The sequence below is a fragment of the Zea mays genome, chromosome 6, assembly GCF_902167145.1.
Source record: "Zea mays cultivar B73 chromosome 6, Zm-B73-REFERENCE-NAM-5.0, whole genome shotgun sequence".
NCBI classification, from domain to species: domain Eukaryota; kingdom Viridiplantae; phylum Streptophyta; class Magnoliopsida; order Poales; family Poaceae; genus Zea; species Zea mays.
The window spans coordinates 151,479,095-151,550,778 of NC_050101.1; the positions used below are offsets into that span (position 1 = coordinate 151,479,095).

Genomic DNA, 71,684 nt, shown 5'->3' on the forward strand with positions numbered 1-71,684 from the left:
AGAGGTGTTTGTCTAGTTTATAAAAACTATTTTAAATATCATGGTTTTGTAGTTACTTATTTTTAAGTATTTAGAACTCCACTTTAAAGTATATAAAACTGTTGGGGCCTTCTTCCTCCGAAGGTCCTAAAAAACGTAACTGATCGTATGTTTTTTAGTATGACATGGATTGTTACAGGAGACTTCGGCTTCCGGATGAAAGTTTCTTTTATATAGTAAGGTGAAGATGAAGCCCGAAGGTAATTGGAATGAACGAGGAAGCTGTAATCAAGGAACTTCGGCTTTGATGTAATGATGAAGGCCGAGCATGATGATGACTGAAAAGGGACAAAGACCACTTAGTCCTTGATGTTTTGCATTATAAAAATAGATGAGTGTCAAGGATATATATGTAATTTCACCCGGGCTGTGCCTCGTGCCTATAAAAATATAAATAAATTAATAAGATGCAGTTATCATCTTTATCCTTTCGTATTCCTGTTTCACATATTAATTGATGAAGTTACGTCTTTCTTAACCCTCATCTAATGAGCATTATAGACACGTAGAGATAATGCTTTGAAAGACAAAAGTCCGTAATAGTTTACAATTGTGTTATCTTGTTCTTGACATACAACATTTGAGAACAAGTGACAACAAAAATTAATCTAAAGTTTTTTATTATGACTAACTTTTAGCTCGTACTAAATACTATTTAATACTATGGTTTAAAATACTCTAAATAATAAAATAAGTATGCTTGGGTGATATAAAAAATAAGTATTGCTTGATGTAAAAAAAATACTATAGTTATATATATTGACATTTTAAATCCAAATAAGTATTGCTTGATGTTTAGGTTTTTTATTATGACTAACTTTTAGCTCGTACTAAATACTATTAAATACTATGGTTTAAAATACTCTACATAATAAAATAAGTATGCTTGGGTGATATAAAAAATAAGTATTTCTTGATGTAAAAAAATACTATAGTTATATATAGTGACATTTTAAATCCAAATAAATATTGCTTGATGTAAAAATACTATAGTTATGTCTTGACATTTTAAATTCAAATCCAAATAATATTGTAGTTATGTCGTGATATTTTAGAATAGTAGTATTTAAAATCATAGTTTTGAAATATTTTGCATGCAAACAAGCCTTTAGTTTGAAGCCTTTTGAAGAGACGAGCACACGTCGTGTCTTTTTTTCCCCTTTCCCTCACCCAGTCCTATTAGAGCTTATTCGATTCTACCTCAATCCATATGGAGTGAGAGAAATTAAGGAGATTTCAATTCCTATTAAGTTACAATATCTCTAGATCTGTATCTCCCCTATAATTTATATGAGTTATTATGGATTAAAAATAACCGAACAAGCCCTTAAGAATAGTATCGTGGATATTAGTTGAAAGAATCTCTGTCCCGCAAAACGGCAAAATTATCCAGAGAACGTTGACAGAATCTCTCTGCTATCACGTGGTTCCTAGCTAGTAGATCTGACGGCTAAGATTCAAGACGAATGGCTTAAATTCAAGGCAGATTGCTACCCGTTCTATGGGATAACACGGGATTTATCTAGCAGGACCTTTATACCAACCGTACCCGCTAGCAGAACGTGCCATGCTAAGACTATAATTGTAGTTTTACCATAAAATATAGTCAAGAAAGGTAAAATTTGACAACCAGAATTTTAAAAATTCCCTTAACGCCCTGTTTGGATTATTAAAATTGAATTTCATTCTAATAATAATAATTTAGACATATATCAATATTAAGCTAATCTTATTTTATACAAAATATTTTTTTGTATATTATTATTAGCAAAATGCCGAAGTGTGTACTAATGTATTTAGGCATATATCAATTAAGCTAATCTCATTTTATGCAAAATATTTTTTATACTATTATTATACATTAGGCATATATCAATTAAGCTAAATGAGATATTTTTGTATACTATTATTAATAGGATGCCGATGATATTTATGTGCTACATTTTTAATATAAAGAAGTGAGGTGAAATGTCACCAATTAAGCTAAATAAGATATTTTTTATACTATTATTAGTAAGATGCTTTACTATAAAAAGAAGTTACAGAATAGAAATAAATTCTACTAATACCATCATTTCTTATCCTACACCCCATCCCCATAAATCCATAAATTTAATATAGGCTTATATGAATTATATGAATTTTTATTGAGTGAAGATCCAAACGGCCCGTAAGAAAAGTTTAGAAGAATTGAGAAGGGTTAAAGGCTAGTTTGAAAGCCACTAGCCCTGCCCTCCAATCTCTCTGGTTCTCCTCCAGAACTAAACTAGTCCTAAAAGTTGAGGATGACGACATGATAATTACTACCACAATATGGGAGAAATTAACTAGTGCAGAGCAGGAGATACAACAAGCAGATAATAACAAGGAACCGCCAAACTTTCATTACACTACTTGATTATTGAGGAGTCGTGAAACAGGCTATCAAACTACAAAGCCCTGACGCGAACCTGCCATATTGACGACTTGACGACGTGACTGATTAAGCTAGGATACCCTTCTGGAAGCATACATGATCACACACACGTACCTGTGTACGTACGTATGTATGATCGCCTACATGCATGCTGCTAGCTACATTATTATCATTCAGCTACTCCAAAGTAGAGAGTAGCACTAGCTACGGCCAAGGTACACTACGCAGACAGCTACGAACGCTGCGTACGCACGCACGCGATAGGACTACTTGGTGAACTTGGACTCGTCGATGCTGACGCCCTCCCTGGCGGCGCGCTCGCCGCCGGACTCGTCCGTGGTGCTCAGACCGCCCTTCTTCCCCATCTCGCTGTACCCCTGCTGCCCCAGCTGCTCCCTGCGAGTCTGGCCTCCGCGGCTGCGCCCTGCAAACGTAGAGGCAATCACTCAGTACGTGCAAGCAACATTTCAGAACATATCAGGTAGCCACACTACTCGTGTAATTAAAGCCAACGACAGTGAATTAACATATGCAGATGGTTAGCCGCAGTCGGCTATATATACCTTCGGCGAGGTGCTCCTGGGCCTCGACGCTCTTGCCGCCGGTCCCGCCGGGGACGACGGTCTCGCCCTCGCGGGCCTTGCGGTCCAGCTCCTTCCTGCTTTCCTGACCTGACGCCATATCGTCGCCTGAACTAGCTAGGTCACCGAGGTGCGCGCTTGGCTAGCTTGGATACTCTGCTCTCGAAACGTCGGCGGCGCTACTTGCTATCGGTGAGTGTTGTCTGGGGCTGTCGTTGATGACGACTACTCAGACCCGGTGTGCCGCCCTTTTATAGCAGCTGATGGGCGGTGCGCCGCAAGGGCAGGCGCCGGCGCGTGTGCGCCGACGCGGACGCTACGCTGGGACACCCCGTGAAGTCGTTACCACCGCAGCGCGCGACGCGTGCGCGGCGAGAGCCTCCGGCGGCGACACGCATGCATCTACGAAGCGGAAGCCAGAGCGTGCGTAGTATAGTGCTTATCCTATTCCTGCGTGGCTGCGTGAGGCGCAACTGGCACTGTGGCAGGAGCAGGACTCTAGAGTGAGTAGCTGGTGAGCTTCGGGATTGTTTGGTTCTACGGCTTATTATGGGCCCCTTTGGCAGGGCTCTGGCTTCTCCAAAAACGGCTTTGGCTCTGGCTCACGAGGTGAAGCCACTTCTTTAGATGAGCCAAAGCCATTCTGAAAATTCATTTGGCAAAACGGCTTATAGGTTATTTTTCAGAAAGACCCTTGTATAGTTTGGACTGGTGGGAGGGCTATTGTGCGTGGCTAGGGATTGAGGGCAGGACCAAAAAAATAATTTGGACTGGTGGGAGGGCTATTGTGCAAAAATGACGTGAGCTGAAGCCGGGTGAGCCACTTTTTTTGGCTCATGCCCTCTAGTTCATTTTGAAAAAGCACTTCATTGATGAAGCCATTTGAAAAAGAGGTGTTTGGCATAACTTTTGCATGAGCCAGAGCCGAAGCTGAAAAATAAGCCCTACCAAAGGGGCCCTATATCTAACGTTAGTTCTTCGATTACAACAACCAACCTTAAATAAAGTATAATATAATTAGCCACGAACTAAACAGTTTTTTAGTCTCATCACTAATAAAATTTGGCTCTTCGTCGAATGCTAAATATTTCGCCGAGTGTTTTTTTCGGAACTCAGCAAACAAGCTCTTTATCGAGTGTCACGCAAAAACCCTCGGTAAAACAAAACACTCGGCAAAGAAGCTCTTTGCCGAGTGTTTTATTTTTGACACTTGTCGAGTATTTTTTTACACTCGATAAAGAAGCATTTTGCCGAGTGTCAAAAATAAAACACTCGGCAAAGAGCTTTTTTGCCGAGTGCTTTTTTCAACACTATGTAAGGACAATTTAAAAATCACATTTTAAGCAGTAAATTAATTTAAATGAAAAAGTTTTCAACTATAAATTTGTATAACTCATCATGATGTACAATTTATATTTTGAATATTTCTTTATATAACAAAATAAAAATAAATTTGTTCATAAAACATATATCTCTCGTAGTTTATGAAACTACGAGAGAGATGTATAAGATTTGTGCATATTGTTAGAACCATAATGTGAGATGAACAAATGACCAAACAACCAAAATAAATTTTATAGATTTTGAGAAGTTACACATTTTTATAGTTGACAACTTTTTTATTTGAAGTCATTTTATCAACGAAAACTACGTCTGAATTTAAAATATTTAAAATTTGAATTTTCAAAACGACCCCGAAAGAAAAAACCACCAACATGAAAGTTGTAGGTATTGAAGAGTTATGAAAACTTTGTAGTTGACAATGTTTTGGTTTGAAATCATATTGTCATGCAAAACTATGTTTGAATTTTGAAATTTGAATTTTCAAACTACCTCGGATGGAAAAAACACCAATATAAAAGTTGTAGGTCTTGAAATGTAATGAAACTTTGTAATTGACAATTTTTTGATTTGAAATCATCTTATCATTGAAAAATTCGCGTGAAGTTTTCAAATTTGAATTCAAATTTTGTAAATGGTCTCGTATGTGGAAACTATCAAAATAGAACTTATATGTCTCGAAAAGTTATGCAACTTTATAGTTGGTCACATTTTCAAATGAATTCATTTAGTGCCTTAAATAATAAAATTACTCTCGATTTGTTATAGTACATGAGGAATGAAAACGTAATATAGACATAATTGATGTAGTAGTGTAGTGGTAGAGGAGGGTATGCGCGAGAGAGATGTTGCGAGTTCGAATATCACCTGGATATGATAATGACTAGTGGTTGGAGAGTTGTTCCTATAATTTAAAAAAAATGATGTTTTTTGGGGGCTTCCGATTCTTAATTTGCCGAGTGCTTTTCGACACTCGGCAAAGTCTTTGCCGAGTGTCCAAAAAAGTACTCGGCAAAGAATCCTTTGCCGATAAAATGTTTGACGAGTATTATTTGCCGAGTGTAAAATGACTTTTGGTGAGTATCTTAGACAGTCGGCAAAGAACGTGATTCCGGTAGTGCATATTGCTCATCTAAGTACGAGGTTACCAACATATACACTACAGGAAACTGGTTAAAGAACGTGGGTGAAAAACCGTCGAACTTAATGTAATAAGCCGTCGAACTTACCGTAAGAACGTGGGTTTACCGACGAATATAGCCGACGGCGATTTTTGGACGAACTTAGAGAAGTAAGAATGTGGGTACCGTCGAACTTAACATTAAGAACGTGGGTACCGTCGAACTTAACATTAAGAGCGTGCGTTTTTAAGTTCGACGGGGCCGTCGAATTTTTTCCCATAAGTTCGACGGCACCCACGTTCTTACGGTTAAGTTCGACGGGGCCACGTGGCCGTCGACCTTATGTGTCCTGCGTGGGTAACATTAAGAACGTAGGTACCGTCGAACTTAACATTAAGAACGTGGGTACCGTCGAACTTAACATTAAGAGCGTGCGTTTTTAAGTTCGACGGGGCCGTCGAATTTTTTCCCATAAGTTCGACGGCACCCACGTTCTTACGGTTAAGTTCGACGGGGCCACGTGGCCGTCGACCTTATGTGTCCTGCGTGGGTCTGCGAGGTCTGCACAATAAGTTCGACGGTACCCACGTTCTTAACGTTAAGAACGTGGGTACTCACGTTCTTAACCCTTTTCTAGAAAAAAATAAAAAATACAGAAATAAAAAATTAGACAAACATAATATCACATGCAACACAAAATATCACATACAGTACAGATTTCAAACACATGGATATATGTTCATATCACAAATTCACACAAGTCCAAATACATAAGTTCACAAGAATTGGAGATTGTATCAGTAGTAATACAACACACAGGAATTGAAGATGCATGTATCCATCAATCCCTCAAGACTTTGTTCCTAACTAGACAGTATCCACCTATCACTAAGAGAAACATGTCAAGAATGGACACCCTAGCTCTAGGTGATGTCTGACTTCCAAAGACGACGTCCTTCATTCACTCCAGAGCTCAGTGGTCTCATGTTCGCTCAAAGTCGCTGCCGTAGCATGAATAAAGTTACCTATTTTTTCATGAAAAGAGAGGTCATTCAATGGCCATGAGATCTCCTTCAGTAGCGATCAGAGTTTCCTCAATACCTCTGAGAGGTCCTTCAATGTCTTTGAGAGCACCTTCTATATCTGTAAAGAAAGCACAAGTAATCATAACTGACAAAATCATCGTAGAAAAAAGTGCATAAGATGGGACATGGGTCTTTTCGGGTCATCGCTTGAGAGGTGGGCTTCCACAGAAAAAAGTGCATGGGATGGTAACGCATCAGCTGCCCTAAGCCTGAGCAAGATAATATAAGGTTGAGTGTTCCAGATACCTTGGTGTGTCGCGTGGTGTAGTGGGCGCCGGACCGCACTCGTCAGCGTACATGTATGTCTGTTTCTGCAGGAGCACTCAACCATTTTGTAATCCTTTTGTCATTTCGAGAGACGAGCAGGCTGCTCAAACTCAGGGCTACTCCAAGAGAAGCGCCAGCCCAAGCTCAAACCCATCTTATTTCAAAGCCTTTTTGATAGTTTTGTTCATGAAAACATGTATGTATCCTATCAGAACACCATGTCGGCGGCCTGACCAATTAATTCTGGGCAAACTAGCTCATTCGGAAAAAAAGAAAGCTGGTTTATCATAGTTTCATTGTGGCACCAAGCTCTATAAATTCAGATAGTGTGCTTCATGAATTCCATAACTGAAACTTATTAGAAAACTTTAGTATTATTCTTGGCAGCAACAGGTGAGTATAAACATATATGCTAACTACAGTTAATAAATACTGTTAGGCAAGTGTAGAATACTGCAACACATGGAAACTCCATGTTTTTGTTGGCCAGTATCTTTGTACTTCGCCCAACACTTGCTACCTGAAAATGCTCAGGTATCAAGGACAAGGGTAGAAAGGTTCATGTATGAAATCAAGGAGCCAGAACAGAAGATCACAAGAACTTGCAAGAAGCAAAATAGCACATGAAGGAGCATGTGACCAAATAAAATCATACGAAGAACAATGGAGTTCAGAAAATGGTAGCAAAACTTACAGAGTGACTTACACGACTGAAATGAGAAGCAATTGATTAGGGATCTTCTAACTGTACTCCAGCATTAAACACCTGGATAAATTAATAACTCAAGCAAACATAATGTGGCAGATTCTTAGCAATATGTCCTACAAACAAGCATTATTCATATCATTGAGCTGAAGTAAATGGTACTGTTTAGGAAGGTTGATCCCAAATCTAGCACCAATGTCTGTTAACCAAAAACACTAACCACTCTACAAAACTTTGACGATGGGCAACTACAGTAGCTAGACGACCTGAAAAAAATACCAGGAACAAAAATCAAGGCCAGAAACCAACCGAGTTGTGGACTAACGCCTCCTCGACGAAATAAGACTGCACTGGATGGTCGTATACCTACCGGTGTCCGTCCGTCTAGACCAAATTGATGGTTGTATACCTACAGGAGAACAAGAACAGGCTCCCTATATGTACACGGATTATCTTGGGGCGGGGGGGACTAGATTCCTTGGTGAACATACAGAGCTGTGCGTCGAACTAGTACTAAAATCTGAAACTGCACTGGGGGGACTCACCCTGAAGTTGCAGACATCTGAATGGACTGATAGCTTCTAGGGATATATGGGATGAGAGCTTTCAAGTCAACGTCACAACGATAGGATAGAAGGTCAGCCTGACAACAAAACATTGGTAGATTAGTAACTTTTTCAAAAAGAAACTTGCTTGAAAATTATAATTACTACACAAAAGGTGTGGAATCTGATGTACATCACATCAAAGAATTTTGTACTCCCTTCCTCAACCTTCTATAGCATATTTTGATGCAAAAAAAGTTTGTAATTTTGACCAACAGTTAATTAAATTAAATGCATGTTTTGAGTATAAAGTCATATCAATACATTCAAAAATTTGAAGCGATTTTAGTAACTCTCTTATTCTATTAATGCAATGAAACATCTCATGCGTGTTCAGAAAAAATTAAGAGCAGAATCATTCATTTTAGTCGACTCCTCATCCATGATTTCGTCTACCTGTGATAGATTAAATATGATAGTACAACAGAGTTAGAACTAAATTTGAAATATGGCCACAGACTTGTTGGTAGAAATGGCAGTTGTTTTAGTGAATGGCAAATGTTCACTGGAAATTTACTTACAAGTTACAAGATCACTTGGTGGTGTCACGTAGCCATAAAATTCTTCACCTAGTCATTTCCAAATATGGTTCTAAGGTTAATGAAAGTAGATCATAGGTAATTATCTTCGTGGTAGCAATGCTCCATATGCCTAAATGTTTTTTTCTAAACCTTTATAGTATAATGGAACTATGTACTCATATCCTTTCTTACAAACCATTCTGCCAGCCATCTTTATCCCATCTATGTATGCAGAGCAGCAGAGGCTATATCGTTTTTCACGAAGTGTGACCAGTGCCCAATGAATTTGCCTGTGCTGAAGTTGTGGGCTTAACAAGTTGTGGAACACCTGTATTAGCCATGGGGTTAGTGATTGTAACTGTGTCATGTTTGAGCTTTCTTGCAATATTGTTGCCATACAACAGCTTAGTTTTCTTGTGGGACATAGGGTTGCTGCCATACAGTACTATTTAACAGTGAAAGTGAAACGTGGAGTGAGAACTGTGTGCAGAAAAATTGAACAATAAATTATTTGCCCTATTAATCTTTTGGGGCATACTTAAAATGATAATACTATGCGAATATATATGATATCTATCTTTGGGTCAATAAATATGCTGCTTAGCATATGTTTTCAAGTGCAGTAGCAGATCTAGAAATCATTAAATTACAGCTTGAATTTCTTTGATATGAAAAAATCCACCTCGAATACATTTCTGTGATGTATCCACTCTAACAGGATTTCCAGAAGGACATAGTTAGAGCAGCTGAAGGTTTGGTGTCTATTGGAAACAAACATATTGAAGTGGGTATGTGCTTATGTGGCTCATGTCAGTTATCCTTGGTTAATTTTGTCAGGTTGAGATTTCCTCAGAGCAAAAGAAAGTTACATTGTTAGTTTTTGTTGTTGTATTTACATTTTCTCACATAGTAGAGCCATTAGTTAGGGTTAGAAATAGGATATGTACCCTCCAAAACTTAGTGTACTATGATACTTTGAGCTAGAATAGTCATTTGTGACTGCAGGGTCTGCAGCTATCTAGGATGGTAAATTCATATCATACACCCTCCATCTTAAGAAGGAACCACTACTATTTTCAATAGTTATCACCACTATATTTTATAGAGGCTATTTTAGCTTAGTTAAAAACTCATGAATTTCAAATAGGATGTAATCAGTTTATTTGTCTTTTCTTTTTGCAGTGTGTGCTGTTACACCTGTATGCAAGTCTCCAAATTCAATATCTATGAAATAGTTTGTTAAACAACTGCATCTATTTTTTTCTTTTGGCCATAGGAACAAAATTTTCTGAGGACTGCTATAGATATGGAAGCGAAAATAATGCAAGCGACGAAGCCCTTAGAAAAGCAGCATCACTATACGGAGGTGCTTTGAGAAATATTGAGAAAGAGTATGAAGATTTCAGCAGAATTTTATCTTCTCAGGTAAGTGCTGACTGATCTATGAGTTACTTTCCCACATAAGGTCTGTTTAGTTGGAGATTACTTGCGCAATTCTTGTGTAAGGGTTTTTTGAAAGCTCTTGATTGGTTGTCTGGTTCGCAGGCAGGAAATATAGGTGTTATGGGGATTGGGCAATGCATATTTAAGGGTACAGTTACCAGTTTACCACTTATGGAGCGAGTTGCTGATTGGGATGGATTTGAATAACTTTTTGAGGCAGATTAATATTATCTTGGGCATTTAAAGCGAATTATTTTTTTGCATAGCTTTACTACTTGGAATTTCTAGATCTGAATTTGTATTGAAAGTTCCCATTGACAACTGAGGCGTGCTGACACCCTAAAATATCCAAGGTGTTGGGAGCCTTTTGTTTGAGTAAAATTTTCACAAGTCTGTCTTAGTCTCATGAAAACCAAAATGTTGACACTCTCGTTAGCGGTAACTTTCTGATACTAATAATCCAAGTTACCAAGCATATCATTCTCTATCTGCTTTACCTTTTGCTTCGCGGTTCACATTGTCGGGGACCATAATTAGAGGTACCCCCAAGACTCCTAATCTCAGCTAGTAACCCCCATCAGCACAAAGCTGCAAAGGCCTGATGGGTGCGATTAAGTCAAGGCTCGGTCCACTCAAGGGACATGATCTCGCCTCGCCCGAGCCCAGCCTCGGGCAAGGGCAGCCGACCCCGGAGGATTCACGTCTCGCCCGAGGGCCCCCTCAAGCAACGGGCACACCTTCGGCTCGCCCGAGGCCCAGTCTTCGCCAAGAAGCAACCTTGGCCATATCGCCACACCGACCGACCGTATCGCAGAAGCATTTAATGCAAGGATGGCCTGACACCTTATCCTGACGCGCGCCCCTCAGTCGACAGAGCCGAAGTGACCGCAGTCACTTCGCCGCTCCACTGATCGGCCTGACAAGAGGACAGTGTCGCCTGCGTCGCTCCGACTGCTGTGCCGCTCGACAGAGTGAGGCTGACAGCAACCAAGTCCGGCTTCGGGCGCCATAGGAAGCTCCGCTTCGCCCGACCCCAGGGCTCGGCCCCCGTCTCGGCCTCGGACGACGAACTCCGCCTCGCCCGACCCAGGGCTCGGACTCAGCCTCGGCTCCGGAAGACGACGAACTCCGCCTCGCCCGACCCAGGGCTCGGACTCAGCCTCAACTCCGGAAGACGACGAACTCCGCCTCGCCCGACCCAGGGCTCGGACTCGGCCTCGGCCCCGGAAGATGACGAACTCCGCCTCGCCCGACCCCAGGGCTCAGACTCGGCCTCGACTCCGGAAGACGACGAACTCCGCCTCGCCCGACCCCAGGGCTCAGACTCAGCCTTGGCCTCAGACGATGGTCTCCGCCTCGCCCGACCCGAGGCTCGGACTCGACCTCGACCTCGGAAGACGGACTCGACCTCGACCTCGGAGGAGCCACCGCCTCGCCCGACCCAGGGCTCGGACCGACCACGTCACAGGGGGGCCATCATTACCCTACCCCTAGCTAGCTCAGGCTACGGGGAACAAGACCGGCGTCCCATCTGGCTCGCCCCGGTAAACAAATGATGATGGCACCCCACGTGCTTCATGATGACGACGGCTCTCAGCCCCTTACGGAAGCAAGGAGACGTCAGCAAGGACTCGACAACCCCGACAGTTGTCCTTCCGCAAGGCTCCAGCGCTCCTCCGACGGCCACGACATCACATGAATAGGGTGCCAAAACCTCTCCGGCTGCCACGACGGCATGTACTTAGGGCACTAGCTCCTCTCTGCTAGACACGTTAGCACACTGCTACATCTCCTATTGTACACCTGGGCCCTCTCCTTACGCCTATAAAAGGAAGGTCCAGGGCACTCGTACGGGAGGGTTGGCTGCGCGGGGAGGACAGGACGGCGCGTGCAGGCCTCTCGCTCCCTCCCACGCGGACGCTTGTAACCCCCTACTGCAAGCGCACCCGACCTGGGCGCAGGACAAACACGAAGGCCGCAGGTTTCCCCTTTACGCCTGTCTCCTTGTTTCCCCCCTCCGTGTTCCGTCTCGCGCCGACCCATCTGGGCTGGGACACGCGGCGACAATTTACTCGTCGGTCCAGGGACCCCCCGGGGTCGAAACGCCGACACATATAATACCAGTAGCTTGTGTATGGAATATTGGAACTGATCACCATATGCATAATTTTCTGTTTGTGTGTTTAGAATAGCTTTTTTCAGTGCAAGTTTAAGTCCAAGTCTTCTGAAATATATTATATATGTTGTTCTGATAGAAATAAGAACACACTTATGTGTGAGGTATTTGGACCCCATTTAGATACGTTTTGAGTTTCTTTCATTTGTTGAGATTTCAGACTATAGACCCATTGAGAGCAATGGCTATGGGTGGACCCCTGGAAGATGCTCACTGGAAATATGGCCACAGACTTGTTGGTAGAAATGGCAGTTGTTTTAGTGAATGGCAAATGTTCATTGGAAATTTACTTACAAGTTACAAGATCACTTGGTGGTGTCACGTAGCCATAAAATTCTTCACCTAGTCATTTCCAAATATGGTTCTAAGGTTAATGAAAGTAGATCATCGGTAATTAACATAACAGATCTCTAGTATACCTGGTGGAGATGTGTTTTCCATTGAGTACCAGCTAAACCTGACAGCACTGGCGAACCATGACTTGCTTTAACATGTTCTTGTACAACTTAATTTAGTTTTTATTCTAGAATAGACCATTAGTTCTATTTGTGTACAGGTTATACATAGAGCAGCATATCTGAAGAGATGCTTCCTTCTTTTTAACTGAATGAGATGTTCGATGTCTAGATTCAGTTCTAACCTTGAACCGATGATGATTCTTTTTAATTTTCAGCTTCTTTATGAGGTTCTGACCTTGAGCCTTGTGATGCCTTGTGTCGTCGTGACTCAGGACCTTGGGGGCACACATGAAGACCTAGGCGGCCGCTCAAAGTGAAACGTGGAGTGAGAACTGTGTGCAGAAAAATTGAACAATGAATTATTTGCCTTATTAATCTTTTGGGGCATACTTAAAATGATAATACTATGCGAATATATATGATATCTATCTTTGGGTCAATAAATATGCTGCTTAGCATATGTTTTCAAGTGCAGTAGCAGATCCAGAAATCATTAAATTACAGCTTGAATTTCTTTGATATGAAAAAATTCACCTCGAATACAAATGTCCACAGGATATAGGAACCACCTTAAAATATTGCTAACCTCATTTTTGTACATGATCCTTGGACCTCAGGTGATAAGAAGATATTGCCTAACAGAATACCAGTTTTAGTAACTATATCAGTACTACCAAACAATTGAACTAAGAAGCAATTTCTTTTGCAAGAGAAGATTAAAAGGCAAGTTCCCAGAGTTCATGTAACGCACCTTTACGCACTTACGCAAAAAAAGAAAGGAAAAAAAGCTTGGCAAGATAATTAACTAATTCAGTGGGGGATGGCTTCTCGCTCTACAGCGGTGGGGGAGGGACCTCACGTGTTGGTTGCTTCCTGCTTGTGGTGGGGTGCGGCGGGCGACAGCGGGGCGAGCACGGGAACGACTGCGGGAAGTGAGGATGGAGGAGATTGCGTCCGCCCGAATGGAGGAGATTGGAGGCGCGTAATCGATTGTTCTCGCGCGGATGGTTGAGATTGTGGGCACGGGGGCAAGGTTGTCGTGCGGGCGTCGATGCATGCGGGCGGGTGGGGCACATGGAAGGGGAGGCTGCTGGAGCGGTGCCGAGGCAGGGGGTGCAGAGTCGGGGGCAGGGGCGTGGGCCTAGGAGTGGCTGCGCTTGGAGGCGATGCTGTGTCAGGGAGGCGCGCGGGGCTGGGCACGGAGCCAGAGAGGCGCTGGAGGCGACGTCCGGTGGCGGCGACCAAGGAGGCGGGGCACGACGGCGAGGTGGAGGCGCGGGGTGGCGGCTGCGGGGCACGCAGGGTGGCAGCGACGGGGCGCGCGAGCTGGCGGCTGGCGGCGGTAGGTAGTGGGAAAGGAGAGGAAGAGAGACACGTTGGGTTAGGGATTTAGGTTTTTGGGTTAAGTTCGACGGTGTCCACGTGGCCCACGAATTTAATTTAAGAACGTGGGTACCCACGTTCTTAATAGGTTACGTTCAACGGTTTTGTCTAGGGCCCACGAACTTAATTTAAGAACGTGGGTACCCACGTTTTTAAAAAAACCCATGAACTTAACTAATGTAAGAACGTCGGTACCCACGTTCTTAATAAAACCCACGAACATTTATCAGTTTCTTGTAGTGATATGTGAGAGCGTGCATTACTCTTCGCATAAGACAACTAAAGGTGAAGGAGACGCTTATGGAATTACTACACCCGCGTTTCTTTTTTCTTTTTTTCTTTGATTATTAAATACCATATCTAGACTATGATGTCATATTACAGGGATGCGTCATATTGGTTCAAGTTTATTGCCAAGTGGATTAGTGAATACTTTAGATCCACCTTCTCCACCCATGACTAAAGTAACTAGATTTATTACATTACTTGCTTTTAGATATATGTATCTATTTTTACCTTACATGCCTAGTTTTACATGTGGTATTTTCTTTTGATTAGAATTGCATGCATGCTAGGTATATCATATGGTAGGAATACTCGATTTCAAATCATATTCTCGAGCCAACCTACATGGTTTAAAATGTTTAATTAAGCACATCATATAGCCTACTAGGTATGTGCTCGTGTGAAAGGGAAATAATCTCAACATTTCCTATAATCGATTTTGGTGTTTGACGACCATCACAAACCTTGTGGACTAACCAGTTTGTCTAGTTGATCATTCCACAGGTGCATAAGTTCATCTACAACTATTCTAAAGTCGACTGTCCGGAATACCATAGATTATTCCGGACAGGAGAAGCTTTTTTGGAAAAACAGACTAAGCGGCGGACCGTCCGGGCCCTTGCGGCGAACCGTCCGCGACACCAGGATGACCCTCGGACAGAACCAATGCAAAAATTCAAGTCTACACTACGGACCGTCCGGAGGAAAGCAAGCACCATCCGAGACCACGCGCGGACCGTCCGGCCTCAGGCGCAGACCGTCCGATCGGTGAATAACCGAAAAACCCGAAGGTGACGGGTTCAGTAAAATGAATTATAGCGTCCTCGCAGACCGTCCGGGGTGCACAACCGGACCGTCCGCGACTGCCTTTATCTGACATCTAATGACGCATTAAATGCAAAATAGCCGTTGATATAGCCGTTACTGCTGACCGTTGCGTTTTCAGTCGTTGATGTGCAGGGGCGGACCGTCCGGACCAGGGGCGTGGACCGTCCGCGGTTGGCAGAATTGGAGCAACGGCTAGGAAGTGGTTGGTGGCTATAAATACAACCCCAACCACCTCCATTCAATTCACCCAAGCATTCCAATCCTCTACATTCAATACAAGAGCTAGCAATCCATTCCAAGACACAATCAAAGCTTCCAATCTCTCCAAATTCCACAATTGAGACAAGTGATCATTAGTGATTAGTGACTTGAGAGAGAGTGATCCGTGTGATATTTGTCGCTCTTGTTGCTTGGCTTTTGCAATCGTGCTTTCTTCTTCCCATTCTTGTTCTCAAGACACTTGTAATCAAAGCAAGAGACACCAATTTGTGGTGGTCCTTGTGAGGGGTCTAAGTGACCCGTTGATTAAGGAGAAAGCTCACTCGGTCTAAGTGATTGTTTGAGAGAGGGAAAGGGTTGAAAGAGATCCGGTCTTTGTGACCACCTCAACGGGGACTAGGTTTGCAAGAACCGAACCTCGGTAAAATAAATCATCGTGTCACTCGCTTTATTTCTTGGTTGATTTGTTTTCGCCCTCTCTTTTGGACTCGACTTTATTTCTAACGCTAACCCCGACTTGTAGTTGTGCTTAAAGTTTATAAATTTCAGATTTGCCTATTCACCCCCCTCTAGGCGACTTTCACTTGGTATCAAAGTCCGGTACTTCATTTAGTCTAACCACTCAATGTGATGTCGGGAGCATCCGCCAAGAGGGAGATTGGGACCGGCGGCGACAAGTCCGCAAGCTCGGGGAGAACCCATTCAAGGGAGTCCGCCCACAAGCACAAGGAGGAATCCTCTTCCTCCATCAAGTCACAACGGAAAGGTGACAAGAAGAAGAAGATGAAGAAAGTGGTCTACTACGAGACCGACTCTTCGTCACCTTCTACCTCCAGCTCCGAATCGGCATTCGCCACTTCTAAGCGCCATGAACGCAAGAAGTATAGTAAGATGCCTCTCCGCTATCCTCACATTTCCAAACGCACTCCATTACTTTCCGTCCCATTAGGCAAACCACCGGTTTTTAACGGTGAAGATTATTCTATGTGGAGTTATAAAATGAGGCATCACCTAACCTCACTCCACAAAAGCATATGGGATATTGTTGAGTATGGAGCGCAGGTACCGAAGGAAGGGGACAAGGACTATGATTCGGAGGAGGTCGACCAAATCCAGCACTTCAACTCCCAAGCCACTACTATAGTCCTCGCCTCTCTAAGTCGAGAGGAGTATAATAAAGTGCAAGGGTTGAAGAGTGCCAAAGAGATTTGGGACGTGCTCAAGACCGCGTACGAAGGAGATGAGGTGACCAAGATCAGCAAGCAGGAAACGATCGAAGGGGAGCTCGGTCCATTCATGCTCAACCAAGGAGAGGAGCCACAAGCCATGTACAACCAGCTCAAGACCTTGGTGAATCAAGTGCGCAACCTCGGGAGCACAAAATGGGATGACCATGAAATGATCAAGGTTATTCTAAGATCACTCGTTTTTCTTAATCCTACACAAGTTCAATTAATTCGTGGTGATCCTAGATACAAGCTAATGTCTCCCAAGGAGGTTATAAGAAAGTTTGTGAGCTTTGAGTTGATGATCAAAGGCTCCAAACAAATCATCGAGCGAGGCACCACCTCCACACCCGAGGTGCAACCCGTCGCATTCAAAGCGACGGAGGAGAAGAAAGAAGAGTCTACGTCAAGTAGGCTCCCCATCGACGCCTCCAAGCTCGACAACGAGGAGATGGCGCTAATCATCAAAAGCTTTCGCCAAATCCTAAAGCAAAGGAAGGGGAGAGACTACAAAACCCGTTCCAAGAAGGTTTGCTACAAGTGTGGTAAGCCCAGTCACTTTATTGCTAAATGTCCATTATCAAGTGATAGTGACAGGGGCGACGACAAGAGGGAAAAAGGAGAAGAAGAGGTACTACAAGAAGAAGGGCGGCGATGCCCACGTTTGTCGGGAGTGGGACTCCGATGAGAGCTCCACCGACTCCTCCTCCGACGAGGACGCCGCAAACATCACCGTCAACAAGGGTCTCCTCTTCCCCAACGTTGGCCACAAGTGCCTCATGGCAAAGGACGACAAAAAGAAAAAGGTAAAATCTAGAGCTTCCACTAAATATGCAACATCTAGTGATGAGGATAGCTCTAGTGATGATGAGGATGATTTGCTCACACTTTTTGCCAACCTAAACATGCAACAAAAGGAAAAAATAAATGAATTATTTAGTGCTATTCATGAGAAGGATGAACTCTTGGATAGTCAAGAGGACTTCCTTATTAAGGAAAACAAGAAGCATGTTAAGGTTAAAAATGCTTATGCTCAGGAGATAGAAAAATATGAAAAATTGACTAGTGAGCTTAGCATTTGCCATGATACTATCTCCAACCTTAGAAATGAGAATGCTAAATTAATTGCTAAGGTTGAGAAATTAAATGTTTGTGATGATTCTCTTGTCAAACTCAAAAATGATAATGCTAGTTTGATTTCTAAAATTGACAAGTTGAATGAATCACTTTCTAGCCTTAAGATTGAAAATGATAATTTAATTGCTAAGGCTAAAGATTTAAATGTTTACAATGTTTCTATTTCCAATCTTAGAAATGAGAATATCATTTTACATGCTAAGATTGATAAATTAAAAGCTTGCAAACCCTCTACATCTAGTGTTGATCATGTTACTATTTATACTAGATGTAGAGACATTAATGTTGATGCTATCCATGATCACCTAGCTTTAATTAAACAACAAAATGGTCACATAGCTCAACTTAGTGCTAAAATTAATGAGCATGACTTAGAAAATGAAAATTTTAAATTTGCTAGAAGTATGCTCTATAGTGGGAGACGCCCTGGCATTAAGGATGGCATTGGCTTCCAATAGGGAGACAATGTCAAGCTTAATGCCCCTAAGAAATTGTCTAACTTTGTTAAGGGCAAAGCTCCCATGGTTCAGGATAACGAGGGGTATATTCTATATCCTGCTGGTTATCCCGAACATAAGATTAGGAGAATTCATTCTAGGAAGTCTCATTCTGTCTCTTATCATGCTTTTATGTATAAGAATGAGGCATCTAGTTCTAGGCAATCTACTCATGTTAAATTGCCTAAAAAGAAATCTCCTATTGCATCAAATGAACCTAATGTTTCATTTAAGACTTTTGATGCTTCTTATGTGCTCAATAACAAATCAGGCAAAGTAGTTGCCAAATACGTTAGGGGCAAACACAAGGGGTCAAAGACTTGTGTTTGGGTACCCAAGGTGCTTGTTTCTAATGTCAAAGGACCCAAGACCGTTTGGGTACCTAAGAACAAGGCCTAAAATTGTTTTGTAGGTTTATGCATCCGGGGGCTCAAGTTGGATAATTTATAGCGGGTGCACAAACCACATGACTGGAGAGTAAATGATGTTCTCCTCCTACGAGAAAAACCAAGATCCCCAAAGAGCTATCACATTCAGGGATGGTAATCAAGGTTTGGTCAAAGGACTTGGTAAAATTGTTATATCACCTGACCATTCTATTTCCAATGTTTTCTTGTAGATTCTTTAGACTACAATTTGCTTTCTGTTTCTCAATTATGCAAAATGGGTTACAACTGTCTTTTTACGGATATAGGTGTTACTGTCTTTAGAAGAAGTGATGATTCAGTAGCATTTAAGGGAGTATTAGAGGGACAGCTATACTTAGTTGATTTTAATAGAGCTGAACTTGATACTTGCTTAATTGCTAAGACTAATATGGGTTGGCTCTAGCATCGCCGACTATCCCATGTTGGGATGAAGAATCTTCGCAAGCTTCTAAAGGGAGAACACATATTGGGACTAACCAATGTTTATTTTGAGAAAGACAGGGTTTGTAGCGCATGTTGAAAGTCGCCTAGAGGAGGGTGGATAGACGAAACCTGAAAATTATAGCTCTAAATACAAACTAGATCCTTGATTAGTGGTTAGAACAAGATTCACAATTATCGGAGTATAAAACTAAGACCTTTGCTTGCAATGAGTATTGTTTTCAAAGAGTGCGGAATTTAATCAATAACAATACTATTAGAAATGTTAGTGGAGAATAATTCAAGAGGGCTTAGTTAAGAAGAAGATAAACACAAGATCTTTCTTGCGAGGAGTTGCTTCTCTAAATGAGAATTTAACTTGAAGCAACACAAAATAATGTTAGCAAAGAGTAGCGCAAGAGAACTTAGAAAGGGAGAGAACAAACAAATCACAAGCAATAAACACACGAGACACAGGTGATTTGTTTTACCGAGGTTCGACCCTCGAAGGCCTAGTCCCCGTTGAGGAGTCCACTAAGGACGGGTCTCTTTCAACCCTTTCCCTCTCTCAACCGATCCCCAAGATAGGCGAGCTCTTCTTCTTCTCAAGGATCACTTAAGACCCCACAAGGATCACCACACACTTAGGTGTCTCTTGCTAGCTTTACTAGCCTCCAAAACTTTGGAGGAAGTTCAATGGGAGTCAAAACTCTACGCACAAATGAACGCAAGATGTAGCACACACTTTCTCTCAATGAATCTTACAAGGCACTAGAGCTAAACTCTCTCAAGAGGCTTTCTTTTGCTTGCTCTCTCTTTTGTGGCACTTGTGTGGTTTGTAGTGGTTTAAATCTTGTGTATAGGATGGATCAATGAATAGAGGTGGTTGGGAGGGCTTGGATATGTCAACTATATGACTTGGAATGTTGCTTGGGCTCCAACCACTTGAAGTGGCCAGTTGGGTGGTATTTATAGCCACCAACCAAATTGTAGACGTTGGAGAAGGCTGCTGGCGATGGACGCACCGGACAGTCTGGTGCGCCACCGGACAGTGTCCGGTGCGCCGCCACGTCGTCCTATCGTTAGGGCTTGGAGCTGGTCGACCGTTCGAGGCTCTGTCCTCATGTGGCACCGGACAGTCCGGTGTCACACCGGACAGTCCGGTGCCCCTCTGACCTGCTGCTCTGACTTCTGCCGCGACACTGTGCTGCACTGTTCATCCGTCAGAGTCGACCGTTGCACGCAGATAGCCGTTGCTCCGCTGGTGCACCAGACAGTCTGGTGAATTATAGCGGAGCTGCGCCTGGGAAACCCGAAGCTAAGGAGTTCGAGTTGATTTACCCTGGTGCACCGGACACTGTCCGGTGGCACACCGGACAGTCCAGTGCGCCAGACCAGAGAGCACTTCGGTTTCCTTTTTGCTCCTTTCTTTTGAACCCTAACTTGTTCTTTTTATTGGTTTGTGTTGAACCTTTGGCACCTGTAGAATGTATAATCTAGAGCAAACTAGTTAGTCCAATTATTTGTGTTGGGCAATTCAACCACCAAAATCATTTAGGAAATGGTTTGACCCTATTTCCCTTTCAATCTCCCCCTTTTTGGTGATTGATGCCAACACAAACCAAAGCAAATATATAAGTGCAGAATTGAACTAGTTTGCATAAGGTAAGTGCAAAGGTTGCTTGGAATTAAACCAATTTACATTTTCATAAGATATGCATGGATTGCTTTCTTTATTTTAAGATTTTGGACCATGCATGCACCACTTGTTTTGTTTTTGCAAATGCTTTGGAAATTCTTTTTCAAAATCTTTTTGCAAATAGTCAAAGATATATAAATAAGATTTTGAGAAGCATTTTCATGATTTGAAATTTTCTCCCCCTGTTTCAAATGCTTTTCCTTTGACTAAACAAAACTCCCCCTTAATGAAATTCTCCTCTTAGTGTTCAAGAGGGTTTTAGATATTAATTTTGAAGAGGTTATACCAATTTGAAATTATATCAAAAATAAGATACCAATTTGAAATCCTTTTGAAAAACTTTTTTTAATACAAATTGAAAGGGCACATTTTTAAATTGAAATTGGTTGGTGGTGCGGTCCTTTTGCTTTGGGCTAATACTTTCTCCCCCTTTGGCATGAATCGCCAAAAACGGATACTTGTGAGTGAAATATAAGCCCTTTTGCAAACTTTCTCCCCCTTTGGTAAATAATGTAGGAGTGAATATTATATCAAATTGGAGAGTTGGTGGAATACCGGCAAGGAAGGATAATACCGAAGATGTAGAGTGGAAGCGATGTCTTTGCCGAATACTCCATTTCCCTTTCAATCTAAGACTTAATACACGAGATGCTCATGGAAACATATAAGTCTTAGCCTTGGCACAATAGAGATAGGAAATATGCAAATGTACCAAAGGAAAGAGACATGGTTGAAAGGATATGTCAAATAAGCTTAAACAGTTCTATATAATGTAGATTGCTTCCCCTAAATATGTGCCTTGAGAGGAGTACAAATTTTGGCCTTAAATGCCAAGTGCACATAATGAGAACATATCGTCACCATAGAAACTGTGAAGTGCAATGTGTAATAAAAAGTGTGATGCTCATGATAGACTTATGCACTTATGAAAGCATGTTGGAATCATTTTAAGCAATTACCCTTAAGGATTTCAAAGAGACTTAAGGACCCTCCACCTTTGAAACAAAGGTAGCTTATCCTCGTTACAAGGTTAAGCTTTAAGCTCTTTGACAATAAAATCACTTCACCTAGTTTTAACAAAAAATCCATTAATGCAGGAATGAAATTTTTGAGAGGTTAAACTAGGTATGAAGCAGGGATAGGCATAGACATGCTTTCTCTTCCTTTTATACAAGATATGCAAGAAATGTATAGACAAGGAAGATTTAGGTACATGTAAAAAATGAGAGGAAGTAATTTTACCCTTTTGTACCTTCACATAGAGACGCTCTCTTTATTGTGCTTTGTCCTTAGTCTTAGTTACTTAAGACCTAAATTCAAGACAGTGTATGGAAATATTTTGCACAAGAGAGAGTTCTACATCTAGTGATCCTTTTCTAAGTCATTGTTATTATATATCAAGTAGATCACAAATTGCATAAATATATCATGAAATCTCCTTTTAACTTAGTGCATATCAAGAGATATCGATTGAAATTATAAGAGGCACTAAGAAGCATAAGTGTTGATTGAGGTTATTCAATGATCAAACACACAACAGATGCGATCAAAAGAAGAACATAGGCATTAGATTATCAAACAAGCTTAAAATAGGAGAATCCAGTAAATATGCTACTTTAACAATGAAAGTTACAATCCTTGATAAAGGTGACATTACTTTACCAAGATGGATTAAAATGTAGAAGCATACTTCATGAGAAACTTATTCTCATACTTGAGACTATATGAGAATACTAAGATGAAGAATTAGTCTCAATATAATCAAGATATAGAAATATGCTCCCCCTAAAGACATGCATCAAGGTTTGAAAGAATTGGACTCACTTTTAAAGACAAATAGGGAGAAGCATTATTCATCTTGATCAAGGCTTATAAGATTTGCAATAAATAACTTATGCCTAGTTATTCTCACAATGAAAAAGATTTAGAATGCTTACAGCCACACCTTGATTGTTTTGAAGATCTCATTATCCAATTTGGTGTTGTTGCTCATGATGTCTTCATTTTTCATTTGAGTGTCCTCCCTTTGTAGTTGTCTCTTTTTCCTTCCAAACTTATTGAAAATACTCAAGAGAGATGTTAATAGCACAAGGGAGTATATGATGAAGGATGATTTCTTTTAGATAAGAAATACAAACAATTTATCATACACAAGACACACAGACATGAAGTAAAATTCTTAACATTAGTGCACATCATTAGAAAAGAGGAATATGCACCTTTTGAACATTTGGATCAATCATAGGAATTTTACTTCTTCATATTGATTTTATTATCACAACTTAAAAGCATATCAATATGAGAACAGATATAGCAAAGGCATGAATTAGATTCTAATGGACAAGTGCATTTTATGAGAATGAGATTGAATGGACAGGTGGCTGACTTAAGTCCAATAAGGAATCTATTCTTCACATAGGTAGAATTTAGAGTAAATAACCATTGATGGGAACTATTTTTGATTAAGAGGATGAGTTCCCATACCTTTGCTTTTACCTTTCTTCCTTTGGGTGAAGAGTAACCCTTTAGGCTTGTGGTTTGCATTTACTTTCTTGTAGATTTTCATAAGTAGGCTCAAGAGATATGTCATTAGTAACACAAGCACTAGTTTCCCTTTGTGTAATCATTTTGATAAGGAATGCAAAATAGATTACTAAAGCATGGAAACTTTATAATATGAACTAGGTTATTTCATGATTTATGCTTAATTTTGCTTACAAAACAAACATAGATAATTCTTTAAGATTATGGGAATAAATCTAATTCATAACATGGAGAGCGATAAATATAGAAGAATCATATCCAACTTAAGCAAGAGGCAAAACAACATAAATCATTGGATTTACTTTTCTTTTCATGTTAGATTGCGCATCTCAATGAGAAACTTATTCTCTACATGTGAGACTACTTAGGTTATTTAGACAAAAACATTAGTCCCACGATCTCCAGATATAAAGAGAGATTCCCTTTATAAGTGTCCTAAGGAATTGAATTCCTTACGTGACACCTTATTCTTTTAAGAACATGGAATATCTCTCTATATCTAGAACATGCCAATAATAGGATGATTAGTGTAAAGCATGCCATGAGATACTTACAATAATTTAAAGCATGTAGATTGCCATGGTATAGAAATGATGAATATACAATCTACCATATGAGAGTAATTTCTTCAAAGAACGGTGACATAATTTAAAAATATTTGAAGTGCTTTCTTTTTCTATGTGACTACACAAGACACATAAGAAATGATAATTTAAGATACTTGCACTTAGAAGCATAATTGTTACCATCCTTTGGCTTTCCTCCATGTTGTAGGCCTTGACTTTTCGGCATAGGATTGATTCTTTATTTCCTACAACATCAATATCTTCTCCGAGATGATATGAGTTTTAGATATAACAATTCAAAATAACTTTGGGTCAATCTTGGATATAGATCGTTGAAGATTGATAGCTTGAGTTAATAAAAATTGAATTGACTCTCTCAAGCACCTCAAAGCTTCATACCATCTCCTTTTCCTGCAAAGCTTGTCAAGCATATTTTGGTACCCATCGCTTGATGGGTCCATTAAGGTTAGTCAACAAAGATCTAGGAACCCAAGAGTCCTTTGTGTTAGCATTTGGTAAACTCATTACCTTTCTAGCACAAGTTGCAGTTTTGGGTTGCCTAGTTACATGAGAAATAATTAACAAGCTAGAGGTGGGATAGTTACCCATGGGACAATCTTTGCATTGATGTCCCTTCTTTCGGCATATGTAGCAAAGGCGATCTTCAAGTCTTGAAGATTTCTTCTTTCCTTGTTTCTTGCCTGCTTGGATGTTACCTTGTATGGAGGCATGGTTGAGGCTTTTGGAAGAGGTATTGATTTTCTTCTTTTGTTCCCTCCTCTTGGCAATCCTCAAGTCTTTGACATTTTCTTCAAGGGATTTAGTGCATGCCATGGTTGTCTCCGTCTCAAGCTTCTTCACCATGTGATCACGGTTATCTTGAGAAGGTTGAGTAATGCACTTCCCTTTAAGTTGTGTCAAGCTCATCTTTAGCCTCTCATTCTCTTCTTTGAGCTTTTGATATGTATCAGCTTTTGTTCTTGCAAATTCTAGCTCAAAGGAAGATTTGCTTGTCAACGAACAACAAGCTTTAGCACATGGTAATATAGTTTCAATTTGAATACATGTGCATGAGTGATGTTGTTGGGATTTTAAGTTTTTTATTACAACCTCATGAGCAATGTTTAATATGATATGATCATCCATAAGATTTTCATTAGAATATAGAAGCATATCATATTTTTCTTGAAAAGCTAGATTTTCATTTTTTAGCTTTTCCATTTGGTCTTTAAGCAAGGCATTCCTATTTACTAATTGAGCGATACACTATAAAGAGTTATCTTGCTCAATTGAAATAGTTTCATACCTTTGGACCAAATCAACATGAGAGCACTTTAGCTCCTCATGTTCTTTAGTCAACTCGTCAAAGCGTAGCATTTTCATGGAGAGAACATCTTCTAGCATTTGACGAGCTTCGCTTTGCTCTCTCGCTCTTTTTAGAAGTTTGATCATGACCGCCTTATCTTCTAGGCTTAGATGAGCGTAGAGTTGCATGAAGCTTCGTTCATCCTCCTCGTCCTCATTTGTGCTTCCGCTATCATTTTCATTAGCCACACAACATATGTGGGAATCGAAATGGGAAGACAAACCTTTTGGAGAGGTGGATTCATCGTTTGGTCTCCATCGTTCATTTTCTTCCCGAATTGTTAGTGGAGAATAATGCAAGATGGCTTAGTTAAGAAGAAGATAAACACAAGATCTTTCTTGCAAGGAGTTGCTTCTCTAAATGAGAATTTAACTTGACGCAACACAAAATAATGTTAGCAAAGAGTAGCGCAAGAGAACTTAGAAAGGGAGAGAACAAACAAATCACAAGCAATAAACACACGAGACACGGGTGATTTGTTTTACCGAGGTTCGGCCCTCGAAGTCCTAGTCCCCATTGAGGAGTCCACTAAGGACGTGTCTCTTTCAACTCTTTCCCTCTCTCAACCAATCCCCAAGATCGGTGAGCTCTTCTTCTTCTTCTCAAGGATCACTTAAGACCCCGCAAGGATCACCACACACTTAGGTGTCTCTTGCTAGCTTTACAAGCCTCTAAAACTTTGGAGGAAGTTCAATGGGAGTCAAAACTCCACGCACAAATGAACGCAAGATATAGCACACACTTTCTCTCAATGAATCTTACAAGGCACTAGAGCTAAACTCTCTCAAGAGGCTTTCTTTTGCTTGCTCTCTCTTTTGTGGCACTTGTGTGGTTTGTAGTGGTCTAAATCTTGTGTATAGGATGGATCAATGAATAAAGGTAGTTGGGAGGGCTTGGATATGTCAACTATATGACTTGGAATGTTGCTTGGGCTCCAACCACTTGAAGTGGCCGGTTGGGGTGGTATTTATAGCCACCAACCAAATTGTAGCTGTTGGAGAAGGCTGCTGGCGATGGGCGCACCGGACAGTCCGGTGTGCCGCCACGTCATCCTGTCGTTAGGGCTTGGAGCTGGTCGACCGTTGGAGGCTCTATCCTCATGTGGCACCAGACAGTCTGGTGTCACACCGGACAGTCTGGTGCCCCTCTGACCTGCTGCTCTGACTTCTGCCGCGACACTGTGCTGCACTGTTCATCCATCAGAGTCGGCCGTTGTGCGCAGATAGCCGTTGCTCTGCTGGTGCACCGGACTGTCTGGTGAATTATAGCGGAGCTGCGCCTGGGAAACCCGAAGCTGAAGAGTTTGAGTTGATTCACCCTGGTGCACCGGACACTGTCCGGTGGCACACCGGACAGTCCGGTGCGCCAGACCAGAGAGCACTTCGGTTTCCTTTTTTCTCCTTTCTTTTGAACCCTAACTTGTTCTTTTTTATTGGTTTGTGTTGAACCTTTGGCACCTGTAGAATGTATAATCTAGAGCAAACTAGTTAGTGCAATTATTTGTGTTGGGCAATCCAACCACCAAAATCATTTAGGAAAAGGTTTGACCCTATTTCCCTTTCACATGTCAAGCAGGGAAGCAAGTTGGTGTTCACCATCCACACAAGAACATCATGACGACCGACAGGCCGCTTGAGCTACTCCACATGGATCTATTCGACCCGATTGCTTACATAAGCATCGGCGGGAGTAAGCATTGTCTTGTAATTGTGGATGATTATTCTCGCTTCACTTGGGTGTTATTTTTGCAGGATAAATATCAAACCCAAGAGACCTTAAAGGGATTCTTGAGATGGGCTCAAAACGAGTTCGGCTTAAGGATCAAAAAGATTAGAAGCGACAATGGGACGGAGTTCAAGAACTCTCAAATAGAACGCTTTCTTGAGGACGAGGGCAACAAGCATGAGTTCTCTTCTCCCTACACACCTCAACAAAATGGTGTAGTGGAGAGGAAGAATAGAACTCTACTTGACATGGCGAGGACCATGCTTGATGAGTACAAGACTTTGGACCGGTTTTGGGCGGAAGCAATGAACACCGCTTGCTACGCCATCAACCATCTCTACCTTCAGCGAATCCTCAAGAAGACATCATATGAACTCCTCATCGGTAAAAAGCCCAATGTTTCATACTTTAGAGTCTTTGGTAGCAAATGTTTTATTCTTGTTAAAAGAGGTAGAAAGTCCAAATTGCTCCTAAGGCTGTAGAAGTTTTTTTACTTGGTTATGACTCAAACACAAGGGCATATAGAGCCTTCAACAAATCCACTGGATTAGTTGAGGTTTCTTGTGACATTGTGTTTGATGAAACTAACGGCTCTCAAGTAGAGCAAGTTGATCTTAATGAGCTAGATGATGAAGAGGCTCCATGTGTCACGCTAAGGAACATATCCATTGGGGATGTGTGTCCTAAGGAATCCGAAGAGCCACACAAGCGCAAGATCAACCGTCATCTTCTATTCAAGCATCTTCACCAACTCAAGATGAGGATCAAGCTCAAGATGATGAAAATGAAGATCAAGAAGAGCCACCTCAAGAGGAGGACAATGATCAAGGGGGAGATGCTAATGATCAAGACAAGAAAGATGATCAGGGTCCAAGACCGCCACACCCAAGAGTCCACCAAGCGATACAACGAGATCACCCCGTGAACTCCATCCTCGGTGATATTCATAAGGGGGTAACCACTCGATCTCGTGTCGCTCATTTTTGTGAACATTACTCTTTTGTGTCTTCTATTGAGCCATACATGGTGGAAGATGCATTAAGAGATTTGGATTGGATGTTGGCAATGCAAGAGGAGCTTAACAACTTCACGAGGAATGAGGTATGACATCTTGTCCCACGTCCTAATCAAAATGTTGAAGGAACCAAGTGGGTCTTCCGCAACAAGCAAGATGAGCATGGTGTGGTGACAAGGAACAAAGCTCGACTTGTGGCCAAGGGATATTCACAAGTCGAAGGTTTGGATTTCGGTGAAACCTATGCACCCGTAGCTAGGCTTGAGTCAATTCGTATATTACTTGCCTAAGCTACTTACCATGGCTTTAAGCTTTACCAAATGGACGTGAAAAGTGTCTTCCTCCATGGACCAATCAAGGAAGAGGTCTATGTTGAGCAACCTCCCGGCTTTGAAGATAGTGAGTACCCTAACCATGTGTATAAACTCTCTAAGGCGCTTTATGGGCTCAAGTAAGCCCCAAGAGTATGGTATGAATGCCTAAGAGATTTCCTTATCACTAATGGCTTCAAAGTCGGTAAAGCCGATCCTACTCTCTTTACTAAAACCATTCAAATGATTTGTTTGTATGCCAAATTTATGTTGATGATATCATATTTGGGTCTACTAACAAATCTACTTGTGAAGAGTTTAGTAGGATTATGATTCAAAAATTCGAGATGTCTATGATGGGGGAGTTGAAGTATTTCTTAGGATTTTAAGTCAAGCAACTCCAAGAGGGCACCTTCATCAGCCAAACTAAGTACACTCAAGACATACTCACCAAGTTTGGAATGAAGGATGCCAAACCCATCAAGACACCCATGGGAACCAATGGGCATCTCGACCTCGACACGGGAGTTAAATCCGTAGATCAAAAGGTATACCGGTCGATGATAGGATCTTTACTCTATTTATGTGCATCTCGACCGGATATTATGCTTTTTGTATGCATGTGTGCAAGATTCCAAGCCGATCCTAAGGAAGTTCATCTTAGGGCCGTGAAAATAATCTTGAGATATTTAGTTCATACACCTAAGTTTGGTCTTTGGTACCCCAAGGGATCCACTTTTGATTTAATAGGTTACTCAGGTGCTGATTGGGCAGGGTGTAAAATTGATAGAAGGAGCACATCAGGGACTTGTCAGTTCTTGGGAAGATCTCTGGTGTCTTGGGCTTCAAAGAAACAAAATTCAGTAGCTCTTTTTACCGCCGAAGCCGAGTACATTGCCGCAGGCCATTGTTGCGCGCAATTGCTTTGGATGAGGCAAACCCTTAGGGACTATGGCTATAAATTAACCAAAGTCCCTCTCCTATGTGATAATGAGAGTGCAATCCGCATGGCGGATAATCCCGTTGAACATAGCCGCACTAAGCACATAGCCATTTGGTATCACTTTTTGAGGGATCACCAACAAAGGGGGGATATCGAGATTGCCTATGTTAGCACCAAAGAACAATTAGCCGATATCTTTACCAAACCACTAGATGAGAAAACCTTTACCAAACTTAGGCATGAGCTAAACATTCTTGATTCTAGGAATTTTGATTGATACTTTGCACACTTAGTTCAATTATATACCTTTGATCATATCTCTTCATTTGCTATGACTAATGTGTTGTTCAAGTGTATTTCATGCTAAGTCATTGATTGAAAGGGAAATGGAGTCTTCAGCGAAGACAAGGCTTCCACTCCATTCTATCGGTATTAGTTACCCATCGTCGTCACTCCGCATCGCTCTCAACTTTGGTATAATCTTCACTCATATTCATTTGTGTCGGGTACCGTAATTATGGGTACCCCAACACTCCTAAACACAGCTGGTAAGCACCCTCAGCACAAACTGCAAAGACTGATGGGCACGATTCAGGTCAAGGCCTCGTCTTCCAAGGGACGCAATCTCGCCTCGCCCGAGCCCGGCCTCGGGCGGGAACAGTAGTCCCGGACGAATTCACGCCTCGCCCGAGGGCCTCCTCAGGCAGTGGGCGCACCCTCGGCTCACCCGAGGCCCAGCTCGAGCAGGCTTCATCGAGAAGCAACCTTGGCCAAATTGCCTCACCAACCGACCGTATCGCAGGCGCATTCAATGCGAGGATCACCTGACACCTTATCCTGACACGTGCGCCGCAGTCGGCAAGGTCGAAGTGACCGTGGTCACTTCGCCCCTTTACTATCCGATCTGACAGGAAAACAACGCCGCTCGCACCGCTCCGACTGCTGTGCCAACCACCCAGGTAAGGCTGACAACAGCCGAGTTCAGCCTCAGGCGCAACAGGAAGCCTCGCCCGACCTTAGGCCTCGGCCTCGGGAGGAGATCTTCGCCTCGCCCGACCCTAGGACTCGGCCTCAGCCTCGGCCTCGGGAAGAATCGTGTCCTTGCCCGACCCCAGCCTCGGCCTCAGGAGAAGTTTCCGCCTCACCCGACCTTGGGCTCGGACCGACCGCACCACAGGGGATACATCATTACCCTACCCCTAGCTAGCTCAGGCTACGTGGGAACAAGACCGGCGTCCCATCTGGCTCGCCCCGGTAACAGGTAATGATGGTTCCCTGCATGCGTCCATGACGTCGGTGGTTCTCAGCCCCCTACAGAAGCAAGGAGACGTCAGCAGGATCCCATTAGTACCGCCAGCTGTGCTTCTACAGGGCTCATGCACTTCTCCGACGGCCATGTTATCGCGTACACAGGGCTCAAGCACTTCTCCGACAGCCACGTTGGCATGTACACAGGGCTCAGGTACCTCTCTGCTAGACACGTTAGCGCATAGCTACACCCCCCATTGTACACCTGGACCCTCTCCTTTCATCTATAAAAGGGAGGTCCAGGGCCTTCCTGCGAGGGGGTCGCGCGGAGGGACGAGCAAACGAACAGGCTCACTCCTTCTCTCTCGCGAATGCTTGTAACCCCTACTACGAGCACCCCCTGGTGCGAGATAACACGAGCCGCATTTTCCCTCTTGTGTTCCATCTTGCGCCAACCCATCTGGGCAGGGGCACAAAGCGATAAAATTCACTGGTCGGACCGATTGAGGGTCCCCTGGGGTCTGAAACGCCGACAGTTGGCGCGCCAGGTAGGGGCCTGCTGCGTGTTAACGAACAACTTCCCGTTGAGTTCCAGATGGGTAGTCTTTAGCAACCTCTTCAGCCCGGGACGGTGCTCCGCTTCGGGAGTCTCGAGTTCATGTCCCTTGACGGCAGCTACGACATGGTACTCCTCCCCCCGCAGCGTGACAGCAACAACAACGGTCGTCAGCTCGCCCGGCGGCGGCGAACTCGACGACGTCTTCCCCCCGTGGCGGAAGAGCAGCATCCGGGTTTGCCCTGCCACACTCCTCGCTGTAGGAGGAGGAGACGGGGCAACCGTGGCCAAGCTGGAGGTGGCACCTCGTCGACTGTCGGTCCAGAGCGAGTCGACAACGCCGGCACCCCAGTGGGGGACATGTCGGGCGTTGTCCTCGCACCTGAGACAACAACGGATGTCGTTTCCCCGCAACGTGCCAACCCCAAGCGGACTGATGACGCCAGCACTCTCGCGAAGGACTTGTTGGGCGTTAACCTCGTACCTGAGATAACGGTGCAGTCCGTCCCCGACGCGATTTCCCCACCGTCCATCGACCAAGAGGCCCCCGGGTTCCGAGGAAGAAGACGACCCCGACTCCGGTTGGGATTTCTCCGGGCTCCGTGATCCCAGTGCCATGCAAGACTTCATGACCGCATGTGACTACTGCCTCTCCGGTTGCTCTGATGATGGCCACAACCTTGACGATGAGGGTTGTGGCCCAAGTCGCGAATGTTTCCACGTCGATCTGGGGGATCGCGACGAAGGCAACCACCTCGGTATGCCGGAGGATGACGATCCCCCTGTGCCTGCTTCTCGCGTTGACATCCCGCAGGAGCTAGCTGTGGTCCCAGTCCTTGCGGGGGGTCAGGACACACAGCTCGAGCAAATCCGCGAGATGCAGGCCAAGCTCGACGAGGAAGCAGGGCAACTTGTGCAGCTCCAGCAAAACATCGAGCAGGAATGAGCAGGCCGAGCACTCGCTGGAGAAACGCGTCATCGGGCCCGGGACGTCCAACGTCGTATCGTTGACGATGCCAGGGCAAGGCTGCCCCCAGCCTCTAGCGGGGTCGGCCAGAATCTAGCTGCAGCGGCAATACTACTCCGAGCAATGCCGGAGCCATCCACCACCGAGGGGCGGCGTATCCAAGGAGAACTCAAGAATCTCCTGGAGGATGCTGCGGTCCAACGGGCCGAAAGCTCTGCCTCCCGAAGGCAAGGGTGCCCCCCGGAGCATCGCTCAACAACTTCCCGACTCATGTGGGAGGCCTCGGTCCACACCGGGCACACGCGGGACGGGACGCCTGCAGCCCCGGGTCGCCTCGGCGACGAGCCACACCATCGCAACCGTCGGGCCCGCCTCGACGAGAGGGTGCACCGAGGCTACCACCCCAGGCGCGGAGGACGCTACGACAGTGAGGAGGATCGGAGTCCCTCGCCCAAACCACCAGGACCGCAAGCCTTCAGTCGGGCCATACGACGGGCGCCGTTCCCGGCTCAGTTCCGGGCCCCGACTACCATCACCAAGTACTCGGGGGAGACAAGGCCAGAGTTGTGGCTTGCGGACTACCGGCTGGCATGCCAGCTGGGAGGGATGGACGACGACAACCTCATCATCTGCAACCTCCCCCTGCTCCTCTCTGACGCTGCCCGGGCCTGGCTGGAGCATCTGCCTCCTGCGCAGATCTCCAACTGGGACGACCTGGTCAAGGCCTTCGCTAGAAATTTCCAGGGCACGTACGTGCGCCCTGGGAACTCCTGGGATCTCTAAAGCTGCCGCCAGCAGCCAGGGGAATCCCTGCGAGAGTACATCCGATGGTTTTCAAAGCAGCGCACCGAGCTGCCCAACATCACCGACTCGGACGTCATCGGCGCGTTCCTCGCCGGCACCACCTGCCGAGACCTGGTGAGCAAACTGGGGCGCAAGACTCCCACCAAGGCGAGCGAGTTGATGGACATCGCCACCAAGTTCGCCTCTGGTCAGGAGGCGGTAGAGGCCATCTTCCGGAAGGACAAGCAGCCTCAGGGAAGGCAACAGGAAGACGTCCCCGAGGCGACCGCCCAGCGTGGCACGAAGAAGAAGGCGCAAGCAAAGCGCGACGCCGCTGATGCAGATCTCGTCGCTGCTGTCGAGCACCGGAACCCACGGAAGCCTCCCGGAGGGGCCAACCTGTTCGACAAGATGCTCAAGGAGTCATGCCCCTATCACCAGGGTCTCGTCAAGCACACCCTTGAGGAATGCATCATGCTTCGGTGCTACTTCCATAAGGCCGGGCCCCCGGCGGGAGATGGCAAAGGCAAAGACAACAAGAAAGAGGGCGACAAGGAAGAGGAGTTTCCCGAGGTCCACGGCTGCTTCATGATCTACGGTGGGCAAGTGGCGAACGCCTCGGCTCGGCACCGCAAGCAGGAGCGCCGGGAGGTCTGCTCGGTGAAGGTGGCGGCGCCAGTCTACCTAGACTGGTCCGACAAGCCCATCACCTTCGACCAAGGCGACCACCCCGACTGCATACCAAGCCCAGGAAGGTACCCGCTCGTTGTCGATCCTGTCATCGGCAATGCCAAGCTCACCAAGGTCCTCATGGACGGAGGCAGCAGCCTCAACATCATCTACGCCGAGACCCTCGGGCTCTTGGGGATCGATCTGTCCACGATCCGAGCCGGTGCGGCACCCTTTCACGGGATCATCCCCGGAAAGCGCGTCCTGCCCCTTGGACAACTCGATTTGCCCGTCTGCTTCGGAACTCCCTCCAACTTCCGCAGGGAAACCCTCACATTCGAGGTGGTCGGGTTCCGAGGGACCTACCACGCGGTGCTGGGGAGACCATGCTACGCCAAGTTCATGGCCATCCCCAACTACACGTACCTCAAGCTCAAGATGTCAGGCCCCAATGGGGTCATCGCCGTCGGATCCACGTACCGACTGAAAGGGAAATAGGCTCACACCTTTTTCTAATTAATTTTGGTGGTTGAATTGCCCAACACAAATAATTGGACTAACTAGTTTGCTCTAGTCAATAAGTTTTACAGGTGCCAAAGGTTTACAACAAGCCAATAAAAAGACCAAAGATGGATCAAACAAAGAGAGCAAAAGACAACCCAAAGGCACCCTGGTCTGGCGCTCCGGACTGTCTGGTGCACCACCAGACAGTGTCCGGTGCACCAGGGAACTCGAAGCTGAACTTGCCACCTTCAGGAAAATGGGAGGCCGCTCCGCTATAATTCACCGGACCGTCCGGTGAAGCACCAGACAGTGTCCGGTGTGCCAGCGGAGCAACGACTACTTCGCACGCAACGGTCGACTGCAACGCATTTAATGCGCGCCTGCGCGTGCAGAGGACAGAGCACGCGTAGAATGCGCACACCGGACAGTCTACAGGACCTGTCCGGTGCACCACCGGACAGCCCAGAGGCCCCACCAGTCAGAGCTCCAACGGTCAGAACCCAACGGCCTGCTGACGTGGCTGGCGTACCGGACAGTGTCTGGTGGCGCACCGGACTGTCCGGTGCGCCATGCAACAGCAGCCTTCCAACGGCCACTTTTGGTGGTTGGGGCTATAAGTACCCCAACCACCCCACATTCAATGGCATCTAAGTTTTCCATCTTCAACACATTATAAGAGCTATATCATTCAATTCTAGACACAACCAAAGAGATCAAATCCTCTCCCAAGTCCGGAATCACTCCAAATCAAATAGTGACTAGAGAGAGCGACATTTGTGTTCATTTGAGCTCTTGTGCTTGGATTGCTTCTTTTCTTTCTCATTCTTCTTGTGATCAAACTCAATTGTAACCGAGGTAAGAGACACCAATTGTGTGGTCATCCTTGTGGGAACTTTGTGTTCCGTTTGATTGAGAAGAGAAGCTCACTCGGTCTAAGTGACCGTTTGAGAGAGGGAAAGGATTGAAAGAGACCCGGTCTTTGTGACCACCTCAACGGGGAGTAGGTTTGCAAGAACCGAACCTCGGTAAAACAAATCCTCGTGTCTCACTCTTTATTTGCTTGCGATTTGTTTTGGCCTTCTCTCTCGGACTCGTTCATATTTCTAACGCTAACCCGGCTTGTAGTTGTGCTTAAGTTTATAAATTTCAGATTCGCCCTATTCACCCCCCCTCTAGGCGACTTTCAATTGGTATCAGAGCCCGGTGCTTCATTAGAGCCTAATCGCTCGAAGTGATGTCGGGAGCATCCGCCAAGAGGGATCTCGGGACCGGCAACAAGTCCGCAAGCTCGGGGAGAACACAATCAAGGGAGTCCGCCCACAAGCACAAGGAGGAATCCTCTTCCTCCATCAAGTCCCATCGGATAGGTCACAAGAAGAATAAGATGAAGAAGGTGGTCTACTACAAGACCGACTCTTCGTCACCCTCCACCTCTGGCTCGGAATTGGCATCCACCACTTCGAAGCGCCATGAGCGCAAGAAGTATAGTAAGATTCCCCTTCGCTATCCTCGCATTTCTAGACGCACTCCATTACTTTCCGTTCCATTAGGCAAACCACCTATGTTTGAAGGTAAAGATTATTCTATGTGGAGTGATAAAATGAGGCATCACCTAACCTCACTCCACAAAAGCATATGGGATATTATTGAGTATGGAGTGCAGGTACCAAAGAAGGGAGATAAGGATTACGACTCCAAGGAGGTCGAACAAATCCATCACTTCAACTCCCAAGCCACAACTATACTCCTCGCCTCTCTAAGTCGAGAGGAGTATAATAAGGTGCAAGGGTTGAAGAGCGCAAAGGAAATTTGGGACGTGATCAAGACTACGCACGAAGGAGACAAGGTGACCAAGATCACCAAGCGGGAGACGATCGAGGGGGAGCTCGGTCGCTTCCGGCTTCACCAAGGGGAGGAGCCACAAGAAATGTACAACCGGCTCAAGACCTTGGTAAACCAAGTGTGCAACCTCAGGAGCAAAAATTGGGATGACCATGAAATGGTCAAGGTTATTCTTAGATCACTCGTTTTTCTTAACCCTACTCAAGTTCAATTAATTCGTGGTAATCCTAGATATACACTAATGTCTCCTGAGGAAGTAATAGGAAACTTTGTGAGCTTTGAGTTGATGATCAAAGGCTCCAAGAAAATCATCGAGCATGGCGCCTCCTCCACACCCGATGTGCAACCCGTTGCATTTAAAGCAACGGAGGAGAAGAAAGAAGACTCTACACCTAATAGGGTCCCCATCGATGCCTCCAAGCTCGACAATGAGGAGATGGCGCTCATCATCAAGAGCTTTCGCCAAATCCTCAAGCAAAGGAGGGGGAAAGACTACAAGTCCCGCTCCAAGAAGGTTTGCTACAAATATGGTAAGAACGGTCATTTTATAGCAAAATGTCCTTTATCAAGTGACAGTGATAGGGATAACGACAAGAGGGGCAAGAGTAGAGAAAAGAAGAAATACCACAAGAAGAAGGGAGGCGATGCCCATGTGTGCCGCGAATGGGACTCCGATGAGAGCTCCTCTGACTCCTCCGACGACGAGGACGCCGTCACCAAAGGGCTCCTCTTCCCCAACGTCGGCCACAAGTGCCTCATGGCAAAGGACGGCAAAAGGAAGAAGGTAAAATCAAAATCCTCCACTAAATATGCACCCTCTAGTGATGAAGATCATTCTAGTGACGAGGAAGATAATTTACGTACCCTTTTTGCCAATCTTAACATGGAACAAAAAGAAAAATTAAATGAACTAATTAGTGCTATTCATGAGAAGGATGAACTCTTGGACTCCCAAGAGGACTTCCTAATTAAGGAAAACAAGAAACATGTTAAGGTTAAAAATGCTTACGCTCTAGAAGTAGAAAAATGTGAAAAACTATCTAGTGAGCTAAGCACCTGCCATAATGACATTACCAACCTTAGAATGAAAATGCTAGATTAATTGCTAAGGTTGATTCAAATGTTTGTAATGATTCAATTCCCAATCTTAGAGATGATAATGCTAGTTTGCTTGCTAAGATTGAAGAATTGAATAATTCACTTGCTAGCCTTAGGATTGAAAATGAAAAATTGATTGCTAAGGCTAAAGACTTAGATGTTTGCAATGTTACCATTTCGGATCTTAGAACTAAAAATGACATATTACATGCTAAGATTGTTGAATTAAATTCTTGCAAACCCTCTACATCTACCATTGAGCATGTTACTATTTGCACTAGATGTAGAGACATTAATGTTGATGCTATTCATGACCACCTAACTTTAATTAAAAAACAAAATGATAACATAGCTCAACTTAATGCCAAAATTAATGAGCATGACTTAGAAAATGAAAAATTTAAATTTGCTAGAAGCATGCTCTATAGTGGGAGACGCCCTGGCATCAAGGATGGCATTGGCTTCCAAAAGGGAGACAATGTCAAACTTAATGCCCCTCCTAAAAGATTGTCTAATTTTGTTAAGGGCAAGGCTCTCATGCCTCAGGATAACGAGGGTTAGATTTTGTACCCTGCCGATTATCCCGAGCATAAAATTAGGAGAATTCACTCTAGAAAGTCTCACTCTGGCCCTAATCATGCTTTTATGTATAAGGGTGAGACATCTAGTTCTAGGCAATCAACCCGTGCAAAATTGCCTAAGAAGAAAACTCCTATTGCATCAAATGATTCTAACATTTCATTTAAAACCTTTGATGCATCCTATGTTTTGACTAACAAATCCGGCAAGATAGTTGCCAAGTATGTTGGGGGCAAGCACAAGGGGTCAAAGACTTGTGTTTGGGTACCCAAAGTTCTTGTATCTAATGTCAAAGGACCCAAAACCGTTTGGGTACCTAAAATCAAGAACTAAATTTGTTTTGTAGGTTTATGCATCCGGGGGCTCAAGTTGGATCATCGATATCGGGTGCACAAACCATATGACAGGGGAGAAGAAGATGTTCTCCTCCTATGAGAAAAACCAAGATCCCCAAAGAGCTATCACATTCGGGGATGGAAATCAAGGTTTGGTCAAAGGATTGGGTAAAATAGCTATATCACCTGACCATTCCATTTCCAATGTTTTTTGTAGATTCTTTATATTACAACTTGCTTTCAATTTCACAATTATGTAAAATGGGTTACAACTGTCTTTTTACGGATATAGGTGTTACTGTCTTTAGAAGAAGTGATGATTCAATAGCATTTAAGGGAGTGTTAGAGGGTCAGCTATACTTGGTAGATTTTGATAGAGCTGAACTTGACACTTGCTTAATTGCTAAGACTAACATGGGCTGGCTCTGGCATCGCCGACTAGCACATGTTGGAATGAAGAATCTTCACAAGCTTCTAAAGGGAGAACACATTTGGGGACTAACAAATGTTCATTTTGAGAAAGACAGGATTTGTAGCGCATGTCAGGCAGGGAAGCAAGTTGGTGTTCATCATCCACACAAGAACATCATGTCGACTGATAGACCACTTGAGCTCCTACACATGGACCTATTAGGCCCGATAGCTTACATAAGCATCAGCGGGAGTAAGTACTGTCTAGTTATTGTGGATGATTATTCTCGCTTCACTTGGGTGTTCTTTTTGCAGGAAAAATCTCATACCCAAGAAACCTTAAAGGAATTCTTGAGACGGGCTCAAAATGAGTTCGGCTTAAGGATCAAGAAGATACGAAGCGACAACAGGACGAAGTTCAAGAACTCTCAAATTGAAGGCTTCCTTGAGGAAGAGGGCATCAAGCATGAGTTCTCTTCTCCCTACACGCCACAACAAAATGGTGTAGTGGAGAGGAAGAGTAGAACTCTATTGGACATGGCAAGAACCATGCTTGATGAGTACAAAACTTCGGATCTGTTTTGGGCCGAGGCGATCAACACCGCCTGCTACGCCATCAACCGGTTGTATCTACACCGAATCCTCAAGAAGAAATCTTATGAACTCCTAACCGGTAAAAAGCCCAATGTTTAATATTTTAGAGTCTTTGGTAGCAAATGCTTTATTCTTGTTAAAAGAAGTAGAAAATCCAAATTTGCTCCTAAGGCTGTAGAAGGCTTTTTACTAGGATATGATTCAAACACAAGGGCATATAGAGTCCTTAACAAGTCCTATGGACTAGTTGAAGTTTCTTGTGACATTGTGTTTGATGAGACTAACGACTCTCAAGTAGAGCAAGTTGATCTTGATGAGCTAGATGATGAAGAGACTCCATGCGTCGCGCTAAGGAACATGTCCATTGGGGATGTGTGTCCTAAGGAATCCGAAGAGTCTCCACAAGCACAAGATCAACCATCTTCCTCAATTCAAGCATCTCCACCAACTCAAGATAAGGATAAGGCTCAAGATGGTGAAGGAGAAGATCAAGAAGTTGAGCCACCTCAAGAGGAGAGCAATGATCAAGGGGGAGATGCCCGTGATCAAGATGGGGAAGATGAACAAGTCCCAAGAACGCCACACCCAAGAGTCCACCAAGCAATCCAACGAGATCACCCCGTGAACACCATCCTCGGCGATATTCAAAAGGGGGTAACTACTCGATCTCGTGTTGCTCATTTTTGTGAACATTACTCTTTTGTTTCCTCTATTGAGCCACACAGGGTAGAGGAAGCACTTCAAGATTCAGATTGGTTGGTGGTAATGCAAGAGGAGCTCAACAACTTCACTAGAAACGAGGTATGGCATTTAGTTCCACGTCCTAACCAAAATGTTGTAGGAACCAAGTGGGTCTTCCGCAACAAGCAAGATGAGCATGGTGTGGTGACAAGGAACAAAGCCTGACTTGTGGCCAAGGGATACTCACAAGTCAAAGGTTTGGATTTCGGTGAAACCTATGCACCCGTAGCTAGGCTTGAGTCAATTCGCATTTTACTTGCCTATGCTACTTACCATGGCTTTAAGCTTTACCAAATGGACGTGAAAAGTGCCTTCCTCAATGGACCAATCAAGGAAGAGGTATATGTTGAGCAACCTCCCAGCTTTGAAGATAGTGAGTACCCTAACCACGTTTATAAACTCTCTAAGGCGCTTTATTGGCTCAAGCAAGCCCCAAGAGCATGGTATGAATGCCTTAGAGATTTCCTTATCACTAATGGCTTCAAAGTCGGAAAAGCCGATCCTACTTTATTTACTAAAACTCTTGAAAATGATTTGTTTGTATGCCAAATTTATGTTGATGATATTATATTTGGGTCTACTAATGAATCTACATGTGAGGAATTTAGTAGGATCATGACACATAAATTCGAGATGTTTATGATGGGAGAGTTGAAGTACTTCTTGGGATTTCAAGTGAAGCAACTCCAAGAGGGCACCTTCATTAGCCAAACAAAGTATATTCAAGACATTCTGAACAAGTTTGGGATGAAGGATGCCAAGCCCATCAAGACACCCATGGCAACCAATGGGCATCTCGACCTCGACACGGGAGGTAAATCCGTAGATCAAAAGGTATACTGGTCGATGATAGGCTCTTTACTCTATTTATGTGCATCTCGACTGGACATTATGCTTTCCGTATGCATGTGTGCAAGATTCCAAGTCGACCCTAAGGAAGCTCACCTTACGGCCGTAAAACGAATCTTGAGATATTTAGTTTATACTCCTAAGTTTGGGTTTTGGTACCCTAGGGGATCCACATTTGATTTAATTGGTTATTCGGATGCCGATTGGGCGGGGTGTAAAATTAATAGAAATAGCACATCGGGGACTTGCCAGTTCTTGGGAAGATCCCTGGTGTCTTGGGCTTCAAAGAAGCAAAATTCTGTAGCTCTTTCTACCACCGAAGCTGAGTATATTGCCGCAGGCCATTGTTGCGCGCAATTGCTTTGGATGAGGCAAACCCTTAGGGACTATGGTTACAAATTAACCAAAGTTCCTCTTCTATGTGATAATGAGAGTGCAATCCGCATGGCGGATAATCCAGTTGAGCATAGCCACACTAAACACATAGCCATTCGGTATCATTTCTTAAGGGATCACCAACAAAAGGGGGATATCGAGATTGCATATATTAACACCAAAGAACAATTGGCCGATATCTTTACCAAGCTACTAGATGAACAAACTTTTAACAAACTTAGGCATGAGCTAAATATTCTTGATTCTCAGAATTTCTTTTGATGTTTTGTACACATAGCTCATTAATATACCTTTGATCGTATCTCTTTTATATGCTATGACTAATGGATGTATGTTTTGTTTCAAGGGGGAGAGTATTATTTCAAAGTTGTAGAACACTCTTTTAGGGGGGGTAATCTTTTTAGAGGGCAAGTCTTTTAATTTCTTCCTATATACTTCTAATGTCTTCCTTTTCAATGTTTGATTCCAAAGGGGAGAAGTTTTAGGAACCAAAGCAATTCAAATTATATCAAATGCCACCATTTTTAAAAAAATAAAAAAACCTGAGTTTACAAGTGGTTTTGGTTCTACAAGTGTTTTCGGTCTAAAACAGGAAGTATGTGGATTATGGAGTTAGGGGGAAGCTTAAGTCCATAATCGCACATTGTGGGGACATTCATGCATCCTAGCAAATAGACTGCATATTTTCATCAAAATATTTGTTATAGTTGCTTGCTTTGGTTTTATTGTCATCAATCACCAAAAATGGGAGATTGTAAGAAAAATAGACCTCGGTTCATTTAACTAATTGATTTTAGTGTTTAATGAGCAACATAACCTGTTGACTAACATATTTGCTAGTGTTTGTATTTGTAGTTTACAGGATGTTAAAGTGATTTGGACTAAGGCATTGAAGAAGCAACACCTTAAAAGAAGACATTATGAAGACTATAAGTGAATATCAACAAGTATCAAGCAAAGTCTAGGATATAAAGAAAGTGTTGCCACTAACGGACTGTCCGGCTGAGAGCACCGAAGTGTCTGGTGCTCCAAGGAATAGTAGTCCAACGACTAGTCATTTTTGAGGACCTTCGGAAGAGAAAGACCCGCAACATGCAGCATGTAACATATTTTTATGTAGTATACTGAATTGCATAAATGTCTATATCGTGTAGAATAATTAGTATCAGTATATATCATAAATTGGTCCTGACGAGTTTAGTTGCATGTATATTTGCACCGATCCTATATTTATGGAGGAAATCAAAGATTTAAAAATAGAAACCGCAACATATTTTTTCCCCTAAATTTACGTGTATGAAGGGAAACATGTTTGACTAATGTATGCCTTCCTATTTTTTTGCATGCATAGTCGTGGGGTGGGGGATGCACCCGACAGTCTGACTTGGGGTGTGGGTGGGCATGCCTGGTTGGACCAGGTCGCAGATGTAGTCGGCCTGGGGCTTCCTCTAAAGGCTCATAATATACCTACATATATATACTAGTCGGTTGCCCGTGCGTTGCGACGGCTTACAACAATACCCACGTAAACTATCTATAAAAATTTTTAAAGATTTTTTATTGATTGTCTCCGCTCTCTGTATAATATTTTTGATTTAGCTAACTGATGTTATTGTTTACTTCATGCAATATGTCCTGGTACAACACGGACAATGAAGTGAGGAATTAGATGAGAGTTCACAACGATTGACTGAACGTACAAAGATTATAAAATGATATAATTCCACCATAGAGAGACCAAATAAGAGAAAGTTTGTGAGCTCAAGTTTTTTAAATAAGTCACATAAAGTCAAACTTATAAAAAAGGATAGATCAAAATATAAAGTGATTGCTAAAGTCAGGCATAAATAAAAACTGGATGCGCTCCATATAAATTATGCTACTTCGTAGCAATTACTAACGTTTAAAACCAACAAATAACCTTTTATTTTACTGTTAGTGTGTAGCATCCCAAAAATTCAAACCCTGAAATTTTCTCAAACTCGCTCTAAATTCAAAATGAATTTCAAATTTCATTTCAAAATGTTTGTTTGCGAGTTGATATCAGCAAATAAAATATAGTGGTCTATACTCTCTCTAAAATCCTCCTCAAAATATCCTACAAATATTTCCCCAGTGATCTCTCTCAAATTGTTTACAGAAATACTGCCCAGATATTTCCCTAGTGATCCTCTTCAAGTTCTTTCCAGAAATACTGCCCAAATATTCCACCGATATATCTCCAGGTATTTTCCTCTTGAGAAATACCTTCAGAATCATTTTTCAAGTCCCTACAAATTTTTTCTTCATAACTTTCCTCATGCTCATACGTATACGTATGCCTCCAGTGTCATACGGTGAGCTCTACAAGCAAACCTCACTTATACAAGACAAATACATGCTAACCTCCCACTAATCATCTCATCCTCCCACTAATCCTCTCAACCCTCCCTCTAATCCCCCCACCATGGCTATAAATAGAGGGGCAAGGGCCTCCTCTCATCCCACCCCAAGCCATTTCATGGCAACTCTCTTCCCCCCCACACACACACCCACTCCATGTTCCACACAAGCACACACTAGCACAAGGATCGTTCGATCGTTCTTCGATCGTTCGTCCCCTGTTCTTAGTTTGTTCGTTCGTTCGTCCGATCGTTCGATCGTTCGTCCGATCGTTCATGGTTCATTCGTCCGTTCGTCCGATCGTTCGATCGATCGTTCGTTCGTTCATCCAAATAATCTTTTTCCTACCGTTATGCTGCCGAAATTTCGATCGTTCGTTCATTCGATCATTCGATCGTTCATCGTTCGTTCATAGTTCCTATTCATCGTTCATCGTTCGTTCATAGTCCATATTCATCGTTCTTCTAGATAATCTTTGTCCTGCCGTTATGCTGCCGAAATTCCGATCGTTCGTTCGTTCGATCGTTCATCGTTCGTTCATAGTCCCTATTCATCGTTCATCGTTCGTTCATAGTCCCTATTCATCATTCTTCCAGATAATCTTTGTCCTGCCGTTATGCTGCCGAAATTCCGATCGTTCGTTCGTACGATCATTCGATCGTTCGTCCGTTCGTTCGTCCAAATAATCTTTTCCTGTCGTTATGCTGCCGAAATTCCGATCGTTCGTTCGTCCGATCATTCGATCGTTCGTCCGTTCGTTCATAGTTCCTTTTCATCGTTCATCGTTCGTTCATACGAACTATTCACTATCACTATTCACCATTACTATTCACCGTTACTATTCATTGTTACTATTCACTAACACTATTCACCATCGTTACTATTCAGTGTTACTATTCATCATCGTTACTACTCATCGATGATATCTAGTAACTTTTTCGTCGTCACTATTCATCGTTACTATTCATCGATTAGCCGATCACCCCAAATTTCAACTACTCATACATCATGTTGTCCAGTCCACCTAAGACCAGCTAGACCCATATTCCAGTCATACGAACTCCGGTGACTGTGATTTTCCTTCCAGTAGGGAACTTTCCATCTGGTCACCCATCCTAGGTTTCTCCAAGTTGAGCACGCTTAACTTTGAGATTCCTTCGAACCAGGCTCCCAAACTCAGATTCCAATAATTCTTGTTTCTAAATTCTTATCAAACTATTCCCTATCCAACCATGTCATCTCTTAAGCATGGTTCATATTCCAGAAGACTTCCAAAATACTCTTGTCCCATATTCTGCCTATAACTCTCTTGTTCATACTAAGTCAGACGATTCATTCGTCACTATTCTCACAAGTGAAAGGGAAATGTGCCCTTGGGCCATTTCTAAGTATTTTGGTGATTGAGTGCCAACACAAGTGCTTAAATGTGAATCTATACCCATGGATGGACAAAGTGCAAATCAAGAGTAAAGGTATGTTTCTAAGCCTTAGTACATTGTTTTGAGGACTAATGTATTGTGTCTAAGTGCTTGAAACAGGAGAAATCGAGTCAGAGAAAAGTTGGCTGTGTACAGCCAAAAGGTTGTTCGGTCGGGAGCACCGGACTGTCCGGTGGCGCACCGGACAGTGTCCGGTGCGCCAGACTGACTCGGGCGAACTGGCCGCTCTCGGGAATTTACCGGCGACGTACGGCTATAATTCACCGGACTGTCCGGTGTGCACCGGACTGTCCGGTGTGCACCGGACTGTCCGGTGTGCACCGGACTGTCCGGTGTGCCAACGGTCGGCCGGGCCAACGGTCGGCCGCGCGATCTGCGCGGGACACGTGGCCGAGCCAACGGCTAGAAGGGGGCACCGGACTGTCCGGTGCGCCAACGGCTCTCTGGCGGCCAACGGTCGGCTGCGCCGTTTAAGGAAAGAAATCGGGCACCGGACAGTGTCCGGTGTGCACCGGACTGTCCGGTGCACCAGTCGACAGAAGGCAAGATCAGCCTTCCAGATTTGCTCTCAACGGCTCCTAGCTGCCTTGGGGATATAAAAGGGACCCCTAGGCGCATGGAGGAAGACACCAAGCAACCTTAGAGCATTCTTGATCATCCACACTCAGTCTTTGCGCATTCGTTTGTCATTCTCAGTGATTCGAGCTCCGTTCTAGTGAGAACTTTGAGATAGTCTTTTGAGCTCGACTCTTGGCCGTGTGTGTGCGCATTTTGCTGTGGATTTGTGTGCGTTGCTAGTTCCTCCCTTACTCCGTATTTCTTTGTGAATCTCAAGTGTAAGGGCGAGAGGCTCCAAGTTGTGGAGATTCCTCGCAAACAGGATATTGAAAGGCAAAGCAAAACACCGTGGTATTCAAGTTGGTCTTTGGACCACTTGAGAGGGGTTGATTGCAACCCTCGTCCGTTGGGACGCCACAACGTGGAGTAGGCAAGCGTTGGTCTTGACCGAACCACGGGATAAACCACTGTGTCATCTCTGTGTTTGATCTCTTGTGGTATTGTGTTTTGTTGAGACTCCTCTCTAGCCACTTGGCGGTTATTGTGCTAACACTTAACAAGTTTTTGTGGCTATAAGTTTAAGTTTCACAGGATCACCTATTCACCCCCCCCCCCTCTAGGTGCTCTCAATTGGTATCGGAGCCGTTCTCTTCAAGAAAGGGACTAACCGCCCGAAGAGATGGATCCTAAGGGCAAGAGGATGGTGATCAACGACAAGGAGAAGGAGACCTTCGTCAACGAGCTCAATGATGACAAGCCCACCGACTCAGGCTCGGGCCACAAAAGAAAAGACGGGAGGAAGAAGAAGACAAGGCGCATCAAGGAAATTGTCTACTACGACAGCGACGAATCTTCCTCCTCCCAAAAGGACGACGACAACCACGATAGACAAAAGACGGTTAACTCAAACTTTTCTTTCGATTATTCACGCATCCCGCATAGTTCAAATGCTCAATTGCTCCCCATTCCACTTGGCAAGCCCCCTCACTTTGATGGAGATGACTACGGATTTTGGAGCCACAAAATGCGTACTCACCTGTTTTCTCTCCATCCAAGCATTTGGGAGATTGTGGAAAGTGGAATGAAATTTGATAGCTCGAATAGTCCTGTGTTTATTAATGAACAGATTCATAAAAATGCACAAGCTACTACTGTGTTGCTAGCCTCTTTGTGCAGGGACGAGTATCACAAGGTGAGCGGCCTGGACAATGCCAAGCAGATCTGGGACACCCTCAAGATCTCTCATGAGGGAAACGACGTCACCTTGCTCACCAAAATGGAGTTGGTGGAAGGCGAGCTTGGACGGTTCGCGATGATAAGGGGCGAGGAGCCGACACAAACATACAACCGGCTCAAGACCCTTATCAACAAAATAAGGAGCTACGGGAGCACGCGATGGACGGACCACGACGTCGTCCGCCTAATGCTAAGGTCATTTACCGTTCTTGATCCTCATTTGGTGAACAATATTCGTGAAAATCCCAGGTACACCAAGATGTCGCCCGAAGAAGTTCTTGGGAAATTCGTTAGTGGGCGAATGATGATCAAGGAGGCGAGGTACGTGGACGACGCCTTGAATGGTCCGATCAACGAGCCGCAACCCCTTGCTCTCAAGGCAACACGAAGCAAGGAGGCGCTACCTAGCAAGGTGGCACAGATTGAGGCGGCCAGACTTAATGATGAAGAGATGCTCTCATCATCAAAAGATTCACGACGGTGCTTAAAGGCCGCAAGGGACAGCCAAGCAAGACCAAAGCCAAGGGGAAGCGCTCATGCTTCAAATGCGGTAAGCTTGGTCATTTTATTGCTAACTGTCCCAACAATGATAGTGACCAGGATCAAGGGAATAAGAGGGAGAAAAAGAAGAACTATAAGAAGGCAAAGGGCGAGGCTCATCTTGGCAAGGAGTGGGATTCGGACTGCTCCTCGTCCGACTCCGACGATGAGGGACTCGCCGCCACTGCCTTCAACAAGTCATCCCTCTTCCCCAACGAGCGTCACACTTGCCTCATGGCAAGGGAGAAGAAAGTAAGCACTCCTAATACTAGTACTTATGCTTCTTCAAGTGAGGATGAGTCTAGTGATGATGATGAGATAGATTACTCATGCTTATTCAAGGGATTAGATAGAACTAAGGTAAACAAAATTAATGAACTGATTGACGCCTTGAATGATAGGAATATACTGTTAGAAAAGCAAGAGGATTTGTTGTATGAAGAACATGATAAATTTGTAGAAGCTCAGAAATCTCTTGCTCTAGAAATTAAGAGGAATGAAATGCTCTCTAGTGAATTATCTTCTTGTCATGAAACTATTGCTAAGTTAAAAAGTTTTAATGATGATTTAAATGCTAAACTAGAAGTAGCTAGTAAATCTAATTCTTGTGTAGAAATTGTTGAAACTTGTAATAGGTGTAAAGATTTTGACATTGATGCTTGTAGTGATCATTTAGTTTCAATCTCTAAATTGAATGAGGAATTAGCTAGTCTTAATGCCCAACTTAAGACTAGCAAGAATGAATTTGACAAGCTAAAATTTGCAAGGGATGCCTACACGATTGGTAGACACCCCTCAATTAAGGATGGACTTGGCTACAAGAGGGAAGCCAAGAATTTGACAAGCCATAAGGCCCCCATCTCCGCCAAGGAGAAAGGAAAGGCCCCTATGACTAGTAGTGTGCAAAAGAACCATGCTTTTATGTACCATGATAGGAGACAATCTAGAAATGCTTATAGGAGTTGTAATGCATATAATGCCTTTGATTCTCATGCCATGTTTGCTTCTAGTTCTTCTTATGTGCATGATAGAAATGTTGGTAGGAGAAATGTTGTTCATAATATGCCTAGGAGAAATGTTGTTAATGTTCCTAGGAAAATAATGAATGAACCCTCTACAATTTATCATGCTTTAAATGCTTCCTTTGCTATTTGTAGAAAGGATAGGAAAATAGTTGCTAGGAAGTTAGGGGCAAAATGCAAGGGAGATAAAACTTGCATTTGGGTCCCTAAGGATATTTGCACTAACCTTGTAGGACCCAACATGAGTTGGGTACCTAAGACCCAAGCCTAAATTTGCCTTGCAGGTTTATGCATCCGGGGGTTCAAGCAGGATTATCGACAGCGGATGCACAAACCATATGACGGGGGAGAAGAAGATGTTCACCTCCTACGTCAAGAATAAGGATTCCCAAGATTCAATTATATTCGGTGATGGGAATCAAGGCAAGGTAAAAGGGTTAGGTAAAATTGCAATTTCTAATGAGCACTCTATCTCCAATGTGTTTTTAGTTGAGTCTCTTGGTTACAATTTGCTATCTGTTAGTCAACTATGCAATATGGGATATAATTGTCTTTTTACAAATGTAGATGTGTCTGTCTTTAGAAGAAATGATGGTTCACTAGCCTTTAAGGGTGTATTAGACGGCAAGCTTTACTTAGTTGATTTTGCAAAAGAAGAGGCTGGTCTAGATGCATGCTTAATTGCTAAGACTAGCATGGGCTGGTTGTGGCATCGCCGCTTAGCACATGTGGGGATGAAGAACCTTCATAAGCTTCTAAAGGGAGAACACGTGATAGGTTTGACTAACGTACAATTCGAAAAAGATAGACCTTGTGCAGCTTGTCAGGCAGGTAAACAGGTGGGAGGAGTGCATCACAGCAAGAATGTGATGACCACATCAAGACCCCTCGAGCTGCTACATATGGACCTCTTCGGACCCATCGCCTATCTAAGCATAGGAGGAAGTAAGTATGGTTTAGTTATTGTTGATGACTTTTCCCGCTTCACTTGGGTGTTCTTTATGCAGGATAAGTCTGAAACCCAAGGGACCCTCAAGCGCTTCCTCAGGAGAGCTCAAAATGAGTTTGAGCTCAAGGTGAAGAAGATAAGGAGCGACAACGGGTCCGAGTTCAAGAACCTTCAAGTGGAGGAGTTCCTTGAGGAGGAAGGGATCAAGCACGAGTTCTCCGCTCCCTACACACCACAGCAAAATGGTGTGGTAGAGAGGAAGAACAGGACGCTAATCGATATGGCGAGGACGATGCTTGGAGAATTCAAGACCCCCGAGCGTTTTTGGTCGGAAGCCGTGAACACGGCTTGCCACGCCATCAACAGGGTCTACCTTCATCGCCTCCTCAAGAAGACTTCGTATGAGCTACTAACCGGTAACAAACCCAATGTATCTTACTTTCGTGTATTTGGGAGCAGGTGCTACATTCTAGTGAAGAAGGGTAGAAATTCTAAATTTGCTCCCAAAGCTGTAGAAGGGTTTTTGTTAGGTTATGACTCAAATACAAAGGCGTATAGAGTCTTCAACAAATCATCGGGTTTGGTTGAAGTCTCTAGCGACGTTGTATTTGATGAGACTAATGGCTCTCCAAGAGAGCAAGTTGTTGATTGTGATGATGTAGATGAAGAAGATGTTCCGACGGCCGCTATACGAACCATGGCGATTGGAGAAGTGCGGCCACAGGAACAAGATGAACGAGATCAACCTTCTTCCTCAACTATGGTGCATCCCCCAACCGAAGATGACGAACAGGTACCTCAAGTGGAGGCGCTTGATCAAGGGGGAGCACAAGATGATCAAGTGATGGAGGAAGAAGCGCAACTAGCACCTCCAACCCAAGTTCGAGCGATGATTCAAAGGGATCATCCCGTCGACCAAATTCTGGGTGATATTAGCAAGGGAGTAACTACTCGATCTCGATTAGTTAATTTTTGTGAGCATTACTCCTTTGTCTCTTCTATTGAGCCTTTCAGGGTAGAAGAGGCCTTGCTAGATCCGGACTGGGTGTTGGCCATGCAGGAGGAACTCAACAACTTCAAGCGCAATGAAGTTTGGACACTGGTGCCTCGTCCTAAGCAAAATGTTGTGGGAACCAAGTGGGTGTTTCGCAACAAACAAGACGAGCACGGAGTGGTGACGAGGAACAAGGCTCGACTTGTGGCAAAAGGTTATGCCCAAGTCGCAGGTTTGGACTTTGAGGAGACTTTTGCTCCTGTGGCTAGGCTAGAGTCCATTCGTATCTTGCTAGCATATGCCGCTCACCATTCTTTCAGGTTGTACCAAATGGATGTGAAGAGCGCTTTCCTCAATGGGCCGATCAAGGAGGAGGTGTACGTGGAGCAACCCCCTGGCTTCGAGGATGAACGGTACCCCGACCACGTGTGTAAGCTCTCTAAGGTGCTCTATGGACTTAAGCAAGCCCCAAGAGCATGGTATGAATGCCTTAGAGACTTTTTAATTGATAATGCTTTCAAGGTTGGGAAAGCCGATCCAACTCTTTTCACTAAGACTTGCGATGGTGATCTTTTTGTGTGCCAAATTTATGTCGATGACATAATATTTGGTTCTACTAATCAAAAGTCTTGTGAAGAGTTTAGCAGGGTAATGACGCAGAAATTCGAGATGTCAATGATGGGCGAGTTGAACTACTTCCTTGGGTTCCAAGTGAAGCAACTCAAGGACGGCACCTTCATCTCCCAAACGAAGTACACGCAAGACTTGCTAAAGCGGTTTGGGATGAAGGACGCCAAGCCCGCAAAGACTCCGATGGGAACCGACGGACACACCGACCTCAACAAAGGAGGTAAGTCCGTTGATCAAAAAGCATACCGGTCCATGATAGGTTCTTTGCTTTATTTATGTGCTAGTAGACCGGATATTATGCTTAGCGTATGCATGTGTGCTAGATTTCAATCCGATCCTAAGGAGTGTCACTTAGTGGCGGTGAAGCGAATACTTAGATATTTAGTCGCTACGCCTTGCTTCGGGATCTGGTATCCTAAGGGGTCTAACTTTGACTTAATTGGATACTCAGATTCCGACTATGCTGGATGTAAGGTCGATAGGAAGAGTACATCGGGGACGTGCCAATTCTTAGGAAGGTCCCTGGTGTCGTGGAACTCTAAGAAACAAACTTCCGTTGCCCTATCCACCGTTGAGGCCGAGTATGTTGCCGCAGGACAGTGTTGCACGCAACTACTTTGGATGAGGCAAACCCTCTGGGACTTTGGCTACAATCTGAGCAAAGTCCCACTCCTATGTGATAATGAGAGTGCCATCCGCATGGCGGAAAATCCTGTTGAACACAGCCGCACAAAGCACATTGACATCCGGCATCACTTTTTGAGAGACCACCAGCAAAAGGGAGATATATATCGAAGTGTTTCATGTTAGCACCGAGAACCAGCTAGCCGATATCTTTACCAAGCCTCTAGATGAGAAGACCTTTTGCAGGTTGCGTAGTGAGCTCATTATCTTAGATTCGCGGAACTTGGATTGATTCATAGCATACATGTGTTTATGCCTTTGATCATGTTCCTTATGCATTTTGTTGCTCAGTTATGGTGCTCAAGTTGTCCAAACACTCCCTGGACCTCACAAGTCCGTTGCAAAGTGATGCACATGTTTAGGGGGAGATGTGTTACAACTTGACCCTTTGAGACTAACCATGTGCTTGAGTTTGATGCTTTAGTCTCAAAGAAGGATTGAAAGGGAACAGATGGACTTGGACCATGAAAGACTTCCACTGCACTCCGATGAGAGGGTAACTTATTCCAAGTTCATCTCATGTACTCTTATTGCCTTTGTATTCTTATTGAAGATTTTGGTGAGGCAATGGGGTTAAAGGGCCAAGATTGATCCCGTTTTGGTGCTTGATGCCAAAGGGGGAGAAAATAAAGGCCAAAGCGATAAATGGATCAGCTACCACTTGAGAGATTTTGAAAATAGTAGAATAGATTTCTTTGTTTTGTTTTGTCAAAACTCTTTTATTGTCTCTCTTGTCAAAAGTTGGCTTCTTGTGGAGAAATGTTGATTATGGGAAAAGGGGGAGTTTTTGGAATCCTGAATCAAATACTCCTGAAATGACTCTCTTTATGACTTAACATGTGTGTTTGACTTAGAGATAGAAATTTGAGTTTTGATTTGCAAAAAACAAACCAAGTGGTGGCAAAGGATGATCCATATATGCCAAAATTGAATCAAAATAAATTTGAGTTTTATTTGAAGTGATATTGCACTTGTTCTAGTTGCTTTATGTTATGTTGGCATAAATCACCAAAAAGGGGGAGATTGAAAGGGAAATGTGCCCTTGGGCCATTTCAAAGTATTTTGGTGATTGAGTGCCAACACAAGTGCTTAAATGTGAATCTATACCCATGGATGGACAAAGTGCAAATCAAGAGTAAAGGTATGTTTCTAAGCCTTAGTACATTGTTTTGAGGACTAATGTATTGTGTCTAAGTGCTTGAAACAGGAGAAATCGAGTCAGAGAAAAGTTGGCTGTGTACAGCCAAAAGGCTGTTCGGTCGGGAGCACCGGACTGTCCGGTGGCGCACCGGACAGTGTCCGGTGCGCCAGACTGACTCGGGCGAACTGGCCGCTCTCGGGAATTTACCGGCGACGTACGGCTATAATTCACCGGACTGTCCGGTGTGCACCGGACTGTCCGGTGTGCACCGGACTGTCCGGTGTGCACCGGACTGTCCGGTGTGCCAACGGTCGGCCGGGCCAACGGTCGGCCGCGCGATCTGCGCGGGACACGTGGCCGAGCCAACGGCTAGAAGGGGGCACCGGACTGTCCGGTGCGCCAACGGCTCTCTAGCGGCCAACGGTCGGCTGCGCCGTTTAAGGAAAGAAATCGGGCACCGGACAGTGTCCGGTGTGCACCGGACTGTCCGGTGCACCAGTCAACAGAAGGCAAGATCAGCCTTCCAGATTTGCTCTCAATGGCTCCTAGCTGCCTTGGGGCTATAAAAGGGACCCCTAGGCGCATGGAGGAAGACACCAAGCAACCTTAGAGCATTCTTGATCATCCACACTCAGTCTTTGCGCATTCGTTTGTCATTCTCAGTGATTCGAGCTCCGTTCTAGTGAGAACTTTGAGATAGTCTTTTGAGCTCGACTCTTGGCCGTGTGTGTGTGCATTTTGCTGTGGATTTGTGTGCGTTGCTAGTTCCTCCCTTACTCCGTATTTCTTTGTGAATCTCAAGTGTAAGGGCGAGAGGCTCCAAGTTGTGGAGATTCCTCGCAAACGGGATATTGAAAGGCAAAGCAAAACACCGTGGTATTCAAGTTGGTCTTTGGACCACTTGAGAGGGGTTGATTGCAACCCTCGTCCGTTGGGACGCCACAACGTGGAGTAGGCAAGCGTTGGTCTTGACCGAACCATGGGATAAACCACTGTGTCATCTCTGTGTTTGATCTCTTGTGGTATTGTGTTTTGTTGAGACTCCTCTCTAGCCACTTGGCGGTTATTGTGCTAACACTTAACAAGTTTTTGTGGCTATAAGTTTAAGTTTCACAGGATCACCTATTCACCCCCCCTCTAGGTGCTCTCAGAGATGCTTTTGAAAAGTGGTTTTTAAAAGGTCTGACTGTTGAGCCGTGAGCTATGGTGGACGGGAAGTCCAGTAGCTGTTTTTGAAAAGGAAAACCAGTGGGAAACTGCTGAGATACCTGGGTGGTTTAGTCCAGGGGATTTTGTTCTAATATTGAAAAACTTCCTGCTCCTTTTGGAGAGGATGCACTTTGCAAAATACAAAATGTTTTTCAAAACAACCCTGCATAAAATATTGCTGTTTCTGCAAATATCCTGAGCTCTACATATTCCATGCATTATATCTGATTTCCCCATTCCGCGGGTGAAGGTGGGCTGCTGAGTACGTTTGTACTCACCCTTGCTTATTTGTTGTTTTTCAGAAAAAGGAGATCGGGTAAGAGTTACGACTGTTCCCAACCTTGCCTGTGGCTGTTGGACCGCTGATTTGCTTCGCTGCGTATATCGGGCTGCTTCAGCCCCACTCTGATGATATGTCCCGAGTTGTGGACCAACTCTTAAAGTTGTTCGCCACCTTTATAGGTTGGTCTCGTTTAAGCAGATCTGAAATCATCTGATGTATAAATGTGTTTACTAGCCTCCTGGGACTAGTAATTGTATCACATTTGAGTCCCAGAGGATTGGGACGCTTCAGGTGGTATCAGAGCTGTTAGGTTGGCCGCAGGACGTAACCCTTAGCCTGATCAAAAGTTTTTGAGTCAAAACTATTTTCTTAAAAAAATCTTTCTCTCATCCCTTCATTTCAAAAATGCTTTTCCCCTTTCCTTCTCTCAGAAGTCAGATGGAGGTTCGCTGCCAAACCAGCTTTTGCTAGAAGGAAGATGGTTTCCCCAAGTTGCTGAGAGCATGCACAGTCCGCCTCAGAATCAGGAGCCAGCCAGAGTATGATGGTCGTGAATTCATTGAGCATAGCACAGAGAAGTGTGTCGTGACTGTATACATTGGATCCGGTCCACACCATGTGGAATGGAGTGTCACTGCTGCTGGGCACAGATTCAAAGACACCTGCCAAGTCGTCGCTCGCAAGGCATTGAGGGCCCTATGTCAGATCTATGAAGAAGAAGTGGCCGACACCCCACTCAGATTCTTTCCGCCCTTTCAGAGAGACTGTCCCGCTTGGATGGCCAGGATGCGTGCATTGGAGGAGCAGCAGCTGCTTGAGGACGACCCCACAGTCGTGTACCTCAGTGCATACCTGCTCACCCTGGATGCACAGTATGATTTCTTGGCTCGGCACCACCGTCAGATGACTGCCCGAGCAGAAGATGCAGAGAAGCGCAACCATCAGCTGCATGTGGATCTCACCACAGCTCAAGCCCGTGCAACTGCCTTGGAGAGTCGTGAAGTCATTGTTGTTGAAGCCCTGAAGCAAGCCAAGGATGAGCACGTCCAGAAGTTGATGGAGGCCTACTTGGTCACCCATAACCAACGTAGAGCCCTGCGGATCCAAGAACCCGCTTCATCCAACCCTATTCAACCCATAAGAGCTGAAGATCCCCAGATTATTGAAGGTCACCCGGTCTCTATCAGAGGAGAGAAGAAGACTTGGGAACTACCGGAAGGAGCCATAGTCTTGGAAGGAATTCCAGCACCGTCCCGTGAGATCAAAGAAGATTATGGATAAGCAAGAGCACCCTGAATCCTCCCAAGATCCCCCGCTGGAGTTGTTTGAGCCCCTCACCATGAAGAAGATTCCAGCACCGTCCCGTGAGATCAAAGAAGAAGCTGCAAGCACCCCGCCAGTACCGCCGCCCTCTGAGGAGCTACAAGAGCCAGTCCAGCTTGAAGAAGAGTTCAACCCCGTGTTGCCAACTCAGTCGCCGCCAGAAGAAGTCATCAACACCAGCTCCCTCTTGACCCATCCAGGAGATATCTCAGATTGAAGTTGTGCGTCAGCCTTGCCAGAAGAGAAGTTGCCTGGTCTGAGTTAGTTATGCCCAGTCCTCTGCATGCATTTGGTAGTGAAGTTTTTCTTCACTTTGGCTAGAGCCCTGCATGTATGAGAGGTAATCGTGTAGACTCGTATTTTGCAAAACTCTAATTGTGTGCCCCCTAGGGCATTTCAAAATGAATTTCGCTTGATGTTTTCCTCCCTTTTGAGTGCATATGTGATGCTTTAACGTTAGTACTCCTAAGTTGCATTTAGCATAGTTCTCAATTCAGGAGCCAAGCAATAGTAGTTATGCTTAGCCTCGAATCTGAGTAGTCCGTGCTTTGGAAAAACTCTATTCTTCCCTTATTCAAAACATTTGATTTGTTTGTGCTTATTATTGCTGAGCTTGTGTGTTTTCTTTCTTTTTAAGAAAGGTTTTCTCTAAAAACATAAATCACAAATTAGATCTAATCCTCACCTTATGCTTCCATTCTCATCTTAACCCATCTGAAGAGAAAAGTGCCTTACCCAAGAAGATACCGAGAAGCTTACCCTTGAAGCATGGAATAAGCTACAGAAGGAACCAGTCCAGCCGCTCAGTCAAAAGGACCGACCGTGAGAATCAAAGCACTGCCCCTGAGTCAAAGTAAACAGGAAAAGAGGACAAAAGGAGTTATTACCATACAGAGAGGCAAAGATTCTTGGAACCAGAGACCACAAACATCAGGGTCATCGACCCCACCACTCACCCGTGCCCCTCGCACGCGTGCCCGCCTCCATGCGCACTACCACCGCCCCACGTCCCCCTTTGCAGCGCACTACCGCCGCCCACGCCACCTTTGCAGCGCACCCACCGCCACCATCATCGCCGGCAACACCAGGCCCCCCTTCCCCTCCATCGCACCTGCTGCCTCGAGTAACCTACTCCATCACCACTACCCCGCAACCGAACACCCCCGCTCGCCTATAAAACCCCCACACCAGCTCCCTCAATTCCCATCCCAAGCACACACCCACCTGATAAATCCCCTCTGCCAAATCGCAAGCAACTCCATTTTCCACTCCCTCACCCCTAAGATCACAATGCTAGGTGATTCTTGGGTTGAAGACTGTTGTATATGGTTCAACATCTTTGGTTTCCTCCTCTATATGATGGTAATACTCTTTGATAGAATCCTCTAGTGGGAAGAGCAAAGAGAAAGAAAGGGTCAGTGAAAAGAAGATAGTGAAGAGAAGATGAGAAGAAGGTTGTCCCAGAATCAACCCCGTGTCAGTCATCTCTCCGCAGCCTGGTCAAGCAGCAACAGCATAAGAAGGCCCTGTAACACCCTTGTTATGAGGTACTTCAAGGAGTTCAAATCCCCAAGATTCAAGAGATCTACCCTCATTCTTTTTAAGTGGGGTAGTATTCCAGTAAGGTTCCTGCTGTGGAGAAAAATAAGAAGGCCTGCAGCAAGCTTGTCGAGGACCAGATCACTGAAGCTTATAAGTTTCTGGATGAGAAGTGGTCACCCAAGTTCCGTTGATGAAGCACCAGAAGACCAATCAAGGAAGGAATCCATGTGGGAGTTCACAAGAGGAAGGTTTGCGTGTTGGCATCAATGCTTCCTCAATAAGCTAGCTGCCAAGCGAAAGCTAGAAGCCTGAAGATGATCCTTGAGTAGCCAGAATCAGTGTTGCAATCGGCAACCGGATGCTCCTGCAAGGCCAGATTTTGTTGAAGTTCCATCTCCTCGAAGAGTTGCAAAGTGAAGATATGTAGCTGAAGTAAAGCTATACCCATAACCCTTCTAAGCCGAATCTCGAGGACGAGATTCATTTTAAGTGGGGTAGATTTGTAGCATCCCAAAAATTCAAACCCTGAAATTTTCTCAAACTCGCTCTAAATTCAAAATGAATTTCAAATTTCATTTCAAAATGTTTGTTTGCGAGTTGATATCAGCAAATAAAATATAGTGGTCTATACTCTCTCTAAAATCCTCCTCAAAATATCCTACAAATATTTCCCCAGTGATCCCTCTCAAATTGTTTACAGAAATACTGCCCAGATATTTCCCTAGTGATCCTCTTCAAGTTCTTTCCAGAAATACTGCCCAAATATTCCACCGATATATCTCCAGGTATTTTCCTCTTGAGAAATACCTTCAGAATCATTTTTCAAGTCCCTACAAATATTTTCTTCATAACTTTCCTCATGCTCATACGTATACGTATGCCTCCAGTGTCATACGGTGAGCTCTACAAGCAAACCTCACTTATACAAGACAAATACATGCTAACCTCCCACTAATCATCTCATCCTCCCACTAATCCTCTCATCCCTCCCCCTAATCCCCCCACCATGGCTATAAATAGAGGGGCAAGGGCCTCCTCTCATCCCACCCCAAGCCATTTCATGGCAACTCTCTTCCCCCCCCCCCACACACACCCACTCCATGTTCCACACAAGCACACACTAGCACAAGGATCGTTCGATCGTTCTTCGATCGTTCGTCCCCTGTTCTTAGTTTGTTCGTTCGTTCGTCTGATCGTTCGATCGTTCGTCCGATCGTTCATGGTTCGTTCGTCCGTTCGTCCGATCGTTCGATCGTTCGTTCGTTCGTTCGTCCAAATAATCTTTTTCCTACCGTTATGCTGCCGAAATTCCGATCGTTCGTTCATTCGATCATTCGATCGTTCATCGTTCGTTCATAGTTCCTATTCATCGTTCATCGTTCGTTCATAGTCCCTATTCATCGTTCTTCTAGATAATCTTTGTCCTGCCGTTATGCTGCCGAAATTCCGATCGTTCGTTCGTTCGATCATTCGATCGTTCATCGTTCGTTCATAGTCCCTATTCATCGTTCATCGTTCGTTCATAGTCCCTATTCATCGTTCTTCCAGATAATCTTTGTCCTGCCGTTATGCTGCCGAAATTCCGATCGTTCGTTCGTACGATCATTCGATCGTTCGTCCGTTCGTTCGTCCAAATAATCTTTTCCTGCCGTTATGCTGCCGAAATTCCGATCGTTCGTTCGTCCGATCATTCGATCGTTCGTCCGTTCGTTCATAGTTCCTTTTCATCGTTCATCGTTCGTTCATACGAACTATTCACTATCACTATTCACCATTACTATTCACCGTTACTATTCATCGTTACTATTCACTAACACTATTCACCATCGTTACTATTCAGTGTTACTATTCATCATCGTTACTACTCATCGATGATATCTAGTAACTTTTTCGTCGTCACTATTCATCGTTACTATTCATCGATTAGCCGATCACCCCAAATTTCAACTACTCATACATCATGTTGTCCAGTCCACCTAAGACCAGCTAGACCCATATTCCAGTCATACGAACTCCGGTGACTGTGATTTTCCTTCCAGTAGGGAACTTTCCATCTGGTCACCCATCCTAGGTTTCTCCAAGTTGAGCACGCTTAACTTTGAGATTCCTTCGAACCAGGCTCCCAAACTCAGATTCCAATAATTCTTGTTTCTAAATTCTTATCAAACTATTCCCTATCCAACCATGTCATCTCTTAAGCATGGTTCATATTCCAGAAGACTTCCAAAATACTCTTGTCCCATATTCTGCCTATAACTCTCTTGTTCATACTAAGTCAGACGATTCATTCGTCACTATTCTCACAAGTGAAAGGGAAATGTGCCCTTGGGCCATTTCTAAGTCTGTTATTTTATGCATGATATAATTTTAAGACAAGTTATTATGGCCACCCAGCCGCTTGCCGCAATCAATCCCTAATATATTTGTTACAAATGATTTGAGGAAAGGTGTGAGTTTTCAAAAGAAAATGTTTTTCAAAATGTGTATGATGAAGGGTTTTCACCCTTATCACCTTTGAGTAGGGATAATCAGGGACTCCCTGGTTTAGGGGAGGGCCTAAGGTGATGGCTCAGCTGGTTTAGGCGTGAGCAGAAGGATTGTCCCCTCGTATAAGGACCGGTTTGTCATCTTTCACTACCTGTACTCATGATAAGTACAACCACTCGAGACTGTGTGGGCAGTCACTCAATCTGAACTCGTACGGTCCAACCCCAGGGTTATGAAGGCTGGGGAGCACCGGGAGGATAAGGAGGGGGAAAGTTTTGTCCGGTTTGGACATGGTGGTGGCCTGACTCCTTCCGGATAACCGTTAAGGTTAGGACGTGCGGGGAAAGAAAGAGATTCGGATTCGGATCTCATTGATCATGAGATCGCAGAGCCGAACTAGTGGGTAAAGTGTACACCTCTACGCAGAGTTTGAAAACCTATTCGAATAGTCTGTGTCCACAGGAATGGACGAGTCTGGTATGGTATGACAATTAATGTTTTGTTTTCCAAAAAAGAGATGCTTTTGAAAAGTGGTTTTTAAAAGGTCTGACTGTTGAGCCGTGAGCTATGGTGGATGGGAAGTCCAGTAGCTGTTTTTGAAAAGGAAAACCAGTGGGAAACTGCTGAGATACCTGGGTGGTTTAGTCCAGGGGATTTTGTTCTAATATTGAAAAACTTCCTGCTCCTTTTGGAGAGGATGCACTTTGCAAAATACAAAATGTTTTTCAAAACAACTCTGCATAAAATATTGTTGTTTCTGCAAATATCCTGAGCTCTACATATTCCATGCATTATATCTGATTTCCCCATTCCGCGGGTGAAGGTGGGCTGCTGAGTACGTTTGTACTCACCCTTGCTTATTTGTTGTTTTTCAGAAAAAGGAGATCGGGTAAGAGTTACGACTGTTCCCAACCTTGCCTGTGGCTGTTGGACCGCTGATTTGCTTCGCTGCGTATATCGGGCTGCTTCAGCCCCACTCTGATGATATGTCCCGAGTTGTGGACCAACTCTTAAAGTTGTTCGCCACCTTTATAGGTTGGTCTCGTTTAAGCAGATCTGAAATCATCTGATATATAAATGTGTTTACTAGCCTCCTGGGACTAGTAATTGTATCACATTTGAGTCCCAGAGGATTGGGACGCTTCATAGTGTGACAATCATTGTTGATCCATCCAATTCAGCAACGTCAAGCACCATAGAGTCCATTACGCTAATGTGGTCTCCAAAACGATCTAATGCTTGCAAGAGCCAAGAACGTCGTGTCGTGCTTGGGTTGTAGCCTTGGCCCGACATGATTGTATTTTTTTTATTTTACAAAAAAACATTTGAGCATGATGTTCTATACTTCTATTGGTTAGACAGCTTCACCCAGTGTCTCCGCCCTTTTTCCATCAGGGCATGGGTTCGAACCTTACCTCCTACACCGTTTTTAATATTTTACGCTGATTTAATCAAATGGGCCGACGGTCTAACAGGCTGGCCCGGCACAGTCAGCAAGCCGGCATGACGTGACAAATAGCTGTGAGGGGTTATTTGTAAAAAGATGACGCGTGACGACCGTTGAAACTGGTGTTTTATCTATAGTATAGATTATATATATCATTCATCATTTTAAGTAATTTAAATTATAAATTATCATATATTTATTTTGAAACATTAATAAGCTGTTTGGTTTGAGGAACGATCTAGTCCATCGTCTTCTCACTCCTCACTTTTTTGTTTAGTTTGCGGAATGGATTGAGTTGATCCATCACCACCTCATTCCTTATTAGGGTGTTTGGTTTGAGGAATAAGTTAACCCATCATTTTCTCACTCCTCACTTTTTTGTTTGGTTTGTGCAATAGAATGAGTTGATCCATCACCATCTCATTCCTCATAGTTAGTTAGTTAGTACTAATATGAGGAATGATGTCATCCCATCAAATTTGAGGAATGGATTCATGATGCACCACCTCATGTTGGATGTAGTGAATACTCAAACCAAACACCCCCTATAGTTATTTAGTTAGTACTAATATGAGGAATGAGGTCATCCCACTAAATTTGAGAAATGGACCCATGACGCACCACCACATTTTAGATGAAGTGGTTCTTTAAACCAAACGCCCTCTAAGGGCTTGTTCAGTTATTTCCATTCCATATGAATTGACGGGGATTGATATGGATTGGTGGAGATTTTGACTTATTAGGGATTGAAACTTTCTCAATTCCTCTCAATCCATATGGATTGAAGTTGAAACAAACAAGTCCTAAGTAATAAACTAACTATCTATAAAATTATCTAGTATACAGATCGACTTCGAGGTTCGTGAGTCGCTTCAACCAAACCAAACCGCTTCGAGTTAGAGCCGTTTGGTGATCCTCGAACTTATTTTCCAAGTGTTATCCCGCCCCACACGCGGCACGTCTAGGACAGGACGCTCAGCATCCCCCGAATCCCCGATGTCCCGATCCCGCAGTCCCGGACTCCCGGTCCCAGTCTCCAAACCCTATACGCTATACCCACTTGCCGCACTGGCCATCCTCCGGCCCCACCGGCCAGTGATACGCACTCCTCCCCTCAAAGCCCTAGCCAGACGCCGCCGCCGCACCCGATCTGGCTGCCTCGGTCGATTTCTAATTCTCCTCGCGAGCCCAAACCCTAAACCTAAACCTTTCACCCGCCGCCGCCGCCACCACCAGCACTGCCACTCCGCCACCACCGTCCCGAAGCCCCCTCCCAGCGCCATCGACTTCATCTCGGATTGAAGCAGTGAGTATTTTCCGCCCCTTCCATGTTCTTCGGGCTCGATTCGACCTGTTTTGTTTGGTCCTTGTCACTTTCTCGCAATTACTGATCGCTGAGAGTCTTGGTGTATGCTGCAGATGTCGTCGGACGATGAGGTCAGGGAGGAGAAGGAGCTCGACCTCTCCTCCAACGACGTTGTCACCAAGTACAAGGCTGCCGCCGAAATCCTCAACAGTAAGTAACATCGCCTTATCGCCCACTCTAACCTTATCACCCACTCTGACCTTATCACCATCCTTGCGGTTGATCTGCGGCCCTAGTTTTTCTAGTATGTGTTGCAGCTGGATATTGTTAATCGTCAGCTGTTCTTCAATTTAGATATTTAGCTGTCTTTGTGAATAGCTAGTAGTTAGTAGTAGCTGGATTTAGCTGTTAGATGAGTAAATGGATTTCCCATTAAAGTTTTGAAAAGCGTTTTTCATATGTCAAGTGACTTTCATATTGACCATGGTGTCTATGCTGGGTTGCAGAGGAGGCTACTACTTCGATGTTAGCATTGGTTGCTACATTTTCTTTGGAAGTTTTATCTGTTATCTATTTTATATGTATCTTGAGTTTGTTCAAGAAGTGCACTCAGTAACTGTGCTTACTTTGGCTTGATGATGCATACTGATATCAGAAAAGAAATGCTAAACTGTTTTATCACCTTTGCAATTGCAACAGACGCTCTGAAGATTGTTGTGTCTCAGTGCAAGCCAAAAGTCAAGATTGTTGACCTTTGCGAGAAGGGCGACTCTTTCATAAGAGAGTAATAAGCCTTTCTGTGTCTTAGTCCTCTTGATTGCTACTTTCTTGCTAATTTGCATCTTTACGTGGGCTCACTGTTGGAAACAGGCAAACTGGGAATGTTTACAAGAACGCAAAGAGGAAGATTGAAAGGGGTATTGCTTTCCCAACCTGTGTATCCGTCAATGACACAGTTTGCCACTTCTCACCGCTTGCAACCGATGATGCCGTTCTGGAAGAAAATGACATGGTTAAAATGTAATTTATTTTGCTGCAACTATTTTTATAATGCCTTTTTACAGATATTTCTGTAGAGCTCAATTTTGTTATGCTTTTGCAGTGATATGGGCTGTCATATTGATGGCTTTATTGCTGTGGTGGCACATACACATGTAATTACAAATGGGCCTGTCACAGGAAGGGCTGGTGATGTGCTTGCTGCTGCCAACACAGCAGCAGAAGTCGCAATGCGGCTTGTGAGACCTGGGAAGAAAGTAAGTGTTTTTGCAAAGCCCAAAGTTTTGTTTCACAAGTTATATTTTATCAATCATTGTTCCCTTATCCTTAAGCATATATCTTTGAAAGATGTTTCAAGTGGTGATCTAACTAAGTATTTCCTTTCTCATTTTTTACATGTACTGATTTGTTCATTTCGTTGGTATTTATATATATATATATATATATATTCAGAATAAGGATGTTACTGAAGCAATTCAGAAAGTTGCTGCTGCTTATGATTGCAAAATTGTGGAAGGTGTTCTTAGCCATCAACTGAAACAATTTGTGATTGATGGTAACAAAGTTGTGCTCAGTGTCTCCAATGCTGATACAAAGGTTGATGATGCTGAATTTGAAGAAAATGAAGTATATGCAATCGATATTGTCACCAGCACTGGGGAGGGGAAGGTAAGCGATTCTGTTATTTGCATATGCTGCTCCTTTTTTTCCCTGTTTGATCACGTCTTTGTTGAATATTCATGGCAGCCCAAGTTATTGGATGAGAAACAGACCACCATCTACAAAAGGGCCGTAGACAAGAATTATCACTTGAAGATGAAAGCGTCAAGGTTTATTTTCAGTGAGATCAGCCAGAAGTTCCCAATCATGCCTTTTACTGCTAGGTTTGTGACTGCACAACGATTTTTGATTTTTGAAGTGTTCTACTTTTGTTGTGTACTGAAACATGAGCTTATGAATTGCTATAGGGCATTAGAAGAGAAGCGTGCGCGTTTAGGCTTGGTGGAATGCATGAACCATGAACTATTGCAGCCGTACCCTGTACTTCATGAGAAGCCAGGTAGAGATATACCCCCTATAACTACTGGTCATACCATAGCTTCTTACTAAGGTTTGTGGGCTTCTGGTGTAGATTGATTTATGTGCTTATTTGCAATTTCTTCAAACTTCTAATGTCAACATACCTATTAGATTATTGTAACAGCCATCTCATCAAGTGGTTGCATCATGCAGGCGATCTTGTTGCACACATAAAGTTCACTGTGCTGCTGATGCCCAATGGATCAGATAAGATAACATCACATCCTCTACAGGAGTTAAAGCCCACCAAATCCATTGAAGACAATGCAGAGATAAAGGCATGGCTTGCTTTGGGGACGAAATCAAAGAAGAAGGGTGGTGGGAAGAAGAAGAAAGGTTTGTCTCATTTACACTGACTGTACGCAGATCTCATTATTTTGTTGCCTCTTAGCTGCATGCTGATCTGGTTTCTCTTGATAAACTAGTTAAGTGATGATTTGTTTTGAATCTTTTATGTGTTACACAACTCTTGTGCCCTTTGTCTATATTTGTTTATTTTGTATAATTATTTGCACTTAGTTGTGTTTGTTTTCTCATGAATATAGGCAAGAAAGGAGATGCAGCAGAAGCAGATCCCATGGAGGAGGCGACAAACGGTGCTACAAGCCAAGAATAATTCTGATTTTTGGAATTACTGCCACCAGCTTTTTTCTTGTTTCTTCGCTGCATCTGATGGTGTTATATTACATTCAGTTGTGGAAAAATTGAGTACTATTTCTAGCTTCTAAGAAATGAAGCATCCTATTATCGCATCTAATGGCGCAAAGATAATCGACAAGGCATGCCCAGTGTTCGTTCTCTGTTCTTCGTGACGACGCTCGTCACTTGGATTTTTCGGAGTTCCTCCCAGCCCGGAAATTTCTTCCTGGACATTGCCAACTGCTGAGATGTAGCATCCGGATACAAATGTTCGAATTACGTATACAATGTTACTGTGTATGTTTTCTCGGCTAACCTCTCTCTGTTGTCTGAGTCCCTATTTGGAAGGGCTTCTGAGCCGGAGCTAATTTGGATGGCTAGGGCCGGAGCCCCACAACTAGCTCCTCACAGCTCCGTGAGGCCGTGCCAAAACAGCTCTCTCCCACGAATGTCTGCCGCCGCACAGCCAAACGCCAGATGCCCCGATACGCTCGCCTCAGCTTCCCCATGGACCCTCACGCTCGTTCGTTGAATGCAGTTTGGTTTCGGCAAGTAGTAACGTTCAAGGAGCATGTTCCAAGAATAGTAGCAGTTCGGTTTGGTTCTCTGAATGTAGTAGCAGTTCAGTGCCTCGTATAACAAATGAGCCGTTTTGTCAAACGATTTTCAAGAAAACATTGACTTCGAGAAGTTGCTTTTTTAAGGAGCCCGAGCCGGAACCATTTTCAGAGGAGCTAGAGCCTTGCTAAATGGGTCTGGATTTAGTTGATCCGTTTAGTCAAGCAACTTGTAGCATAAGATTTTATAGTTTTCGCCTTAGGTCGATAGAGTAAGACCCCATTTGACACGATTACGGCTCCTCTAAAAATGACTTCAGCTCTTACTTCTCTTTAAGAGCAGCTCCTCTATAGGTGCCATTGTTTTTTTTAACAAATCGTTTGGCAGAACAACTCCTTTTGACGCGAGAGAAGGGGAGTGAGAGGTCGCTAGGAGCTAATTTTTTTTTGTCTTTGGCTTCTCTCTATAAAAATGAATCTCGCTCCTCGGTGCACTTTGTTGGGAGCTTTTATTTTGAGAGCGTTTGGAAGGGTTAGAGTCAGAGCAAGTTTGAGAGCCCTCCCAAACAGACCCTAAGTATGTGATAGGTTTGGCAGTTAACCTTCGTGTTCGCCACGAGAGGCATACATGACAGGTTTGGGTTCATTTGGTTTGCTACTTCACTTGTGTTGTTGTGTCATTGATCTTACTCATTAATAACTTGTAAAAGTGTGGCAAGATTTTCTTAAAGGCTCGTTTGGGACCAAGGGTAAGGGAAGGGATCGAGGGGACTAAAATATTTTGCTATTCAAAATTGAATAGGAAGGGATTTTGGCCCCCTCAACCATCTCCATTATCTTTGCTTCCAAACAAGCCCTAGACATGCTTAGATGCGGCATATAGGGCCTGTTTGGAGGCTGACGTCGAGCGCCACACCCCGCCTAAGGTGCGGCGGCCGATTCGGCCGCCACAACTGCGGCGCGCGGCGTGGTGTTTGCGGCAGTTATCCAAACACGCCCATAGTTTGAGTGTTTAACCTTAGACAAGTATGATATAAAATGTGTGACAATTTTTGGTACCTTAGATATACAACCAAACAACTATTTCATCCGACATGTTGCCTAACCGCACCTGCCCAAACAAGTGAGTTTGACTTAGAGATAGGAAAATAAATTTGATTTGCAAAAACAAACCAAGTGGTGGCAAAGAGCGATCCAAATATGCCAAATAATAGTAAAAAACAATTTGGTCCTCAATTGCATTGATGTTGCACTTCTTTTGGTTGCTTTTAGTTGTGTTGGCATAAATCACCAAAAAGGGGGAGATTGAAAGGGAAATGTGCCTTTGGGCCATTTCTATAATATTTTGGTGATTAAGTGCCCAACACATATTCTTTAAGTCCTAATGTGCCAAAGATTGAAAAAGTGCAAATCAAGGCATGAGGTATGTATCTAGACTTAGTACATTTGTTTTTGAATACTAATGAAGTTATCTAAGTGCTAGAAACAGTGAGCAAAGAAGAAGAAAAGAAACCAAAAGGACTTGGCTCGGTGCAGCCAAAACTCAGCTCAGTCTGGCACACCGGACTGTCCGGTGGTGCACCGGACTGTCCGGTGGTGCACCGGACAGTGTCCGGTGCGCCAGGCTGGTCTCCGGTGAAAAGGCCACTCTCGGGAAAAGATCAGCGGCGTACGGCTATAATTCACAGGGTTGTCCGGTGGTGCACCGGACTGTCCGGTGAGCCAACGGTCGCCAGCGCAACGGTCGGCCGCGCAATCCGTAGGCGACGCGTGGCCCACACCAATGATCGGCAGGGGCACCGGACTGTCCGGTGCGCCATCGGGCCTGAAGCTACAACGGTCGACTGCGCCTGTTTTGGAAAGCAATCGCGCACCAGACAACTACAGGGACTGTCCGGGCAAGATTAGCCTTCCAAGATTGTCTTCAACGACTCCTAGCTGCCTTAGGGCTATAAAAGGGACCCCTAGGCGTATGGAGGAGTAACCCAAACATTCACTAAGCATCCTAAGACTCCAAGACTCCGACTTCACGCATTTGATTCTTTGTGATAGTGATTTGAGCTCCAATTGAGTTGTGAACTCCGTGCATTGTGTTTTGAGCTCAAGTCGTGACTTGTGTGCGTGGTTGTGCTGCTAATTTGAGTCTTGTGTGTGTTGCTCTCCCCTCCCTTACTTTTGTGCTTCTTTTGTGATCATCATTGCAAGGGCGAGAGGCTCCAAGTTGTGGAGATTCCTCGCAAACGGGAGAAAGAATAAAGAAGAAAGTCGCGGTATTCAAGTTGATCATTGGATCACTTGAAAGGGATTGAGTGCAACCCTCGTCCATTGGGACGCCACAACGTGGAAGTAGGCAAGTGTTACTTGGCCGAACCACATGATAAAATCGCGTGTCTCTTGTGATTGCTCTCCCTGTGATTATTTGTGTTCGCAAGAGCTCGCCTCATAGACTTGATTAACTCACGCTAATATCTCTTAAATCAAGCTTGTTGGAATTTAGTGTTGAATTTTACAGGATCACCTATTCACCCCCTCTAGGTGCTCTCAATTGGTATCAGAGCCGTACTCTTCATCTAAGGGACTAACCGCCCGAAGAGATGGATCCTAAGGGAAAGGGGATGGTGGTCAACGACAAGGAGAAGGGGTCTCTCTTCAACGAGCCAAGGGACGACAAGCCCACTCACCCAGGATCGAGTCACAAGAAGAGGGACGGGAAGAAGAAGAGGTGCATCAAGAAGATCATTTACTACGACAGCGACACCTCCTCTTCTTCACCAAGAGACGACGACGATGACTCGTCAAAAAAGAGAACGGTTAATCAAAACTACTCTTTTGACTACTCTCGCATGCCGTACAATTCGAATGCACATTTACTCTCTATTCCTCTAGGAAAACCCCATCACTTTGATGGAGAGGATTACTCATTTTGGAGTCATAAAATGCGTAGTCATCTATTTTCTGACTACGCATTTTCTGACTACGCATTTAGGAAATTGTGGAAAATGGAATGCATTTTTATAATACGGATAACCCTATGATGATAAATGAACAAATTCATAAGAATGCACAAGCTACCACTGTGTTGCTAGCATCTTTGTGCAGGGATGAATACAACAAGGTTAGCGGCTTGGACAATGCCAAGCAAATCTGGGACACCCTCAAGATCTCACATGAGGGAAATGATGCTACAATGATCACCAAAATGGAGTTGGTGGAAGGCGAGCTAGGGAGATTCACCATGATCAGGAGAGAAGAGCCAACAAAACCTACAACAGGCTCAAGACCCTGGTCAACAAGATTAGAAGCTATGGAAGTACAAGATGGACGGATCATGACGTCGTCCGACTCATGCTTAGGTCATTTACGGTTATTGACCCCCATCTTGTGAATCTTATTCGTGAAAATCCCAGGTACACCAAGATGACGCCCGAAGAGATTCTTAGAAAATTTGTGAGCGGGCGCATGATGGTGAAAGAAGCACGATACGTAGACGATGCGCTTAATGGTCCACTACCCGTCTACGAGCCACAACCCATTGCTCTCAAAGCAACGAGCAGCAGGGAGGCGCTACCAAGCAAGGTGGCACACGTTGAGGCTGCCGGGCTAAACGAAGATGAGATGACCCTAATCATCAAGCGCTTCAAGACCGCACTGAAAGGACGCAAGGAGTACCCCAACAAGAACAAAGCAAGGGGAAAGCGCTCCTGTTTCAAATGCGGTAAGACTGGTCATTTCATAGCTCAATGCCCCGATAATGATAATGACCAGGAACAAGATAAGTATGGGAATAAAGAGAAGAAGAAGAATTACAAGAAGGCGAAGGGCGAGGCGCATCTTGGAAAGAAATGGAATTCTGACTGCTCTTGTCGGCGTTCCGAGACCGGGGGGTCCCTTGGGCCGATGAGTGAGTGTCGCCGCGTGCTCCAGCCTAGATGGGTCGAGCGCGAGGGCGAGCGCGAAGGGGGGAGAAGCGAGGCGGCCGGAGACCGGCGTGAGAGAGGTGGGAATCCCGCGGCCTTCGTGTTCGTCCCACGCCCAGGTCGGGTGTGCTTGCAGTAGGGGGTTACACGCATCCACGCGGGAGAGGGAAGCGAGCGGCCCCAAGAGAGCGCCTGTCTCGTCCTCGTCCCCGCGCGGCCAACCCTCTCTAAGAGGGCCCTGGACCTTCCTTTTATAGGCGTAAGGAGAGGATCCAGGCGTACAACGGGGGTGTAGCAGAGTGCTACGTGTCTAGCGGGGGAGAGCTAGCGCCCTAAGTACATGCCGTCGTGGCAGCCGGAGAGATTTTGGCACCCAGCTGGTGTGATGTCGTGGCCGTCGGAGGAGCGATGGAGCCTGGCGGAGGGACAACTGTCGGAGCGGTTGGGTCCTTGCTGACGTCCTCTTGCTTCCGTAAGGGGGCTGAGAGCCACCGTCGTCACAGAGCATGCGGGACGCCATCATTGCCTATCTGGCGGAGCTAGCCAGATGGGACGCCGGTCTTGTTTCCTGCGGCCCGAGTCAGCTCAGGGTAGGGCGATGATGGCGCCTCCCATTGACGTGGCTGGTCTGCGCCCTAGGTTGGGCGAGGTGGAAGCTCCTCCGAAGCCGAGGTCGAGTCTGTCTCCCGTGGCCGAGGCCGAGTCCGAGCCCCTGGTCGGGCGAGGCGGAGGTCGTCGGCTGAGACCAGGGCGGAGTCCGAGCCCTGGGGTCGGGCGAAGCGGAGTTCGTCGTCTTCTGGGGCTGAGCCCGAGTCCGAGCGCTGGGTCGGGCGGAGCGGAGTTCGCCGTCTTCCGGGACTTAGCCCGAGTCCGAGCCCTGGGTCGGGCGGAGCGGAGTTCGCCGTCTTCCGGGGCTGAGCCCGAGTCTGAGCCCTAGGTCGGGCAGAGCGGAGTTTCCTGTGGTGCCTTCTGCAGGACCTGACTGCTTGTCAGTCTCACTCTGCCAAGTGGCACTGCAGTTGGCGCGGCGCAGGCGGCGCTGTCCTTCTGTCAGGCCGGTCAGTGGAGCGGCGAAGTGACGACGGTCACTTCGGCTCTGCCGGGGGGCGCATGTCAGGATAAGGGTGTCAGTCCACCTTTGCATTAAATGCTCCTGCGATTTGGTCGGTCGGTGCGGCGATTTAGTCAGGGTTGCTTCTTAGCGAAGGCAGGGCCTTGGGCAAGCCGGAAATATGTTCGCCGTCGGAGGGGGGCCTCGGGCGAGACGGAAATCCTCCGGGGTCGGCTGCCCTTGTCCGAGGCTAGGCTCGGGCGAGGCGTGATCGAGTCGCTCGAACGGACTGATCCCTGACTTAATCGCACCCATCAGGCCTTAGCAGCTTTATGCTGATGGGGGTTACCAGCTGAGAATTAGGAGCCTTGAGGGTACCCCTAATTATGGTCCCCGACAGTAGCCCCCGAGCCTCGAAGGGAGTGTTAGCACTCGCTTGGAGGCTTTCGTCGCACTTTTTTGCAAGGGGACCAGCCTTTCTCGGTTGCATTTTGTTTCGGTGGGTGCGCGCGAGCGCACCCGCCGGGTGTAGCCCCTGAGACCTCGGAGGAGTGGTTTCACTCCTTCGAGGTCTTAATGCCTCGCGCAATGCTTCGGCTGGTCTGGCCGTTCCCTCATGCGAGCTGGCCGTAGCCCGGGTGTACGGTCGGGTCCCAAGTTCTCGGGCTGGTATGTTGACGCTGTCAACGGTTCGGCCGGAGCCGGGTTTGCGAGAGCAGCCCCCGAGCCTCTGCACAGGGCAAGAGGGCGATCAGGGACAGACTCGGCTTTTTTACACACGCCCCTGCGTCGCCTTTCCGCAAGGAGGAGGGGGGGGGGGAAAGCGCCATGTTGCCCTCGATGGGCGCCGAACATGGTGTCTCCGGTGAGCTGCGAGCGGGTAATCCGAGTGGACGTCCATGCCCCGTTCGTTAGGGGTCGGCTAGGGGCCCAGAGGCACGCCCAAAAGTACCTGCGGGTGACTTGCCGGACCCGGTCCCCTGGCGACGGGGTCCGAGGGCTCGATGCCTCCCTCCGATGGGATTCCGTTACAAGATCGCTCCCGCTGGTCTCGGAAATGTCCTAGGGTACCTCGGGAGCGCAGCCCGAGCCTCGGTTATGTATCGAACGTACCCCTGGTCATCCCTCACTCGGTGTCTGAGGCGGCTGTGAACCCTTCGGGGGCCAGCCTTCGAACCCCTGATCAGTAATGGGCGCGGAGCCCGAGTAGCCTGAGGCAGCCGTGGAACCCTTCGGGGGGGGGGGCGGCCTTCGAACCTCTGACCAGTAGTGGGTGTGGGGCCCACGCGATCTGAGGCGGCTGCCGAACCCTTCGGGGGGCCAGCCTTCGAACCTCTGATCAGTAG

The 71,684-nt window shown here is 44.9% G+C and overlaps 2 protein-coding genes and 2 long non-coding RNA genes across 7 annotated transcripts; 2 read left to right on the forward strand and 2 right to left on the reverse strand.

Moving 5' to 3' along the window:
* Positions 1 to 2,397: 2,397 nt before the first annotated feature.
* Positions 2,398 to 3,263, reverse strand: LOC542384 (embryo specific protein 1). Its single transcript, NM_001111959.2, has 2 exons — positions 3,019 to 3,263; positions 2,398 to 2,879 (listed from the first exon to the last, which is right to left on the reverse strand). Exons 1-2 carry the CDS (start codon positions 3,134 to 3,136, stop codon positions 2,722 to 2,724), a joined length of 276 nt encoding a protein of 91 aa, NP_001105429.2. The 5' UTR covers positions 3,137 to 3,263; the 3' UTR covers positions 2,398 to 2,721.
* Positions 3,264 to 6,265: 3,002 nt separating this feature from the next.
* Positions 6,266 to 14,134, reverse strand: LOC103630253 (uncharacterized). 4 transcript variants are annotated; one of them, XR_004850353.1, is made up of 7 exons: positions 13,511 to 14,134; positions 13,346 to 13,394; positions 12,942 to 13,091; positions 8,102 to 8,199; positions 6,830 to 7,616; positions 6,600 to 6,641; positions 6,266 to 6,523 (listed from the first exon to the last, which is right to left on the reverse strand). It is a non-coding gene; the product is annotated as an uncharacterized lncRNA (long non-coding RNA). The 4 variants fall into 4 exon arrangements; XR_002262884.3 differs by having other exon boundaries at positions 6,830 to 8,199; XR_002262886.3 differs by having other exon boundaries at positions 6,830 to 8,199; positions 12,995 to 13,091; positions 13,511 to 14,070.
* LOC103630252 (uncharacterized) lies at positions 9,359 to 12,476 on the forward strand. The gene is made up of 3 exons (XR_554933.2): positions 9,359 to 9,470; positions 9,959 to 10,107; positions 12,462 to 12,476. It is a non-coding gene; the product is annotated as an uncharacterized lncRNA (long non-coding RNA).
* A 47,734-nt stretch (positions 14,135 to 61,868) lies between the features above and the next one.
* Positions 61,869 to 64,923, forward strand: LOC100282838 (proliferation-associated protein 2G4). The gene is made up of 10 exons (NM_001155744.1): positions 61,869 to 62,095; positions 62,209 to 62,305; positions 62,795 to 62,879; positions 62,966 to 63,115; positions 63,198 to 63,351; positions 63,548 to 63,763; positions 63,842 to 63,978; positions 64,063 to 64,154; positions 64,328 to 64,510; positions 64,720 to 64,923. The coding sequence occupies exons 2-10, from the start codon at positions 62,209 to 62,211 to the stop codon at positions 64,788 to 64,790; spliced, it is 1,185 nt and encodes a 394-aa protein (NP_001149216.1). The 5' UTR covers positions 61,869 to 62,095; the 3' UTR covers positions 64,791 to 64,923.
* Positions 64,924 to 71,684: the final 6,761 nt, after the last annotated feature.

What these genes read in the sequence shown, in the direction of transcription:
- LOC100282838 (NM_001155744.1), top strand. Translation starts at nt 62,209, where the DNA reads ATGTCGTCGGACGATGAGGTCAGGGAGGAGAAGGAGCTCGACCTCTCC. An exon ending in TTGTGAGACCTGGGAAGAAA is followed by an intron (nt 63,352 to 63,547) that starts GTAAGTGTTTTT and finishes ATATATATTCAG; the next exon opens with AATAAGGATGTTACTGAAGC. An exon ending in CCAGCACTGGGGAGGGGAAG is followed by an intron (nt 63,764 to 63,841) that starts GTAAGCGATTCT and finishes TATTCATGGCAG; the next exon opens with CCCAAGTTATTGGATGAGAA.
- LOC542384 (NM_001111959.2), bottom strand. Translation starts at nt 3,136, where the DNA reads ATGGCGTCAGGTCAGGAAAGCAGGAAGGAGCTGGACCGCAAGGCCCGC. An exon ending in CCAGGAGCACCTCGCCGAAG is followed by an intron (nt 2,880 to 3,018) that starts GTATATATAGCC and finishes CTACGTTTGCAG; the next exon opens with GGCGCAGCCGCGGAGGCCAG.